The 65,751-nt window shown below is 41.6% G+C and overlaps 1 protein-coding gene across 5 annotated transcripts; it reads left to right on the forward strand.

Annotated features, from left to right (window-relative positions):
- The first annotated feature begins 27,025 nt into the window (after positions 1 to 27,025).
- Positions 27,026 to 59,045, forward strand: LOC141225924 (uncharacterized). Of its 5 annotated transcripts, none has more exons than XM_073667113.1 (4): positions 27,026 to 27,208; positions 49,891 to 50,462; positions 53,431 to 53,598; positions 57,429 to 59,045. In XM_073667113.1, the coding sequence occupies exons 2-4, from the start codon at positions 49,910 to 49,912 to the stop codon at positions 57,644 to 57,646; spliced, it is 939 nt and encodes a 312-aa protein (XP_073523214.1). In that variant the 5' UTR covers positions 27,026 to 27,208; positions 49,891 to 49,909; the 3' UTR covers positions 57,647 to 59,045. The 5 variants fall into 5 exon arrangements, with proteins under 5 accessions (XP_073523214.1, XP_073523216.1, XP_073523213.1 ...); XM_073667115.1 differs by lacking the exon at positions 27,026 to 27,208 and adding an exon at positions 27,649 to 27,799; XM_073667112.1 differs by lacking the exon at positions 27,026 to 27,208 and adding an exon at positions 27,808 to 28,056.
- Positions 59,046 to 65,751: the final 6,706 nt, after the last annotated feature.

Consider the following 65,751-nt stretch of genomic DNA (forward strand, 5'->3'; position numbering starts at 1 on the left):
CAGTGTGGTTTCGCAGTTCCACGGGTCAAATCGCTGTACTATCCAGTTTTGGGCCTTTGGTATCTAAAAAAAAAGCAGTTTGAGTGTGTCGCTCACTGTTCAGCCGCAAATATCTCTATTTAAAAAAGTGTGGTATACCCCAGTAAACAATAACTGTGGTTTTCCTCTTCCACGGTTCTAATCTACTCTTTATTACCCTTTTTCCATTGATAGTGCAAGTGTAAGCTATTTTACTTCATTTACAATGGGCAAGGCGCGTGGCAAGGGACGTGGAAGTGGACGTTCTGGTGATGGTTCGTGCAGAGGACGGGGCCATGGCCAAGGTGAAAATGTGCCACAACCAACAGCCACATCTTCTCGCTCCCACTTCTTGACCGAATTACTAGGGAAGCACAGAACAACACCAGTATTGAGAACTGATCAGTGTGAACAGGTTATTAATTGGATAGCAGACAATACTTCCAGTTACCTGGGCACCACCACCTCCGGTCTGTCTTCCACACGGTCAACTCTTAGTAGCCGTGAGTCTCGACCGCATACTCCTCCTCACCCTGATGCTCCTTCCTCCCACCATGCCGAGTGTCGTCAGACAGCAAGTGATCCCACACTTGGACACTCTGAAGAGCTGTTCACTGGTCCATTTCCATATTTGGGCCCCTCGCCTGATACGCTTGAAGTGGTGGAAGAGGAGATCCCATGTTGCGATGCCCAAATATTTGAACAGCCACGGCCACAGGAAGTCGACGTTGGCAATCTGTCACAAGAGGTGGACGATGACGAGACACAATTGCCAGGAAGTGAGGAGGAGGATCGTGGTGCGCAAGTGGAAGAGGAGGAGGTGGTGGATGATCTAGTAACTGACCCAACGTGGAAGGAGGACATGCAGCGTGAGGCCAGCAGCACACAGGGGGAGGGAGGCAGAGTACCCCAACAGGCAGAAAGAAGCAGGGTGGTGGCCGCAGACAGAAGGCAGGCAACCGTTCCCCGTAACACCAACACGAGGGACGTTGCCAGTACAAGCGGTAGGTCTTCCAGAGTCTGGAATTTTTTTAAAGACTCTGCTGATAACCCCAAAAAGGCCATATGTTCCACCTGCCATGCCAGCATCAGCAGGGGTGACAAAACTACCAGCCTGACCACCACCAGCATGATCAGACACATGGCAGCAAAGCACCCGACTTTGTGGGGCGAAACCCAGGGTCCACGACCAGTGTCAGCGGGTGTCACCACTGCTTCTTCCACTGTTGTGCGTGCAATAGAACCCCCTGTTGTGTGTGCAAGGCATTCCCCTGTCCATACTGCATGTAAAGATGCCCCTTCCTCTCAGTCTTCACTTGTTATGGCAGTTTCTCAAGAAACAGCATCAACGTCCACGTCCACGTCCCACCGCAGCGTTCAATTGTCCATATCCCAGACCTTTGAACGAAAGCGAAAATTCGCAGCTAACGCCCCACAGGCCACAGTACTAAATTCGCACATTTCATGACTGCTTGCATTGGAAATGCTGCCTTTTAGGCTGGTGGAGACGGAATCCTTCCGCAATCTTATGGCGGTGGCCGTCCCTCGGTACTCGGTCCCCAGCCGACACTATTTTGCCCGGTGTGCCATCCCCGCACTACACAAGCACGTGTCCCAAAGCATCTGCCGTGCCCTCAACAACGCAGTTACTGGGAGAGTCCACCTGACAACGGACACGTGGACAAGTGCTTGAGGCCAGGGACGGTACATCTCTCTGACGGCACACTGGGTAAACATAGTGGAAGCCGGGACCCAGTCGGACCTTGGGACGGAACACATCCTCCCCACACCGAGGATTGCGGGCCCTATGTCAGTCAGAGTTGCCCCCACAGTGTACAGCTCCTGCGCATCCTCCTCCTCCTCCTCATGTTCAGCCTCCATCTCAGATATCACCACATCAGTTACAAGCTGGAAGCATTGCAGTACTGCCTCCGCCAAGCGGCAACAGGCTGTGCTGAAACTCATAAGCTTAGGTGATAAACCTCACACTGCTTGTGAGTTGTGGACAGCTGTGAAAGAGCAGGCAGATCTGTGGCTGAGACCGCTGAACCTACATCCCGGCATGGTCGTGTGTGACAATGGCCGTAACCTGGTGGCGGCTCTGAGGCGAGGTGAGATCACACACGTACCATGCCTGGCTCATGTGCTTAACCTCGTGGTTCAGCGGTTTCTTAAATCGTACCCCGAGTTGCCAGATCTGCTCGTGAAAGTACGCCGCCTGTCAGTTCATTTTCGCAAGTCGGCTACAGCTTCCGCCGCCCTTGCTGTGTTGCAGCAGCGTTTGCAGCTTCCGGCACACCGACTGGTGTGTGATGTCCCCACACGTTGGAACTCTACCCTCCACATGTTGCAAAGGATTTGTGAGCAGAAGAGAGCAGTTGTGGAGTACCAGCTGCAACAAGGCCGTCGATATTCAGGTCAGACTCCACACATAAGACCTCAGGAGTGGACCTGGATGTCTGACATATGTACCATCCTGACAAACTTTGAGGAGGCCACCAAGATGGTGAGTGGCGATGACGCCATCATTAGTGTCAGCATCCCACTTGTCTGTCTTTTGCAACGCTCTCTGCAGAGAATTAAAGAGGAGGCATTGCAGCCAGAGTATGATGAGATGGATCAAGAAGCCGTAGCGGGTGATTACACACAACCCAGCCTCATCTCATCCCAACGTGCATTGGGGGACAATGAGGGAGAGGAGGAGGAGGAGGAGGAAGAACAGGAGCTGCTATCATGCGTTGTAGACGGTAGTACCTGTACAACTGTCATACCGTCGGTTCAGCGTGGGTGGCCTGAGGACAGGGGGGAGGAAGAAGAGGAGGAGGAGGAGGAGAGCATGGTCAGTCGTCATCTTGGTGAGGACACGGAAATCTTGCCTGTTACCAGTCTGGCACGCATGGCTGATTTTATGTTACGCTGCCTTAACCGTGACCCTCGTGTTGTCAAAATGTTGGGTGACAGTCATTACTGGTTGGTGACACTTGTAGACCCCCGCTACAAGGAGAACTTTCACTCTCTTATTCCTGAGGTGGAGAGGTCTACAAAAATGGGGCAATACCAGAAGGCCCTTGCTGCAGAACTCTTAAAAAAATTCCCATCTGAACACGCTAGCGGCAGAGGTCACAGTTCGTTGCCCAACCAAGGCGTACAGGCGAGAGAGATGCAACTCCAATCCAGCAAAGGCAGGGGAACACTGTCAACGTTCTGGGACAGTTTTCTGACACCCGCCCAGCTTACAGGCCCTGAGGCGCGGGGTACTCTCACAAGGAATGGAAAGTTTCAAAAGATGGTGAGGGAGTACCTTGCCGATCGTACCAGCGTCCTCCGTGATTCCTCTGTGCCTTTTAATTATTGGGTATCCAAGCTGGACACTTGGAATGAACTCGCTCTGTACGCCTTGGAGGTCCTGGCCTGCCCTGCCACTAGCGTGTTATCGGAGCGTGTTTTTAGTGCCGCTGGGGGAATTATAACTGATAAGCGCACTCGCCTGTCATCTGACAATGCTAACAAGCTGACCCTTATCAAAATGAACAAGGGCTGGATTGGGCCAGACTTCTCATCACCACCAAATGACAGCAGAGTAACATAAAGTCAAATCCACTGTGTTATTTCGGGAGGTGTATTCACATGCACCGCTTCACACCCACACATGGGTATACGCTTCCTCGTTTCGGCTGTTTAATCTTCTTCTCCTTATCCTCAGCCTCCACCACCACTATACCACCAGGGTGCCAGCATTGCAAGTTCCTCCGTCCTTATTTTTGGCAGCTTTTGCTTGCAAGGCATAAGCAAATACTATGGGACACCCACTCCCCAATAATGGGACTTATGTTTGTAATATGCTGTACTGCATGGCTCTTGTAAGGGGCATTGCAAGTTGTTCCATCCTAATTTTTGGCAGCTTTTGCTGGGAAAGCATAAGCGAATACTATGGGAGACCCACTCCCCAATAATGGGACTTATGTTTGTAATATGCTGTACTGCATGGCTCTTGTAAGGGGCATTGCAAGTTGCTCCGTCCTAATTTTTGGCAGCTTTTGCTGGGAAAGCATAAGCAAATACCATGGGACACCCACTCCCCAATAATGGGACTTATGTTTGTAATATGCTGTACTGCATGGCTCTTGTAAGGGGCATTGCAAGTTGCTCCGTCCTAATTTTTGGCAGCTTTTGCTGGGAAAGCATAAGCAAATACTATGGGAGACCCACTCCCCAATAATGGGACTTATGTTTGTAATATGCTGTACTGCATCTCTCTTGTAAGGGGCATTGCAAGTTGCTCCGTCCTAATTTTTGGCAGCTTTTGCTGGGAAAGCATAAGCAAATACCATGGGACACCCACTCCCCAATAATGGGACTTATGTTTGTAATATGCTGTACTGCATGGCTCTTGTAAGGGGCATTGCAAGTTGCTCCGTCCTAATTTTTGGCAGCTTTTGCTGGGAAAGCATAAGCAAATACTATGGGAGACCCACTCCCCAATAATGGGACTTATGTTTGTAATATGCTGTACTGCATGGCTCTTGTAAGGGGCATTGCAAGTTGCTCCGTCCTAATTTTTGGCAGCTTTTGCTTGCAAGGCATAAGCAAATACTATGGGACACCCACTACCCAATAATGGGACTTATGTTTGTAATATGCTGTACTGCATGTGACGCGCCCCCTGGGCCGTGTGTACACGTGTGTGGGATACCCGGTGCCGGGTCTCTGGGGTCTGTAGTCGCCGTGGCGGTGACCCGGTCCCGTGGCTCAGGCTGGTCAAACCAGTGGCAGTCTTTCTTAGGTTTTGAGGTTAATTGTCCGACTGCTCCAACCGTGGATTGCGGTCAGGGAGTACCACCGCTGCGAGGCAGACCACTGAGGCTGGTGTTGTGTGCGCAGCATAGAATGGGATAACTCCCCTCAGGAGGAGTATAGCCTCAGGGCAGTGAGTGTGGATGATGGGGGTGATGGTGCACGAGCGCAGCAGGAACGACTCAGAGTCTTTGCAGTGCAGTTCAGGGTCTTTACTGATGATTATAAGGTAGACCCTCCCGGGAGTACTGGCTAGCATAAGAGGCCTGGTCAGTCTGTGAGCAAGCAGGAGTTCCCCTGGCCAGGTGGAGTTGTAGGCCTCCCCGTCTGTCTGCACTCTTCCTGGCTACCTTGCTGTAAGCGAGTAGAAGTAGCCCACGTCCCTGAGTGTACCGTGTAGTGCTCACCCGTATGGCTGGTGACTTGGGGCCTTCTGTTAGCCTCCGCTCCACGACGGCGGTGCTGGTCCCTTGCTTGTGACTGAGCCTCCGGGCTTCTATGGCCAGAGGACCTGAAATCCCCTGCTGGCTGGTTTCTGCTGCTGGATATATAAGTCCTCACAGCTTCGGACTCCTGTGTCCGGTTCCTATTGTCTTCTGCCAGGGCGAGCTCTGCTCAGCTTCCAGCCCCTGGTCTTTAGCTCCTAGTTCCTACAGAGCTCCTTGCTGTTACTTTCCCTTGCTCTCACTCTGACTCTGACTGTTCTCTGACTCACTCAACCCCGCCCCAGATCCAGTTTATAAGGGCAGAATTCTCCCCTCCCAGGACTGGGGCAGGAGGATGTTGCATGTTTAAGGGATCCTGACCAGGAAACCTCCCACTTGCTCTCCGACGTAATATCTCTATTACTGTAGTGACCAGACCCCTGGGGTGCCACACATGGCTCTTGTAAGGGACATTGCAGTTCCCCATAATTTTTGGAAAGCCTTCCATTCACTGCTTAGGCCAACAGTGCACGGGAGACCCAGTTGCTATAAATCGAAAAAAAGGTTTAGTTAACGCCCTCTGACCTCCATGTCATTTCCAAGGGGCATTGGAGTGGCTCGAAATTTTTGGTAGGCATTGCACTCACTGTATGCCCTATAACTGTGGAGCCGAACCGCTCCTTTTGTTACAGAAACATATCCTACAAGACATATCTGGTTGACTGGCCTGATATTGATGTGAATGGTCCCTGTTACTCCTGCTCTTTCTCCTTTGCCACCACCTCATCCATCATTTATCACCTGAAGCTTTGTTTTAACGGGAGTCATAGAACTGGGATAGTAGCAGGAAACATCCAGCAATCCTCGGAGGAGGTAGGATATGCGCCAAAACGCGGACCACCTCAGGCCTAGCCGCTACTACATACATGCGCTTGCATTCCAAGAAAACAAAGCAGATGCTAACTTCTATCATCATCATCATGCTCCTCACCTAGGCACTCTCAACTCCCCTGATGGAGAAGCCAGGGCCCACCGGAGGAGTCTGGTTCTCTGGTGGGCTCGTCCAATGCTGCCCTAAAGCAGGCCAGGCTAAGAAAAGTGTGGGGGAAGGTGACAGGAGAAATCAGGGCGGCTGGGGACCGAGTATGGACACCTGGCCGCCACCTGGCGGCTGGGGACCGAGCGTGGACACCCGGCCGCCGGGCGGCTGGGGACTGAGTATGGATACCTCGCTGCCGAAGCGGCCATGAGGTAGTGGCCAGCTTCGGCCTCCTCCAAACTAAAAGGCCCCATTTCAAGTGAAAGCTAGCAGTATGGTATTGCAGCCTGCGGGTGGGTGGGTGGTTGGCTGCATATTTTTGCTTGCATTGCAAGGAATGGGGGAGGTACAATTGAACACTGCCCTGGGACAAGGACTTGCACGGGGATAGTTGCAAGTCTGCATCTTCTGATGCGGCAAGGATCACTTCTGATGGGCACACTTTTAGGCAGTGACCTGGGTGTCAGAGATGCTTCCAGGGGTCTTCCCTATGCTGTTCCCATGTCTTTTTAGCACTGTATGCATGTGTCACACAGCACATGGCCAGATAAGGTTGTAAAATGCTAAAATGACATTTCCCGGTGAATGCATTTGTCACGGTTGAAAGCAATACAAACGTGCAAAAACGCATAAAAAATGCTACTTGTGAACATAGCCCAAGGTGTGGAGGAGTATTTTTGTTTTTGGTTATTTATTTTACCTTATACACAAGTCTTTACCCTGGAAAGGATGTTCCTTAACCCCTTTCCGACCTGGTCAGTAATAGTACGCACCAGGTCGGGAAGGCCGGTTCAGCGGGGGCTCCGGCGGTGAGCCCGCACTGAAGCGAGCACATGTCAGCTGATTATTGGAATCGCAATCCACCCGCGGCTGTTAACATGTTAAATCTCTCACAGTAGCATTTAACTCGCGCTTCCGGGAGTCCTAAGCCCCGCCCATCAGTGATCCCGTCACGTGATCGCGGGTCACCAATGGGTGGGCATGACAACTCAGGGTCTGCAGCAGATGCCTGTGGTTGTCATGTCTCAATTGCTATGAGCGCCACCTAGTGGTCAGCGCTCATAGCAAGTGAGCATTTCTCCTGCATACAAGCGATCTGCTCATCGCTTGTATGCAGTAGAAGCAATCAGACAACTGCTGCTTCTAGTCTCCTCTGGAGACTATAGAAGCAAGCAGAAAGTGTAAAAAAAAAGTTTTTAAAAATATTAAAAAAATAAAAAATATATAAAAGTTTAAGTCACCCCCCCTTTCGCCCCATTCAAAATAAAATATATATATATATATATATAAAAAAAACACATACACATATTTGGTATCGCCGCGTTCAGAATCGCCCGATCTATCAATATAAAAGAAGAATTAATACAATCAGTAAACGACGTAACGAGGAAAAAATTTTAAATGCCAGAATTAAGTTTTTTTGGTCGCTACAACTTTGCAATAAAATGCAATAACGGGCGATCAAAACATCGGATCTACCCCAAAATGGTATCAATAAAAACGTCAGCCCGGCACGCAAAAAATAAGCCCTCACCTGGCCCCAGATTCCGAAAAATGGAGAAGCTAAGGGTCTCGGAAAATGGCGTCATTTTTTTTTGTTTTTTTTAGCAAGCTTTGGATTTTTTTTTCACCACTTAAATAAAAAAGAACCTATACATGTTTGGTGTCTATGAACTCGTAACGACCTGGAAAATAATGATGGCAGGTCAGTTTTAGCAATCTGTGAACGTGGTAAAAAAAGGACCCAAAAAACAACTGTGGAATTGCATTTTTTTTGCAGTTTCACTGCACTTGGAATTTTTTCCCCATTTTCCAGCACACGATATGGTAAAACCAGTGATGGTGTTTAAAAGTACAACTCGTCCCGCAAAAAATAAGCCCTCACACGGCCATATTGAACGAAAATTAAAAAAGTTCTGGCTCTGGGAAGAAGGGGAGCAAAAAAGGAAAACAAAAACAGAAAGACCCATGGTCGTTAAGGGGTTAACATGTTTCACAGGAAAGCACTTTCACTTTCGTTTTTGAACGTTTTATTGTGAGCCTGTAAAAGTGGCTTAATACCTCTGACCACGTTGTTGACAGCAGTGACCTGGGGGTCAGAAATGCTTCCTGGGGCGATCCCCATGCTGTCCCCATGTAATTTGAGCACTGTCACTATCGTTTTGGGCACTTTTTAGGCTTTCTACAGACTGCCGGGGGAGCCGCCGCAAAAATGTTCAGGTCTCCCATAGACTAACATTGGGCTCGTTGGTCGGGTCGAGCACCCGAGTATCACAGTGAGCTCGGCCCGAGCTTTGAGCACCCGAGCATTTTAGTGCTCGCTCAACACTAGTAAAAATGTTCTGCAGGTCTAAAGAAAATTACACAAGAATATGGGTGGATATGAAGAAGGAGCCGTTTTAGGGTAGTTGTGATTGGCGGGTGGGTATAGGGGTAGACGTGAGTGGGTTTTTGCCTTGTATTACAAAATTGAATACTTAACTATTCTATAGATGTACATTTATTGTATTTTAATAAAACCTCACAAGTGTCTGCATATCGTACATTTCGGCCAATGGAGGGCAGTAGATTTTATTTGACTGTGACAAATATAAAAACATGTAAAAAATAGTTATATACATACAGAAAGCAAATGCAGTGATATGATGACAGTGTGATAACTGCACATTTATTTTTTGTTTTCTTTGCATTCATAACCCATATATTTCACAGAAAGAAAGAAATTCATCATGTGCAGTATTTCTCAGTTCTGTTTTGCTGGAGGCAACTTTGCTGTTATTTACGACATATTTATATAAATCTGGCAGAGAAGTTGATAAATGTGTCCCATCTTTAGGCCCTTCCTGATAATTGATGTAAATGTATGCAGGGTCAGACTGGGGTGTCTGGGGCCCACAGGGGAATTGACCCTAGGGGCCCACCCTACAGCTATATGCAAATACCTGTAAGCAGTTATCCCTGTTATAGTGGAGCGTCGTCTGTACAACACAGGCGGCTCCTCCACATCTACTGTGCAAATACCATAACTGGGATGTACAATTATGGTAGTTTTCATTAACCCCTTAAGGACCATAGATTTTTCAGTTTCTTGCTCCCCTTCTTCCCAGAGCCTTGTTGTGACGAAGTAGAGAGAAATAGTGGATATAGAAAGCCCTGGATATACTGTAGAGGAAGGATACTGTGTGGAAAAATGTTTCATACTGTAAAGCAAACCTCCATAAGACTTTGTACCCACTATCCCCTGTATTTAACCCTTACCAAGTTACCATTCAGTAAAGAGTTTATTTTTGAATGGTGGTCTCCCTCATTGAACTGTGAAACATCTGGTCCTGTCCAGCCCACAACAGCATAAGGCCCTCACACTACAAGTCCACGCACCCAGCCGACTTTATTCTGGGTGTTTGTGTTTTTTTGTAACTTTGATTATCGGGTTAGCAATGGGGGTGTCTTATAGACGCCTCTCCATTACTAACCTGGGCTTGATGTCAGCTGGCATTATAAGCTGACATCAACCCCAACCCTATTACCGCACTGCCACCACTACAGGGCAGTGGGAAGAGCGAGGCTAAGTGCCAGAATTGGCGCATCCTATGGATGCGTCATTTCTGGGGCGGCTGATGGCTGGTGTTTCTAGCCTGGGAGGGGGCCAATATTCATGGCACCCTTCCTGGGCTATTAATATCAGCCCCCAGTTGTCTGCCTAGCCTTTGCTAGCTATTAAAATAGGGGGGACCCCACGTCATTTTTTTTGGGGTCCCCCATTTTAATGGCTAGTAAAGGCTAGGTATTCAGCTGGGGGCTGATATTAGTAGCCTGGGAAGCTCCGTGGGTATTACCCCCTTCCCAGGCTTCAAACATCTGCCCCAGCCGTCTGCTTAACCTCCGCTAGAGCCTAAAATTACGGGGAACCCCACGCCAATTTTTTTTTAAATAAATCCTTTATTTTAACACTAAATGACAAGTACAGTAATCAACACTATCACTGTACTTCTTATAAATGTGACTGCCATGTTTCTATCTATCTAATCTATGTGTGATGCTCTATTCTTTCTGTTATAAATTGTCGGGTACCGCTGCTGAATTGCCGGCCGGCTTTTTTAAAGAGACTGTGCATGAAAACACTAATATTTTTTTTAATAAATCCTTTAACACTGAATGACAAGTACAGTAACCAACACTGTCACTGTACTTATTATATATGTGACTGACATGTTTCTATCTATCTAATCTATGTGTGATGCTCTATTCCTTCTTGTCTAAATTGTCGGGTACCGGTGTTTGCCACTGCTGAATTGCCGGCCGGCTTTTTTAAAGAGAGTGGCTTCTGAGCAGTTTGTCAGCTTTTGGACACCTTTGAAGGTGTTTTCTATGTGTTTCTATGTGTTTTTGTTTGCCTGCCATTGGTTTTAACGGTGTTCGACGGTGTTCTAAGGTGTTCGACGAACAGTTCCTCGAACATCCCGGTGTTCGACGAACCGAACCCGAACACTACGGGGGTGGCTCAACACTATTCAATATGCCTCTATACGCATCCTAGACGATACATAGTAACCACTGGATCCCTGCAATGAGAATCGTGGGTCCCGATGGTTACCATGGTACCCTGAGGTCATGTGATGTGGGTACGGTGGCCTGTGATATCCAGCTATAAGCTGGGCCTCACAGGCCGAGTCAGTGAAGCACTGATACATATCCCACAGTAGGACTTAGTGAAATAAAATATGTAAAAAAGCAAAAAAAAAACACAAAAGAAGTGCACACAAATCACTAAAATCCATTTCACTACACAAAATTAAGTATTGGTATTGCCGCGTCCGGAACAACCCGCTCTATAAAACTGGCACGTTATTTATTCTGTATAGCAAATGCCGTAAAAAAAAAATTAAAAATCACCAAAAAATGTCACTTTTTCAACATACTGACTAACAAAAAAGTGAATAAAAAGGGATGAAAAAGTCATATTCAATTTTTTTTCTACAAATAAAAATGGCAAACCATCCCACAAAAACCAAGCCCTAATACGGCTCATTCGGCAAAAAAAAAAAAAAAAAAAGTTACAGTGCTCAGAATACAACAATGCAAAAACAAATTCATTTTTGTAAAATATTGTTTTAGTCTGTAAAAATAGCAAAGTATAAAAATAAATATATAAATCTGGTATTGCTGTAATCGTAACGACCAGATGGACAAATCTGTCTTATGTCACTTTTACCACACGATGAACGGAGCAAAAAATCAAAACAATAACTGAATTGCTAATTTTTGTTCATTCTGTGTCTGAAAAATCTGAATAAAAAGTGATCAAAAATTATTATGTGCCCCAATATGGTACCAAAAAATAAAAAAGTTACAGCTGTCAGAATATGGCGACTTAAGAAATACTTTTTATAAAAAAGCATTTTACAGTGTGACAGCAACAAAAACCTAAAAACAACCCATATAAATCTGATATTGCTGTAATCACACCAGCCCGAAGAATAAATCCGCCTTATCACTTATACTGCACGCTGAACCACACAAAACAACATCCTGTGCTCTCCGCTGAGCGCTTACTTTGGGGTTTCTGTAAGAAGAGAAAAAGCCACGGGTACATAGAGCCAAGCACACCCAGATATTTGTATTACAAAAATATATAATATTTTATTGAACAAACATTTGACAAAAGATCATATAGACCACACAAAAAGATATTAACAGCATTTAAAAGAGAAAAAAGCCAAGAGACATGTGAGGGAATAGTAACCCAAAACATGCACCAACAGGTATGCAATAAATATTGATATCAATGATTATTCAAGACGTATAATATACTGACCAAAAAATAGGTGATTAATAGCCCAAAATACAAATATACATGATCATAACATACAATGAAAAATAACTATAAGGTGCCATGATATATAAGGTATTAATAAAGTGCAGAATGCAACATATGGTATATATAATAATTAGTGTTGAGCCACCCCCGTAGTGTTCGGGTTCGGTTCGGTTCGTCGAACACCAGGATGTTCGAGGAACTGTTCGTCGAACTGTTCGTCGAACACCTTAGAACACCGTCGAACACCGTTAAAACCAATGGCAGGCAAACAAAAACACATAGAAACACATAGAAAACACCTGCAAAGGTGTCCAAAAGCTGACAAACTGCTCAGAAGACACTCTCTTTAAAAAAGCCGGCCGGCAAATTCAGCAGCGGCATACACCGGTACCCGACAATTTAGACAAGAAGGAATAGAGCATCACACATAGATTAGATAGATAGAAACATGTCAGTCACACATATAAGAAGCACAGTGACAGTGTTGGTTACTGCACTTGTCATTTAGTGTAAAGGATTTATTAAAAAAAATATTAGTGTTTTCATGCACCGTCTCTTTAAAAAAGCCGGCCGGCAATTCAGCATCTGTACCCGACAATTTAGAACAGAAAGAATAGAGCTTCACACATAGATTAGATAGATAGAAACATGTCAGTCACACATATAATAAGTACAGTGATAGTGTTGCTTACTGTACTTGTCATTTAGTGTAAAGGATTTATTTAAAAAAATAATAGTGTTTTCATGCACTGTCTCTTTAAAAAAGCCGGCCGGCAATTCAGCAGCGGTACCCGACAATTTAGAACAGAAAGATAGAGCATCACACATAGATTAGATAGATAGAAACATGTCAGTCACATATATATGAAGTACAGTGATAGTGTTGGTTACTGTACTTGTCATTTAGTATTAAAATAAAGGATTTATTATTAAAAAAATTGGCGTGGGGTTCCCCTTAATTTTAGGCTCTAGCGGAGGTTAAGCAGACGGCTGGGGCAGATGTTTGAAGCCTGGGAAGGGGGTAATACCCACGGAGCTTCCCAGGCTACTAATATCAGCCCCCAGCTGAATACATAGCCTTTACTAGCTATTAAAATGGGGGACCCCCCAAAAAAAATGACGTGGGTCCCCCCTAATTTAATAGCTAGCAAAGGCTAGGCAGACAACTGGGGGCTGATATTAATAGCCCAGGAAGGGAGCCATGAATATTGGCCCCCTCCCAGGCTAGAAACACCAGCCGTCAGCCGCCCCAGAAATGGCGCATTCATAGGATGCGCCAATTCTGGCACTTAGCCTCGCTCTTCCACGCTGCCCTGGTGCGGTGGCAGGGGGTAATAGGGTTGGGGTTGATGTCAGCTTATAATGCCAGCTGACATCAAGCCCAGGTTAGTAATGGACAGGCGTCTATAAGACACCCCCATTACTAACCCCATAGTCAAAGTTAAAAAAAACACAAACACCCAGAATAAAGTCCTTTAATTGAAATAAAGACACAATCCTTTATTGTTCTAAATTAAACCATACTTACCATCACGCCCATTCCAGCTGAAGCCAACGATCTCCTGCAATAAAAGAAAAATAATAAAGCAACCTCATCCTTACCTTTCCATGGTTCCCACGACAGCTTCAGCTCTGCTACATCGAGATGACAGGCTGGACCGCAGCAGAACGCTGCCATCCAGCCTGTCATCCCGCAGACACTGAGAAGCGCAGGCATGCTTGCGCTCCACAGTGTCTCTCTGTGAGGGCATCCAGATGAGCCGAGTTAATGTCCAATGAACTTGGCTCACCTCATGCACGTCACTGACAGCGTGGGAAAATTCTCCTGCACTCAGCGCTTCAGCGTGGGAGAATTCTCACACTGAAGCGCTGAGTGCAGGAGAATTCTCCCACGCTGTCAGTGACGTGCAGGAGGTGAGCTGAGTTCATTGGACATGAGCTCACCTTATGCACGTCACTGACAGCGTGGGAAAATTCTCCTGCACTCAGCGCTTCAGCGTGGGAGAATTCTCACGCTGAAGCGCTGAGTGCAGGAGAATTCTCCCACGCTGTCAGTGACGTGCAGGAGGTGAGCTGAGTTCATTGGACATGAGCTCACCTTATGCACGTCACTGACAGCGTGGGAGAATTCTCCTGCACTCACCGCTTCAGCGTGAGAATTTTCCCACGCTGTCAGTGACGTGCATGAGGAGAGCCGAGTTCATTGGACATGAACTCGGCTCATCTGGATGTCGTCACAGAGAGACGCTGAGCAGCGCAAGCAAGCCTGCGCTTCTCAGTGTCTGCGGGATGAGAGGCTGGATGGCAGCGTTCTGCTGCGGTCCAGCCTGTCATCTCGATGTAGCAGAGCTGAAGCTGTCGTGGGAACCATGGAAAGGTAAGGATGAGGTTGCTTTATTATTTTTCTTTTATTGCAGGAGATCGTTGGCTTCAGCTGGAATGGGCGTGACGGTAAGTATGGTTTAATTTAGAACAATAAAGGATTGTGTCTTTATTTCAATTAAAGGACTTTATTCTGGGTGTTTGTGTTTTTTTTAACTTTGACTATGGGGTTAGTAATGGGGGTGTCTTATAGACGCCTCTCCATTACTAACCTGGGCTTGATGTCAGCTGGCATTATAAGCTGACATCAACCCCAACCCTATTACCCCCTGCCACCGCACCAGGGCAGCGTGGAAGAGCGAGGCTAAGTGCCAGAATTGGCGCATCCTATGAATGCGCCATTTCTGGGGCGGCTGACGGCTGGTGTTTCTAGCCTGGGAGGGGGCCAATATTCATGGCTCCCTTCCTGGGCTATTAATATCAGCCCCCAGCTGTCTGCCTAGCCTTTGCTAGCTATTAAATTAGGGGGGACCCACGTCATTTTTTTTGGGGGGTCCCCCATTTTAATAGCTAGTAAAGGCTATGTATTCAGCTGGGGGCTGATATTAGTAGCCTGGGAAGCTCCGTGGGTATTACCCCCTTCCCAGGCTTCAAACATCTGCCCCAGCCGTCTGCTTAACCTCCGCTAGAGCCTAAAATTAAGGGGAACCACACGCCAATTTTTTTAATAATAAATCCTTTATTTTAATACTAAATGACAAGTACAGTAACCAACACTATCACTGTACTTCATATATATGTTACTGACATGTTTCTATCTATCTAATCTATGTGTGAAGCTCTATTCTGTCTGTTATAAATTGTCGGGTACCGCTGCTGAATTGCCGGCCGGCTTTTTTAAAGAGACGGTGCATGAAAACACTATTATTTTTTTTGATAAATCCTTTACGCTAAATGACAAGTACAGTAACCAACACTGTCACTGTACTTCGTATATATGTGGCTGACATGTTTCTATCTATCTAATCTATGTGTGAAGCTCTATTCTGTCTGTTATAAATTGTCGGGTACAGATGCTGAATTGCCGGCCAGCTTTTTTAAAGAGACGGTGCATGAAAACACTATTATTTTTTTTTATAAATCCTTTACGCTAAATGACAAGTACAGTAAGCAGCACTGTCACTGTACTTCGTATATATGTGGCTGACATGTTTCTATTTATCTAATCTATGTGTGAAGCTCTATTCTGTCTGTTATAAATTGTCGGGTACAGATGCTGAATTGCCGGCCGGCTTTTTTAAAGAGACGGTGCATGAAAACACTATTATTTTTTTTGATAAATCCTTTACGCTAAATGACAAGTACAGTAAGCAGCACTTTCACTGTACTTCGTATATATGTGGCTGACATGTTTATATCTATCTAATCTATGTGTGATTCTCTATTCTTTCGGTTCTAAATTGTCGGGTACAGGTGTATGCCGCTGCTGAATTGCCGGCTTTTCATGTTTCACTGTTGGCACTGTTCCCATCGATTTGGGCAATCACTGTAATGCCACAACCACCATGGCTGTGGCATTACAGTGAGTGGCAGACAATCCCTGCATGATTGGTGCTCTAAATAGCGCCAGACATGCAGGACACGCTTTTGGTGCACGAACAGTTATCGAACATAACCTCGAACAGCCGAATTTTTTGCAAATCGTTCGGGTTCGTCGAACAACTCGAACACCGCCCAAAACAGCTCGAATTTGAGATTGGCGAACAGTTCTAGTCGAACACCGCTCATCTCTAATAATAATATCACCAAAACATCCTGATCATGAGATTGATCATAAACACCAAATATACAGGCACCGACTGAGAGACGAGCACTTATCTCTTTACAACAAAACCAAGAGTTTTTGATAAAAGAAGCAGATAAGGGGGGCAATGTTGTCCTATGGCCTAGAACAATGTATTTAATAGAAGCCAAAATACAGTTAAGTAATACTAATTTTTATTCTAAGCTCCCCTCAGATCCTACAATAATTTTTTCTGCAAAACTTGAGCGTCTTCTTAACCGAGCTCTTGAACTTGGGATCATCAATAAACGAGAAAAGGAATTTATCTTTGTTGAGAAGCCAATTACTCCAACTTTCGACTTGTTGCCTAAAGTGCACAAGAACATTCATTCTCCTCCAGGTAGGCCAATAGTGTCGGGTATTGGCAGTATAAGTGAGAAGGCGTGTACTTATATAGATTTTTTCCTACAACCTTTAGTAATGAAGTTGCCTTCCTATCTCAGGGATTCATCACATCTGATACAGCTTTTGGACATGGTTGAGATTCCTGCCAATGCCTGGTTAATCACGGTGGACGTGGAATCTTTATATTCGAACATTAGCCACCAGGATGGGGTCGCAGCCGTTATGCACTTTTTGGACCTTGATAGTGGAGGTAATCGCCTCCATGATTCTTTTGTAACTGACCTACTGTGGTTTGTGCTCACGCCCAATTATTTTATTTTTGATTGTTCTTTTTACCGACAGGTATCTGGTACAGCGATGGGTGCACAGTGTGCGCCCTCCTTCGCTAACCTCTTCCTGGGTTGGTGGGGGGCGCACACGTGTACACATCGCCGGCCTTTCAGCGTAGTGTTTTTAAATGGCTGCGCTTTATAGATGATATCCTAATTGTATGGACAGGAACCAAACAAGAGGCTGAATCTTTTATTGAGGGACTTAATAACAATCCTCTAAATATTCATCTAACTTTTGAAATTTCATCTATTTCAGTTGACTTCCTAGATCTTAAAATTGCCATGGTTGATGGTTTCATCACTACTGAGCTGTATAGAAAGAAGACAGCAACGAATAGCCTGCTGCATTATCGGAGTTTTCATCCCAAGTCTTTGAAAAACGGAATTCCGGTTGGCCAGTTTACAAGGGCCAAGAGGAACTATTCATGTCCAGATTCTTTCAAAGTGGAGGAAAACAATTTGGTCACTCAGTTTAGACAACGTGGCTATCCTCGATCAGTAATCACTAAGGCTCGACATAAGGTTTCTATCAGGTCACGTGATTCTTTGTTAAATCCTGTTGTGCGTGACAGTTACAACCGCATAAGACTTACTACTGCTTTCAATAATTAATGGTCTCGAGTTTACCAGATGCTCCAACGACATTGGAGTATACTTACTACGGACCATTGCTTATCAAATATTATCTCTGAAAGACCACTTCTCACAGCTAAACGTGCTCCAAATTTGGCTTACAAATTGGTCAGAAGTCACTACAAACGACCAACTATTACGACTTCTTGGGGCATACGTCTCAGGGGTTCTTACCCCTGCGGCGAGTGCTCAATTTGCCCTTTCATGCAGCCTACCAAGGTGTTTATTAATCCTCTTGACCAAACTATTACACATCTTAGAAATTACATAAATTGTAAAACTCAATTTGTGATTTATGCATTAATATGTCCCTGCTCTATAGTTTATGTAGAGCAAACGAATCAGGAACTACGTAAGAGAATCCAAAAACATATTTTCAACATTAACCTAGCAGAATTTACAAAAGGGCAAAAAGATTACTACAATGGCGACACATTTTCTAAAAAATCATGGTGGCACACCCTGTGGACTACGGGTGTTTGACCTTCAAAAAATCTTGCCCAATCCACGATGCAGTGATTACTCTAATCAACTCCTTAAAATGGAGTCGAGGTGGATTTACACCTTGAACTCCGTGGCACCTAATGGCATCAATGAGGACCATTCCTTTACTGGTTTCTTAATTAAATAATTATATTGTGGCTGCTCCAGAAGGATCATCTTATACTGCTATTGTCCATTGCTCTTTTTGTCTTATGGGTCTATTCCATAATCTCCCTTTCTGATTCTGGGTCTTATTTATCATTGAGGATGATTATCCTCCCGCGTATTAGTCTTAGATTTATGGGTTATACCATGGTCTTTTGAAAATCCTATATTAATCATGTTGAAATTTTGAATCCCTCTCCCACCCCCCACCCCTTTTTTTTTTTTCTATTTTTGGGCATGCATCCCAAGATAAGTTTCTCATTTTTGTGTATGTGTTTCATTTATTTTTTCACTAGTCACTCGGTTGCTTTATCCTATCATATTATTTCATTGTTCCTTTTTCACTTTCCCTCACTGTTTTTATTCTTCCTTCCCTCTTTCTCCTTAATGCGCAGCGCATCAATATATATTTATATTTAAATAAAATGGAAGCTTGCGTTCCACATTATGGGAACCCATGTTATCCAGCCCCTATTTCACGTCACTTCAGACCGGAAGTGACGTGTCTTGCGTTCCACCGCTACATTAGGTGGAGCGCACGCCATTGGGCCGGACTGGAAGCGATGATATACGCGAGCGCTCGGCCGGAAATGACGCGTTCTGCATTCCACAAGCATTGTGGTGAGACGCACGCTATGGATAGGGACACATGTGTTTGCGCTCCACAAGTACATGGTGAAACGCACACCACAGGAATACCATGGTGGCCAATGCATACGTCCACGGGGGATTTGAATAATTACTTATGATTTAAATTGCTTCAGCTGACTTCTCCTCCTTGAGCCTCCTATATTTAGAGCAGACATTACACTATGAGACTACCCCTGACAAAGCTGTTAGTAGGCAGCGACACGCGTTGGGTGACTGCGACAGGTATACCGACTCTGACCTTTCAATAGCGCATATATTTATTATATTATATCTTGTCTATATTCTATATATTCTTGAACTCCACAGGTGCCTATATATTTGGTGTTTATGATCAATCTCATGATCAGGATGTTTTGGTGATATTATTATATATACCATATCTTGCATTCTGCACTTTATTAATACCTTATATATCATGGCACTTTATAGTTATCTTTCATTGTATCTTATGATCATGTATATTTGTATTTTGGGCTATTAATCACCTATTTTTTGGTCAGTATATTATACGTCTTGAATAACCATTGATATCAATATTTATTGCATACCTGTTGGTGCATGTTTTGGGTTACTATTCCCTCACATGTCTCTTGGCTTTTTTCTCTTTCAAATGTTTTTAATATCCTTTTGTGTGGTCTATATGATCTTTTGTCAAATGTTTGTTCAATAAAATATTATATATTTTTGTAATACAAATATCTGGGTGTGCTTGGCTCTATGTACCTGTGGCTTTTTCTCTTCTTACACCCCTCTCATATCTTGCTGTGCCTCCTATTCCTTTGTCTCATACTTTGGAGTTTCTGTGTAAATTCCCCAAAACCGCAATTCAGACAAAACCCCGAACAGAACCACTCACTTACAGGTGCTTCTCACTAAATTAAAATATCATCAAAAAGTTAATTTATTTCAGTTTTTCAATACAAAAAGTGAAACTCATATATTATATAGAGTCATTACAGAGTGATCTATTTCAAGTGTTTATTTCTGTTAATGTTGTTGATTATGGCTTACAGCCAATGAAAACACAAAAGTCATTATCTCAGTAAATTAGAATACTTTATAACAACAGCTTGAAAAAGGTTTTTAAAATCCGCAAATGTGGGCCTACTGAAATGTATGTTCAGTAAATGCAGTCAATATTTGGTCGGGGCTCCTTTTGCATCAATTACTGCATCAATGCGGCGTGGCATGGAGGCGATCAGCCTGTGGCACTGCTGAGGTGTTATGGAGGCCCAGGTGGCTTTGATAGCAGCCTTCAGCTCATCTGCATTGTTGGGTCTGGTGTCTCTCATCTTCCTCTTGACAATACCCCATAGATTCTCTATGGGGTTAAGGTCAGGCGAGTTTGCTGGCCAATCAAGCACAGTGATACTGATGTTTTTAAACCAGGTATTGGTACTTTTGGCAGTGTGGACAGGTGCCAAGTCCTGCTGGAGAATGACATTTCCTTCTCCAAAAAGCTTGTCGGCAGAGAGAAGCATGAAGCGCTCTAAAATTTCCTGGTAGACGGCTGCGCTGACTTTGGTCTTGATAAAACACAGTGGACCTACACCAGCAGATGACATGGCTCCCCAAACCATCACTGATTGTGGAAACTTCACACTAGACCTCCAGCAGCTTGGATTGTGGCCTCTCCACTCTTCCTCCCGACTCTGGGACCTTGATTTCCAAATGAAATGCAAAATTAACTTTCATCTGAAAACAACATCTTGGACCACTGAGCATCAGTCCAGGTCTTTTTCTCCTTGGCTCAGGTAAGACGCTTCTGGCATTGTCTATTGGTCATGAGTGGCTTGACACAAGGAATGGGACACTTGTAGCCCATGTTCTGGATTTGTCTGTGTGTGGTGGCTCTTGAAGCAATGACTCCAGCAGCAGTCCACTCCTTGTGAATCTCCTCCAAATTTTTGAATGGCCTTTTCTTAACAATCCTTTCAAGGCTGCAGTTATCCCGGATGCTTATGCACCCTTTTCTACCACATTTTTCCTTCCACTTAACTTTCCATTATTATGCTTGGATACAGCACTCTGTGAACAGCCAGCTTCTTTAGCAATGACCTTTTATGGCTTACCCTCCTTATGGAGTGTGTCAATGACAGCCTTCTGGACATCTGTCAAGTCAGCAGTCTTTCCCATGATTGTGGAGCCTACTGAAACAGACTAAAGGCCCTTTTAAACCCTTAGGAAGCCTTTGCAGGTGTTTTTTGTTAATTATTCTAATTTATTGAGATAATGACTTTTGTGTTTTCATTGACTGTAAGCCATAATCATCAACATTAACAGAAATAAGCACTTGAAATAGATCACTCTGTTTAGAATGATTCTATTTAATATACGAGTTTCACTTTTTGTATTGAAGAACTGAAATAAATTAACTTTTTAATGATATTCTAATTTAGTGAGAAACACTTGTATGAGGCAGATGGAGTCACTTTGAACTGGTCTCTGTTCCGGCGGTGTGCCATCATTTTGGGCATCTTTTTAGCGCACAAGTGTGGGTGACCACAGATCTATGCATGCCTAAAAAGATGGATACCACCGAAGCATACGCCAAATGGATCCCAAAGTGTCTCCATCTGCTTCATTATGGTGGGTGTTTGGGGGTTTCATCTGAATCGTATTTTTGTGGGATTTACATGGAAACATCAACGTAAGTGCTCAGCATAGAACACAAGAATATGATCCCAGCCTTATTCTGGAAGCAATCGAAAAATATTATGTACCCCAAAATGTTACCAATAAAAAACCTAATTTATCCTGCACAAAACCAGCCCGCATTCAGGTTTGTCATCGGTCACTGGAACTATAGGGGGTCCAACGTTACTGGTAGAGCAAAGACTCTGGAAAAGCAAAATGTATCTCGACCCCTCAAATAAAATCCAGTGAATTCTGCGCTCCTAAATCCAAATGCCCCCCTGCTTCTGAGCCCCACAATGCTTAAACCACAGTAAGAGGCCACATGTTTGGCATTATTGTAGTGGGGAGAGCACTTAATTTATGGGGTGCATGTCTCCAGAAGCAGAAGCTGGGCACAATTTATGGGGGTGCTTCAATATATGGGGGCACAATGTATGGGCACTAAACTGGCATATTTGAAATTCTGCAGAAAAAATCCTGGTATAGATGTCACAAAATAGTCACTGCAGCCGTAGATGAATTCATTGAGAGGTGTAATTTCTACAATAGGGTCACTTTGTGGGTTTTCTGCTGTTCTGGCACCTTTGGGACTCCGCAAATGTCACCCATAAACTATTCTACCAAAATCTGTGCTTCAAAAGCCAAATAGTGCTCCTTCCTTCTCAGCCCTGACGTGTGGACTAACATTAATTTCTGACGACATATAGGGCAGCACCGCATTCAGGAGAAATTGCACAATAAATTATGGGGTCCAGTTTCACATATTAACCCTTGTATATCTGACAAGTTTGTAGCAAATACAAACATTACACTTTTCCCACAAAAATGTCATATTTTCATGACCCTCAGTCCCTGTCACCAGAGATAACAGACCATAAGTTGCAGTAAATATCAACTCAAGTGTCAACATGCAGGGTTACACAAACAATAGTCTGTCCTTCTTGACCAACCAAAGAAATACACATAAATTCAGAAGTCAACATGAGGATAATAATGTATTTCTCCTGACCTACAGAATTTAGATGTCTAGATGATTAAGAAGAAATGCTGTGTTGACACTCCTTGTAAAAATAAAAAATTGGGGACAAAAAAGTATATTTTTGTGGGAAAAATTAATTTTTTTTTAATTTCACGGCTGTTATAAACTTCTGTGAAGCATCTGGGGCTTCAATGTGCTCACCACACATCTAGGTACATTCCTTGAGGAGTCTAGTTTCCAAAATAGGGTCACTTGTGGGGGGTTTCCACTGTTTAGGCACACCAGGAGCTGTTCAAACGCGACATGGCGTCCGCTCTCAATTCCAGCCATGTCTGCATTCAAAACGTCAAATGGTGCTTCTTCCCTTCCTAGCCCTGCCGTGTGCCCAGACAATAGTTTTACCTCACATATGGGGTATCGACATACTCAGGAGAAATTGCACAACAAATTTCAGGGTCTATTTTCTCCTGCTACCCTTGTGAAAATTAAAAATTGGGGATAAAAGTAAGTTTTTGAGGAAAAAAATTGATTTTTTTATTTTCACAGCTCTACATTATAAACTTATGTGAAGCACCTGGGGGTACAAGGTGCTCACCACACATCTAGATACATTCCTTGAAGGGTCTAGTTTCCAAAATGGGGTCACTTCTGGGGGGTTTCCACTGTTTAGGCACACCAGGGGCTTTTCAAACATGGCATCCTCTCTAGATTCCAGACATTTTTGAATTAAAAAAAGTCAAACAGTGCTCCTTCCCTTCTGAACCCCGCTGTGTTCCCAAACAGTAGTTTTACCCTACATATGGGGGATAAGCATACTCAGGAGAAATTGCACAACTAATTTTTTAGTTTATTTTCTCCTGTTACCCTTGTGAAAATAAAAAATTTGCGGCTAAAGTAAAATTTTTGTGAAAAAAAAGTAAAATGTTAATTTTGTCCTTCCACATTGCTTTAGTTCCTGTGAAGCACCTGAAGTGTTAATACACTTCTTGAATGTAGTTTTAAAGACTTTGAGGGGTGCAGTTTTTAGAATGGTATCACTTTTGGGGATTTTCTGTCATATAGGCCTCCCAAAATCACTTCAAATGTGATGTGGTCCCTAAAAAAAGTTTTTCTAAATTTTGATGGAAAAATTTGAAATTGCTGATCAACTTTTAACTCTTCTAACTTCCTAATAAAAAAAATATGTTTAAAAAATGATGCAAATGTAAAGTAGACATGTGGGAAATGTTATTTATTAACTATTTTGTGTGTTCTAACTCTCTGGTTTAAGGGCATAAGAATTAAAAGTTTGAAAATTGTGAAATTTTCACCACATTTCACCAATCACTATTATGAAGTATAATATGTCACGAAAAAATAATCTTAAAACTAGTGGGATCCGTTAAAGCGTTCCAGAGTTATTCCCATATAAAGTGACACGGGTCAAATTTCAAAAATTTGGCCTGGTCATTAAGGTCAAAATTGACACGGTCACTAAGGGGTTAAAGGCTGGAGTCTCAGGTTGCATTTCTTGTGTGTAACACATTAAGATATGTCTGCTAAGAAAATGATTCAAGTTGGGTTTTATGAAATAGCTTCTTGGCAGCCACACCACAGATGCGCTTTTCACATGACGAATGCTATGTCAGACCTTAGACTAAAGATGGGCCACCATTCCTTGGTCAATGCTTTCCGTTTACCCGCCAGGCTAAAATTTGCCAGCCAGCCCCTGAATGGCAGGACATTTTCCAGATTTTGACTTATAATTGATGGATTCTTCTCAATGAACCCCCGATTATTACCATTTATTTCTTCCTATCCCAAATTGATAGCAATAAGAGCTAGGAATCTTAAGGATTGTCTTAACACTAGCTATTTCAAAAGACCTACACAGAAATTGAATAGGGGTGTCATTGATGATGAGAAAAAAAGAAGAGATTCTAGCATCGCAAAAATTCAGAAAAGGTAGAAAATTTATTTAGATCTAAATAAAATTTCTACCTTTTATTAATTGAATTTTTGCGGTGCTGGAATTTCTTGTTTTCATTTTTGTGGTTCCACAGCTGGGTTGCTGGCCCAGCATATTCCGGTATTGATGACTACAATGGTAAGCTGATTTTTTTCTTTTACTGTCATTGATGATGGCTGTATATAGAAGTAACTGAGAGGAATGATGTACTGCAGGATAGAATTATTACGACATGAAGGAGACACAGGGATCATTATTACTATATGTGGGAGGGATAGGAGTCAGTACTACTATATGTTGGGGGCATTACTTCTTTTTGGGGGTACTTTGGGCATCATTACTTAATGGGGACACTCAGGGTTTTATACCCATCAAATAGGCACACATAGGACATTATTACTTCTGGGGGAAGGGTCTTGGGTGCACTATTATTATGTAAGGTGCACAGTGGTGGGCATTATTAATATGTGGGCCACTAAAAGGAGAACTGTTAATGCGTAACACAGCTAGTATGTCCCTCATCCTGGTATATATATATGCCCTTCATCCTGGTATTTATGTCTCTCATCCAGGTATATGCACCCCCCATAGTCCTCCATATATTATAATGCACCCCTCATACTCATCCATATTGTATAATGCGCTCCCCATATAGTATAATGCACAGCCCATAGTCATCCATATAGTGTGATGCACAGCCCTTAGACATTCATCCAGTATAATGCACAGCCTATAGTTATCCATATAGTATTATGCACAGCCCATAGTCATCCATATAGTGTAATGCATAGCCCTTAGTCATGAATATAGTATAATGCACAGCCCCTAGTCATCCATATAGTATAATACACAGCCCATAGTCATACATAAAACCTGAAGGTCTGAACTGAAACGTAAGTTGATGTGCATGCAAAATGTAAATGCATGTTCACACAAGGCCATTAAACAGAGAAACCAAGAACAAGAAAAATACCCAAATAACTGAAAGTAGATGTATAAATCGCACAGTGCAAAAATAATAACTATTATATAATATATATTATATATATATAATAAATACCCTTTATTATTTATTATTATTTTTGCACTGTGCGATTTATACATCTACTTTCAGTTATTTGGGTATTTTTCTTGTTCTTGGATTCTCTGTTTAATGGCCTTGTGTGAACATGCATTTACATTTTGCATGCACATCAACTTACGTTTCAGTTCAGACCTTCAGGTTTTTTCTTTGCAGTCAGTATGCTTTAGTGCATATAAAAGAGTGTGGCCGCCCTTTGTCTGGGCTGAGACGCTCATTTCGCCTCGGTTTATGCTTATACTAGGGATCAGTCTCTCTGCCCTTGTCCATATGTATGTCACTTGACAAATGGTAAGGTTTTTAATATTAGAGTTAGGACTGTCCCATAAGGGTTGCCGTGAAGTGGCGGAATGGCTTTCACATTATTTTGATCAAAATTATGTTAACTAAATACCCTTTATTATTTATTATTATTTTTGCACTGTGCGATTTATACATCTACTTTCAGTTATTTGGGTATTTTTCTTGTTCTTGGTTTCCATAGTCATACATGTAGTTTAATGCACAGCCCACAGTCATACATGTAATATAATGCACAGCCCATAGTCATACATTTAGTATAATGCATAGCCCATAGTCATACATGTAATATAATGCACAGCCTATAGTCATACATGTAGTATAATGCACAGTGGCGTTCATAGTCATACATGCAATACTATAGCCATGGGCACCATGTACTCACTTATTTATTTATTTTATTTTTTTTTAAGAAAAAATATTATACTTTCCTTCCCTTCATCCCCCGCCGTGTGGCGTCTTTTTTCTGAAGCCGGCAGCTGACCTCAGCATGCAAACGACGGGAGCGTATGACGTCACTGCCATGCACCCAAGTCACATGCACGCTGACGTCAGCTGCTGGACTCTGATTGGCCAGCAGAGTGAATTGCGGCGCACGGAACCTATAGCTCTGTGTGCTGCAATACACTTCAGCTGAACACGCACACCCAGCTGAAGTAGGGGCTGATGTCGGCGGGCCCCTCACCCACCAGGCCCTGCGACCACGGTTTTTATGCCCCTGGTGAGAGGTTCACCATTAGATTATCAGCAGGATAAGACATTTGTTTAGATTATGAATAGATGGGAGGTGCTGAAAATGTGAGAAGTCAAAAGTTTCATGGCTGTAATAAGTATTCATGGTTGTTTGGGTCCTATAGAATAGATGGGAAAAGTGAAATACCCTGTCAAAAAGAATTCCACTTGTGAGTTATTATATATACATGATCATATAATAACTTAGATGGTCTACTGAACAGGTATTCTCCACTAAATGGTGACTTGTATGGCAGTAATATTGGTCTTGGTCTGTGTATAGCTGTTTTTATTCAGTAAAAACATTGTCTTCTGCTGAGGTGCTCACTATACACCCTATAATTGCGGTGCACCACTGTAGTTTTAAACATGGCTATCTTGGTTAGGGGCCCACTCAGATGTGTTTTGTGGCCATGGGCTGAACCCCTAGCTACACCTCTGACACATAGATAAATATGATGATCTAACGTAATCATTAAATGCAGTCACAAGGCGAGTCACACAGAAGGAAGTGGATGCGGATGGCTGCAGCTCATCAGATAACAAGGAACTTTCCATGCTGTTCTAATATGCACAAACATAAAGCTACAAATGATCGGCCAATTTGATTAGGAGGGAATATATCAGGCTGAGAACACGGAGCTCTGCAGGACCAACCAGAAGGTAATAATTACTGGTCACCTGTGTGATGGGGATTGAACAATAAATGACTGAACAAAGAGTATAACCTTCTAGCTTTCTTTTGGGAATTAAAAGAGTCACTGCTGGCAGGGTAGGTGACTTTCCACATTGAAATACAACATAACATGTACACGCTGCTTGTTTTACTGGAATTTGTGTATGACATCATGGGTGTCGTTAAATGGCTTGCAGGGGAAGCAGTTACACCAGAGCTCTGTAGCCCAGAGAAGACGGAAAAGTCTCTACCCTAAAGAAGTACTTTGATCCTGCTTTTTTATATACACAGTAACCTTTAACAAAAGCTGAATTTCCCTCGAGCACATGTAACTCGCACCCTACCTTTATATTATTGTCATGAGAAAAGCATTTTCTTTATCGGGCCGGGTCACTTTGTCAGACAGGTGCGTCCAAGGCCTATTGTAAATGCACCCTCTGTAATCTTGGAACACTGGTTAAACTTTCAGTGGTTTCCATAGAGATATTACCACAGCTCATTCAGCCCCTCCAGGGAGATTATTACAAAGGCTTTCGACAAACACAAAACCTGTTATGACCCAGAACAGCTGCCTCCAGGTATAATATGTCATCGGCTTTCTTTACTAGTCGTCTTCAAACTTTTAAACTGAAAGACACACAGTAGGGAAGACAGCTTTAAACTTCAAGTCCACGGACAAAGACGAGCCTTAATGTGTCCGTGTATCACACCCGGAAGTGAGAAGTATTTTTACTGCGTTACAAAGTAAGTATCGGCCTTGTCTCACCTCCAGACTGCGCTCCTGCTTACAGGAGAATACATGTTACTGTGAACCTGGAGTAACAAGATCCCCCAGGTAAGGGAAGTCTAACCCACCTATCCAGTGCACGCCAGTGTATTTAACCCTTCTTTCCTCTATTTTCATAAAGTTCGTTCACCGAGCAATTGTACGACTGTCGATTTATATATATACTGACTCTTAAAAAGTCCTATCTGTACTTTGTTTTCATCCCGAAATACAAACTGTATGTAAGATATAACTATATATGATCTCACCTGAGGCCGTTTGCCATTTCTAGCTATATTTTAGCACATGGCGTACAGCTACGTAACACAAGGTGCCATGCTATATAGGTCCTTACACGCTCGCTCTTTTTGGTTGAATTAATATTCGCTAGTAACTAAACATTAGATTATAATATTCACATTCGGAGTGCTTTAAAGTCCTGCCTTCCATTTCACAGATTTCAGTGCGTGTGATACACCCAGCCCATGTCTGACTGATAATGTGTGATAATTATATGGCTGTAAACATTGAGAATTACTAGTCATACTTTATCTTTAGTATTTCTAACCCTGTCAAACCTATGTTATATAATCCATAAAATCTCAAGTTATTTAATTATTGACTGTACATTCTTTGGGTTTCATATAGAAAAATAAAAAATTGCTGTAAAATATCCTAGACCATTTTGTACAATATGTGGTTAATGTATACATCAAATAGACAAAATTATTGGAACACTCCCAGATTATCATTACACCTAAAGGAGCTTTTATGGCATTCCATTCTAATTCCTAATATGGAGTTAAACCCCACTTTGTAGCTAAAGCTTGCACTCTTCTTGGCAGACTTTCTACAAGATTTTGGAATGTGCCTGTGGGAATTTTCACTCATTCGTTCAAAAAAGTATTTGTGAGGTCAGACGCTGATGTTGGACGAGAAAATCTGTCATGCAGTTTCCATTCTAGTTAATTCCAAGGGCATTCACTGGGATTATGGATTCTGTATGCACCAGTCAAGTTTTGCTATACCAAACTCATCAAACATGAATTTATGCACCCTGCTCTGTACACTGTACCAGGAAAGGCCTAACTATTCCCACGTTAGAAGCATACAATTGTCAAAAATCTATTAATAAGTTGAAGCACTAAGATTACCTTTCAACGGAACTAAGCCAGACCCTGAACAACAACCCAACAATGTCCATCCTCCAGCAAACTTTACAATTGTCACAATGCACCCAGGCAAGTAATGCTCTCTTGGCATTCGCCAAACCCAGACTCGTCCATCAGACTCCACCAAACACATTTCCAGTGCTCCAGAGTTCAGTGCTGGCATGTTTTAAACCACTTCATCCAACACTTGTAATTGTGCTTTGTTATGTAAGGCTTGCATGGAGCAGCTCAGCCATGGAAACAAAGGCCATATAGCTCCTGGCATGCAGTTTTTGGGCTGGTGTTAATGGCATAGGTGGTAACTCAGCAGAACATTGCCTACTTTTATACATTATGTTCTTCAGCACTCAACAACCCTACTCTGTAATGTTGAAGTGGTCGGCCACTTCGTGGCTGAGTTGCTGTGGTTCCTAAATGTTTCCACTTTTCAATTATACCACTCATATCTGATCATGGAATATGTAGTGGGGGAAGAAGTTTCATGAACTGACTTATTGCAATGGTGGCATTTTATTGTAGTGCCATGTTCGAATTCATTGAGAATTTTAGAACAATCCATTTTTTCACAAATGTCTATAACAGGAGATTGCATGACTAGGGGCTGGATTTTATGCACTTGTGGTAATGAGACTGAATTAAAAACCTGAATTCAATGATTAACCTTTTTACGACCTTGGATGTTTAGGTACGTCCAAGGTCGTCTCCCTCCCTTCGATGCGGGCTCCGGCGTTGAGCCCGCATATTTCTGGGCACATGACAGCTGATTTGATCAGATGTCATGTGCCCCCTAACAGCCGCGAATGGAATCGCGATCCACCCGTTGCTGTTAACATGTTAAATGTTGCTGTCAAACTCTGACAGCGGCATTTAACATGGCCGCTCCAGAAGCGCGTCACAAGACCCGCACATCGGTGCACCCGACACATGATCACGGGCCGCCGATGGGCTGGCATGACATTGTCATTGCTGGGAGATTATGAGCGCCACCCAGCGGTCGGTGCTTATAGCAGATGAGCACCTTTGTTACACATAGCAAGGATGAAGCCCTGCTATGTGTAACACAGGCGATCAGATGATCCCCATTAGAGACTATTGAAGCAAGTGAAAAGTAAAAAGTTCAAATCACCACCCTTTTGCCCCATTCAAAATAAAACAATTAAAAAAAAAAAAAAAATACACATATTTGGTATCACCGTGTTCAGAATCACCCGATCTATTGGTATAAAAAAATGAATTCGATCAATAAACAGCTAAACGACAAAAAAATGAAAAGGCCAGAATTACGGTGGCCGCAACATTGCAATAAAATGCAACAATAGGCGATCAAAATGGTCTACTCCAAAATGGCATCAATAAAAACGTCAGCTCAGAGCTCAACAAATAAGCCCTCACCCAGCCCCGAATCCCGAAAAATGGAGACACTACGGGTGTCTTGGAAAATGGCGACTTTTTTTTTTTTTTTTTTTTACAAACTTTGGATTTTTTTTACCACTTAAATAAAAAAGAACCTATACATGTTTTGTAGCTCCGAACTCGTAATGGCCTGGAGAATTATAATGGAAGGTCAGTTTTAGTATTTAGTGAACATGGTAAAATGAAAAATTGTGGAATTGCACTTTTTTGCAATTTCACTGCACTTGGAATTTTTTTCCCATTTTCAAGTACACAATATTGTAAAACCAATGGTGTTGATCAAAAGTACAACTCGTCCTGCTAAAAAAAAGCCCTCACATGGCAGTATTGATGGAAAAAAACGAAAAAACGAAAACTGAAAAACCCAAGGTGATGAAGGGGTTAATAGATGTGTCCCAATACACTTGTCCATATGATGTGTGCAACTATATATTTAAGTAGCATAAATTACTTTCACAGCCACCTCCTTTTTTTGGACCAAAGTCAGGAGCCCACAGTATGGGCACATTATGGCATCTATAATTTCTCAACCGCGGCCAATTCTACTGAACTGATTTAATCAATCATAGAATTCTATCATGGTCTAAATCTGGTTTAGTAACAGCAAGGGGATCCAAGTAAGAAATGGACAGGCCGTGAGAATATTGCTTTACTTTAATGTGCTAGAGCTTATTTTTCTGACTTCATCTCATCCTTTTATCACAGGTTTAAGTTAGGTGTGCACCTCTGACAGAAGGCTGTGATGCATGACACTGTAGAAGCAAACAGTGGCATACGTCACTGATTGACTCCTCTTTAGAGATTTAAAGATTCAAAGGACCCTGGTACAGTGGCTACATTGGTCGTCTGTGGCCACCAGAGCACTGCATTACCGCCCGCTACCTGCAGCGTCCCCAGCACTTCTTCTGACTGGAAAAGGTCCGAAATGTCATGCGTATGTTGCGCTGCAAAGTAATGATGTATTGGGGCCTATTAATGAGAAGAGGCACAGGGGACGCCACAGTTTAGCAGGAGGTTTGCAACACTTTGGTTCAGTGACCACTGAATACTGAAAATTTGGGGGTGTCTTGGTTTTTAGACCTCTTCCAAGGTTATTTGGGGATCTGATTCAGAAAATTATTTGGAAGAACCTCAAAGCCCTATTTTCTTAGATATGATTGAATTTATAAAAAAAAATTGTGCTCTTTAAAAGATCTCAACTGCAAAATTGGAATGTCATAACAAGCTTTCTTATTTGAATGGGAAATTTATGTCTCTAAATGACCCATCTTTTGTTGTACAATGACCTTTGTTTCACAACTATTTGTCTACTTCTTTTCCTGTAGTTCATACTGGGATAAAAATAAACACTACATTAAAATATCCTGATTTTTTTTATGGGCGAGCAGAGTGAAGAGTCATAGTTGTATATGCAATATTGTCATGCTTCTGGATTCAGACCCTTGATTCTGTGTTCTGTGGTTGGCATCTCTTTCCGCTAAGGACATTCAGGGTAAGCCACCATCGAGTGGGGGCGCCATTGCGTTATTTTAGGGTGCCAGCCTCCGTGGTCAGGCAGGGACGGACCAGGGTCAAAGAAGGTCTTTTCCTAATCTGAACAGGGACCAGTCAGATTCAGATTTGTTTGTTACCCGTACAAACCTGGTTCGTCTCCCTGGTTTGTTCATTACCTGTGTGAACGTGCTTTGGCACTCATAACACATATGTTCTGTATCTCAAAAATTGGTGCCATTTTTGGAACCAGCATGTCAAATATATTCAGAAACAGGTCTTACATTTGAGGCATAGTATTTAATAATAATGTGATGGAAATCATTGAGTTGAGTGAGAATGAGATTTACTGAAACAAAAGGCGAAAACTAAAAGGGAAACCCTAGTTTCACATATGAATGCTCTTCAGAACACAATAATATATAATAATAATAATATATAATATCATAATAAGTGATAACTGATTGGTGTAAATTGTATATGTGTATTTATCCTTCTTAAATAATATTTTTGAGTGTTTAAAAGGAAATTAAGTTCTTAATATCATCTAAGAAGGTTACAGTACTTGGGACAATCTTAGCTTGCTATTATGCTGATGTTGGTGGGTAGATATTTTTCTGGCATAGATAACAAAAAGAAGAAAATTTGACATAGTTTTACTGACATTATGGCTGAAACTGGCATAGAGAACTATAGCTGTGTGTATAAGCTTTGTGTAAACAGTATTTTTATGAATATGATGACTATAAGAAGAATAGGAAAGTTATTTCTCTGAGTAAAGAGGTATTTCATCATATAAAGTTATGCTATATCATTAGGATGTGATTAGAAACACAGCCCAAACATCAAGATTACGGTGTAGGTGGGGAGACACGCTTCCCCCAAACACCCTTCTATACCGACTCACTGGAAATAATTTTTTATAAAGAGAAAAATAGAGTCATCACGGCTAGAAAATAATACATATTTTATTAGAGATAAATTCATTTAAAAAGAAGAACCCAATACATCAAGATAAAGTGCAAGGTGAACAATGATGAGGATGACCAAACCAACCACAGCCCACCGTATAAGGTGCTACATACTCATTAAGATTACGCAAAGTTGCAGAAAGGTGGCACCTACAAAAAACATAAAGATAGGATGATACATTCAAAACCCCAGTCACTAGATATAGAGTAATCAGTTACTTGCTGTTGAAGCCAAAATCACAGAAAAATATAATACACCTGTGACTCCAAAAATTTGTTAGGGGTAATAGTCGTACCAAGGTTGGCAGGCTGATGGCAGGCTGGCCAGGCAAAAAAATCACAGTGGCGTGCCCAATAGCACAGTGACAAGACGGACCAGACCCACAATGTAAAGTGCTACGTGCTTTAATTAAGTTGTGCAAAATTGCAATGAATAGTAGTACTTAGAAAACCTTTCTTATGGTAAGGCAATACCCTCATACCCATGGTCACTAGGTGGCAAATAGTCAAATAGTTACTGCTGAAATCAACATATCAAAGAAGATACACCTGTGACTCTCAAGGCTTTTTTTTTTGGGGTGGTATTCTTACCAGTGTTTATAAGCAGGGAGCAGGCTGGTCAGGCAGAGGTCACAGTGACATTCCCCGACGCGCGTTTCACGGCGTCTAAGGCTGCTTTCTCAAGGCAGACCTTTGAGAAAGCGGCCTTAGACGCCGCGAAACGCGCATCGGGGAATGTCACTGTGATATTCAGCAGTTGATTTCAGGACTAACTATTTGACTATTTGCCACCTAGTGACCATGGGTATGAGGGTATTGCCTTACCATAAGAAAGGTTTTCTAAGTGCTACTGACTCACCCCCTGGGCCGTGGGGTACCCGGAATCGGGCTTCAGTGTGATGATGGGGGTAGTAGTGGCAACCCGATCCCATGGCTCAGGGTGGTCAGCCCAAATGCTGTGGCAGTCTATTTTTAGAGTTATGGATCACCGACTACGCCACCCGTGGATTGCGGTCAGAGATAACCGCTGCTGCAGGGCAGACCGCTGAGGCTGGTGTTGGTGTGCAGCACTGGGATGTGATAACTCCCCACGGGAAGAGTGTAGCCTCAGGGCAGTGTAATAGGATACTGGGTGTGATGGTGCAGACGCAGCAGAAATCACAGAGTCCAATAATGCAGTCCAGGGTCTTTTACTGCAGATGTTATTACTGACCCAACAGGAGTATCGGGTAGGAATGGACCTGGGTATCTAAGAGCATTCGGGCGAGCCCCACTGGTCAGGGTGAGTGTGAAGGCCTACCGTTCTCTCTCTGCCCTTGCTGACTATCCCCCTTATCGTGGTGTGATAGCCCACGTCCCTGAGCTGGCCGTGTACTTCGCCTGTATGGCTTGCGACTCGGGCCTTGGGTACCTTAGCTACTCCGTGCTGTACTGGTTCCTCTGTGTGGCGGAGCCTCCAGGCTTCTTAGGCCAAGGGACCTAAAATCCCTCGCTGGTTGGTTCTCTACTGCTGGGCGTGCAACCCTGACAGCCTCGGACCCCAATGTCCGGTGGTGACTCTCTCAGCCAGGACCGGCTCTCGTCGCCTCTGTCCCTGGCTTGCAGATCCTCCTCTGCCTCACAGACTCCTCAGCTGCAGCTGAACTGTCCCTGCTTCTCTGGGACTAGTCTCAGTCCTGAGCTAGGTCGTCCAGTTCTCTCTAACCCTGCCCCCAGTTCCAGCTTTTATAGGGGCAGCCTGCTCCCCCTACTGGCCTGGGACAGGAGGTGCTGTATGCTAATTGTCTCTGACCAGGGAACCTTCTTCCTGCTCTCAGACACAGCCTTGGATATTTGTGCCATCCAGGCCTGGGGTGACACACTACTATTCATAGCAATTTTGCACAACTTAATTAAAGCACGTAGCACTTTACATTGTGGGTCTGGTCCGTCTTGTCACTGTGCTATTGGGCACGCCACTGTGATTTTTTTGCCTGGCCAGCCTGCCATCAGCCTGCCAACCTTGGTACGACTATTACCCCTAACAAATTTTTGGAGTCACAGGTGTATTATATTTTTCTGTGATTTTGGCTTCAACAGCAAGTAACTGATTACTCTATATCTAGTGACTGGGGTTTTGAATGTATCATCCTATCTTTATGTTTTTTGTAGGTGCCACCTTTCTGCAACTTTGCGTAATCTTAATGAGTATGTAGCACCTTATACTGTGGGCTGTGGTTGGTTTGGTCATCCTCATCATTGTTCATCTTGCACTTTATCTTGATGTATTGGGTTCTTCTTTTTATATTGATTTATCTCTAATAAAATATGTATTATTTTCTAGCCGTGATGACTCTATTTTTCTCTTTATAAAAAATCATTAGGATGTGGCAGAACATTTGACTGATATTTTGTCTTAAAGGGTGGAATGAAACTAACAGGAATTCAATCCTAAATATCTATTTAATGTAATATTCTAAGTGCTTTTCTTACTACTACAGCCTCTGTCGCCACCAACCCTGATGTATGCTCAATAGGATCTTGGCACTGGGGATTCTCAAACGAAATGTTATCAAATATGAAGTTGGTAGAGAATTTTTAATTAAAGTATATTAGAAAAGCAATTAGATTATTACATAAAGTAGATAGACATTTAGGTTTAAATCAGTATTAGTTTCGGACCATCCCATTAAACTAATATTTGATTTTCAGAAACAGCGTTACAGTCACTAGTTTTGACCTATGGTGGAATATAGTAGAAAGACAAAAGCAAGTAGTCAGCTAACCCTCGTAGCAGATCCGCGCTCTGAACCAGCAGTGCAGCAGGGGTCCAATATAGGGAAAAAGTATGTTCCAGCGTCAGGATAAGGATAAAACTTGAAAAATGTATTATAAACAAATAAATAAAAACCTCACCCTAGGTCACAGCCAGCCAAAATGGGCTTATTAGTAATAACCACATTTTGGCTGGTGGTGACCTAGGGTGATGTTCTTGTTTATTTGTTTATAATTAATTTTTCATGGTGGAATATAAACCATTATAGTGTCTAGTGTTGCTATTTAGGTTGATCACTGCCACTAAGTATGGTATGGTATGCAACTGGTTACAAAACAAAGAGAAGTAAATATGTTACTTAAGAGTCAGATAAGGAGTAATAAAATGCAGGTTGTATACAAGGCGAAGGTCAGGACAATGGTAAAAATGCCAGAATCAGTAATGGTTACATAGCAAAGCTCACTGTACAAAATAAGGGACTTATGAATTAAAGATTCTACTATAGACTTTGTTGATTGAATCGGCTTAAAAGTTCTACATATTTTCCAAAGTTGTTAGGTTCAGTTATGAAATGAGCCATTTCTTAATGATTTTGGCCTCCTGATCCAAGTCTGACAATGAAAACTTTTAGTTCTCTTTTTTCTATGATATCAAAGAGTTTTCCCATTTACTGCTACATTTATGACTTGTGCTGTAATTGAACAACACACGTCATAACCCCCTGTTTGGTGCGTGCTCCGGCGCTGAGCCCGCACCTTTCCAGGCACATGTCAGCTGATCTATACAGCCATACCTCCCAACTTTGGAAGAAGAGAAAGAGAGACACATCATGCGGCACGCTACATGCGCTGCGGCAAATTTTGGCCATGCCCCTGGCCACACCCATTTACCATTTCTTTCTCCCAGGGCCAGCTCCAGGTTTTCACGGGCCCTGGGCGAAAGAGTTTCAGTGGGCCCCTTTAACACATACCACAATTCATGATGCACAGATACGGCAGAGAAATATATATATAGTACAATGCCAAAGATTTCAGCTACTTCTTAAATTACATGAGTGATATATATATGGTAATTTCTACAATAGCTCAGAAACCGGCAAATCCTCACAATGCAAACCGGACAGTATAGTCCTCCATACAGTATTATGGGCACCACATAGACTACATGGGTCCCATATATAGCTGCATACAGAATGGGCCCCATATATAGCCCCATACAGTATGGGCCCCATATTTAGCCACATACAGTATGGGCCCGATATATATATGTAAAAAAAAATCAGATGCTCACCTCTCCTTGCTGGCGGCAAGTCAGGACTCCTCAGTGTCTTCCCACACTCTCCACTGTCAGAGCAGTGAGCGCAGTGTAGTGACGTCAGCGCTCCCTCTGCTCTGATGCATCAGAGTCAGGAGATGCGGGGAGAGGTAAGTTACTATGGTTGCGTCTAGATCAGAGCTGATTTTTTGTGGTCCTCATTTTAGCTACTCCACTCTAGACGGTTCACTGCAGAGCTGTCTAGATCGGAGTTGATCTTGAAAACCCCGCAACAAGCAACATGCCCTCCTTCTCTTTGAAAGCCCCCAAACATGCCCCCCTTCACTGTGAAAGCCCCCAAACATGCCCCTCTTCCCTGTGCAAGCCACAACAAGCAGCCCCATGCATGCAGCTTCAGAACAACATGCAACCCCAAGTAGTCACATTATGCACTTTTTATGCCCCCAAAATACAATCTTAGACACTTACACTTAGTTCTATATGTAAAAAAATAAAAACCATGATTTCCCTCTGCACACAGTATGTCGCACCTGGCTCAGCCCACTCAGGGTGGTGTGTAAGCCTCATCACCGGCACCGCAGCACAACACTGCGCTCTGGCATCAGATCTGACCTTGGCTGAGGAGGCCCCGCCCCTTCTGGTGACGTCATTCCCTCAAAAAATCAACTCCGATCTAGGCGCTACCAAAGGGGCAGATGTAAGATACTATGCGCCGCGGCACTGAGGAAACGGGGGGGAGGGTCCAACGGCGAACCTTTTCTGGATCTTTAAAATTAGAGCCAATCAGCAAATTTAGGCATCATATTTGTTTTCAGCCCAACAAAATTAGGTAAAGGGGTTTTCCCACGAACAAAGTTAATTTTAATAATAATAATTTCCACCACTGGATGTGTTTAAACAAAATGTTCCTGTGCTGAGATAATCTTATAAATGTGCCCCTGCTGTGTACTGTGTAATGGCTGTGTCTGACGTGCAGGAATATTACAGCACTGGATTGCAAATAATTATTTATTTGAGGTAAAACATTTTTAAAAACAGATAAGGAAATGCTTTACCTTACCAAAAGAATCATCTGTGATCCCCTGCTGTAATGTCTGTATACTCTCTTGCTTCCTCCCCTGCCCAGGAGATGTGGTATGATCAGACCTTGTTCCTGCACAGTCAGACACAGCTATTACACAGTACACAGCAGGGGCACATTTATAGGATTATCTCAGCACAGGAACATTTTTCAAACATTCAATTGTGGGAATTATTATTATTCTAAGATCTACCGATTAAAATCAACTTTAAAATTAACTTTGTTCATGGGAAAACCCCTTTCTTTAAGTTCAACTGTTATCGTCTCTGAACCAATTTGGCTGTAGAATAGTGATTGCTAATGGCTAACATTTTTATGGGGAGTTTTCTGATAATAACTGACAAGTGAATCCATTAGTAGATTACACAATGTTATAATGTCCTCTTCTCTACAGACAGGGCGGTCTTTTTCTCAGAATCAGTTGCTCAATATTTTCCTGTTTCCTCTTAAGAACGTTGCTTGGTTAGTACATCTGTGGGTCCTGCCTCTGATGCAATAGTGTTGGCTGCTGGTTGTTAGATTGTCATAATGTGGGAGGGATATGTTCAAAGGCTAAAATAGCTCTCTAGGTTACACGTTTTACGTAGGCCTTGCCCTATAGTAACATGTTTATAGTCACAATATGAGAGTTATAAATCCAGAATATTACATTAATAATACAGACATGTTTCATACCATGAAGTTTGCTGTTTATTTGGTGAATTGTCCATTGTAGATTCTTCCATGTTTATATGTTGCTTTCAAATACAACCCCATTATTTCTTTAACCTCTTCCCGACATGCGCTGCATTCCCACAAAGAGCAGTATATATACGGCGCAGTAATCATGCAACCTCACACTGAGCTCCACCGCGATCACATGCGGGTGTCAGCTTTATGTGAGAGCTGACACCCCGCAGCACCCCCCACGATCGGTGCTTGCACTGATCGTGGGCATTTAACCCCTCTGATGCTGCTGTCAATAGTAACAGCTACATCATGGGGCATCACAGAGGGAGTGAGCTGCCTCTATGCGTCCATCAGCACAAGGCAATGCGATCGCGTTTTGCTGCTGGTTTCCATGGTGACCCCGGGTCCCAAGATGGTGGCGGGGTCCTTCAGTTGGCTCTGTCAGCGCCTGCTCAGAGCAGGAGCTTGACAAGCCTCCTGCCTGTCTGTCAGATGCTGAAAAAAAAGTTCATAAAAATAGAAAGAAAAAAATCACAAAATAAAGAATAAAAAAAGAAAAAATATTAATCCAATAAATAAATTTATCTGTGGAAAAAAAAAAAAAAGTACATATATTCGATATCGCCACGTCCGTAACGACCCAACCTATAAAACTGTCCCACTAGTTAACCCCTTCAGTGAACACTGTAAAAAAATAAATGAAAAACAAGGCAAAAAATGTTTATAATCATACCGCTGAACAAAAAGTGCAATAAAACGCGATCAAAAAGACAAAAAATGGTACCGCTGAAAACGTCATCTTGTCTTGCAAAAAACAAGCTGCTGTACAGCTCCATCAGTGAAAAAATATAAAAAAATTATAGCTCTCAGAATAAAGCGATGCAAAAATAATTCTTTTTTCTATAATAGTTTTTAGTTTTTAAAAGCGCCCAAACATAAAAACTATATAAATGTGGTATCGCTGTAATCGTACTGACCCAAAGAATAAAGCTGCCTTATCAATTTTACCACACGCAGAATGACATAAAAAAATCCCTAAAAAACAGTAGCTGTATTGCTGGTTTTTGTTCATTCTGCCTAACAAAAATCGGAATAGAAAGCGATCAAAAGATGTCATGTGCCTGAAAATTGTACCAATGATAATGTCAACTCGTCCCACAAAAAACAAGCTGTCACATGACTCTGTCAGCCGAAATATGGAAAAATTATAGCTATCAAAATGTGGGGAAGCAAAAACTAGTTTTTACAATAAAAAGCATCTTTTAGTGTGTGACAGTAGCCAAAAATAAAAACTCGATATAAATCTGGTATCACTGTAATTGCACAGACCCGAAGAATAAAGTCACCTAATTACTTATACCGCAGGAGGAAAGGCGTAAAAAATAAATAAAACCAATTCTTCACCTACTGTTGATTTGTTCATTCTGCCTCCCAAAGATCGCAGTAAGGCTCAGCTCACATTTATCCTGCGCTCTACGCTGAGTGCTTGCACCAGGGTTTCCATGTAAATCTCTGAAATACGTGATTCAGACGGAACCCCCGGCGGAAGATTCCCTATAATGAGGCAGATGGAAGCACTGTGGACGCCGTCTGCCCTGTGATACAGCGGTGTCCGTCTTTTTAGGCATGCATAAAAGTGCGGTTGGCCACAGTTTTGTGCACTTCTGAAAAGAAGGACAACACTGAACAGAGGCCAGACGGAGTCCAGAGTAACTCTGCTGCCTCATTATAGTGAATGGATCCCTCGGGGGTTTCATCGGCATCACGTCACTTGGAGATTTGGATGGAAACCCCGATATAAGTGCTCAGAGTAGAGCCAGGATAAATGTGATCCTAAATGTTATGTAAAATGTTCCAAACAAAATCTTCAAATCAATCCACAAAAAAGCAAGTCCCCACTCAGGTCCGTCATCTGTTAATGGAAATATAGAGGCTTCCACATTACTGGTAGCTCAAAGGCTCTGGAAAAGCGAAATGGCTCCTCGCCCTACAATTCGCCCAGCGAATTCTGCGCTCCAAAATCCAAATGCACCCTTCCCTTCTGAGCCCCAGTGTGCCTAAACCGCAGTTAGTGCCAATATGTTTGGCATTTCTGTAGCGATGAGAGCCCACCTAATTTACAGGTATGTCTCTCCAGAAGCAAAAGCTAGGCATAATGTACTGGTCAATATCACATACTGGTCACTACAATGTACTGGTTACTACAACGGGAGTTTGCAATTTTCATTCAGCAACATCCACTGCTGCTTGTTTCTGGAAAACATTGAGTCATAATCATCACTACACCAGTAGATAAATTCACATAGGGGTATAATTTCCAAAATGGGGTCACTTGATGAGGTATTCTGCTCTTATAGCATGTAGGGGCTCTGTATATGGAGTTCGCAAACTATTCTAGGAAAATCTGCTCTCCAGGAGGAAAAAAAGTGCTCCGTCCCTCTTGAGTCTCGCCGTATGGCTATGCAGTACATTCAGAAGAAATTTTGGGACAATTTTTGGTGCCAATTTTACCCATTTCCTAGTGTGAAAATGTAAAATCTGGGGCTAACACAAAATTTTGGTGGTAAAATTTAAATTATTTTTTTCTTCTTTTTTTCATTTTTTCTTCACTGCCCAATGGTATAAAATGCTGTGACTTACCTGTGGTGTCACTATGATCACTGTATCCCTAGATGAATTCATTGAGAGATGTAGTTTGTAAAATGGGGTCACTTATGAGGGGTTTGGCTGGTCTGGCACCTCATGGGCTCTACCTATGTGACATGGCACCCTCAAACCAGTCCAGCAAAATCTGAACTCCAATATGGCGCTTCCTCCCTTCTGAGCTTTGCACTATGCCTCAAAAGTATTTTTCGACCACATATGGGGTATCTGCGTACACAGGAGAAATTGCACAACAAATTTTGGGGTCCATTTTCTCCTGCTATCCTTGTGAAAATGAAAAAAAAATGGGGCTAAAACAACATTTTTCTGGAAAAAATGTTTTTTTTTCATTTCCACAGATCAACGTTGTAAAATTCTGTGAAGCACCTGTGGGTTCAAGGTGCTCACCACGTGCAATCCATACCAGGGATATCCTATCTAAAAAATGGCAGGTCATTTTCAGAGCTCTCCTGAAAAAAAGTGAGAATGACAGCAGAACGCAATGGAGTCCGGATAGAGCGACCCGCATCTATCACACATTATTGCGAGATGGTAATAAATATTTAATTTCTGCTGTTATCTATACTATATTAGTATATTTTTGCTAACAGCAATATCAATTGATTTCATAAATATGTATTTTTTAGCTTTCCAATTGGTGTTTTCTGGTTCTTGAGGAATGGAGTTGCAAAACTTTACTGAATTGGTGTTTTGTGACTCTTTGAGGACCTCAAGTGCTGAAATTTGGTGCTACATTCAAGTCATATATTACGAGTTTATGTGCTAGATTCATCATAGCCTTTAAGCTAGAATTCTCAGTGTTGCGGCTAAATTTGGCGACTTTTGGTGTTTTCATGCCAGTTTCTCCTAGCTTTGCCAAACTGTGAAGGAGCTGGAGCAGGACTGGACACCACAGCTTGTCTAATTCATTCAGTACTCTAGAAACCTCACTCCAGTCCATGGGTATTTATAGAAATCGCACTGACCTGCGGTGCGTGTTTGAAATCCACAACATATTAATTTCTCTAGTACGTACGCTGAGTTTTACATAAGGATTTTTCTCATAGAATTACATTACATGAGAAAAATCCTAAGATAAAAACGCATATGCGTTCTTAGTGCATTTCCATTGACTAAAAACACATTTACCATTGTTTACACATTTACCATTGTTTAAATTCACATTTAGGCGGGAATGATAGATTTAAAAAAAAAAGTTTTTAACATATAAAGGTATCTAATATTAAAATATAATTAACATATGTAACATGATGAAATACTTAGTAAAAATAGAGAATTATGTCTTTTCAAAAAGGAAAATTAGAAAAATTAAAAATTAAAAATCTTGAAAATGAATAGTATTGGTATTTAAGGTATAAATGTAAAAAAAAAGTACATATCATAAAAGGTTCATTTTTAATATTAGTAATAGTCTTTTTCTGAAGCATATATAGTTGAGTTGCAGTTCTCTGTTCAGCCAGTAGATGTCCTCGCAGTACACTGTTGTAAGGGATAAAGAAGAAACAAATGTAGCAGATGTATCCATCCTGGGAAGCCTTTTGAAGTCCATTGCTGTTGAACTTCTATCAACACAGGATTGCTTCTGTCATTTCATTCAAGCCCAGAGGACAGAACCGTTTGTTACAACAGTTTTATTGAGTATTGCGAGAACATCTACTGGCTGAACAGTGAACTGCAACATAACTATATGTTAAATATTAAAATGTAATATGATAAAAATGAACCTTTTAGAATATGTAATTTTTTTAATACCTATACCTTAAATACTAATACGATTTATATTTCAGGATTTAAAATTTTAAATCTTTATTTTTAATTTTTATTATTTTCATTTTTTGAAAATACATAATGTTCTATTTTTATTAAGTACTTCATCATTATACAACACTAGAAATGATCCAAGTCACCAAAGAATAAATCAATAAATATGGGTGTTATGCTCAACAACAATGAATAACAACAAAACATAGCAGTAACACCCAAATGATTAATAAAAAATATATTTTATTGCATCAAAGATATAAAATGGCTACTAAGCTGAATAGTAAAATTGCATATAAAACAGGGGAAAACAGACAGCAAAAAATCATATGGAAACGTATCCAAAAGTGGGTATCTTTTCTTGGTATAGATTATACAATAATATAGCAGCAAAGTGGATCAACAATAGAATGGGTATAAAAACAAATAAAACATATAATACCAAATCTATCTGCCCCAATGCTCCAACGTACATTTCGCCAGGTGGCTTTCTCAAGGAGACTCCTTGAGAAAGCCACCTGGCAAAACGAACATTGGAGCATTGGGGCAGAGAGATTTGGTATTATATTTCCTTCTATTATATATTTTATGCATTGTGGTATACCCTCTAGTATGTTTTGATATATAAGTACCATGTGTCAGTTTATTGGTCTAGTATTTATTACAAGAGCCCATAGATACTGATTAGTAGATTTCTTAACGACACTATATTATTTATGAACAACCTTACTTACATGTTTTTATACCCATTCTATTGTTGATCCACTTTGCTGCTATATTATTGTATAATCTATACCAAGAAAAGATACCCACTTTTGGATATGTTTCCCTCTGATATTTTCCTGTCTGTTTTCCCGTTTTATATGCAATTTTACCATTCAGCTTAGGAGCTGTTTTATATCTTTGATGCAATAAAATATATTTTTTATTAATCATTTGGGTGTTTCTGCTATGTTTTGTTATTATTAAGTACTTCATCATGTTACATATGTTAATTATATTTTAGTATTAGATACCATTATATGTTATTTTTTTTTTAAAACTGTCAATCCCGCCTAAATGTGTATTTAAACAGTGTCTTTGCACACTAACCAAATATACCCTGATGAAGGCTCCGCTCCGGAGCTGAAAACCGGTTTGTGATTTTTGATCCTAAATAAAGGTATTTATTGTAATTACTGCATCCTCACTAACGTCATTGTCAGCGCACCAGCATAACCTTTATATATGAAGCATGATAGGTCATATTGCAACACTGCATTTATTGACTGCCAATGGTGTCACTTGTGACCTAAGCAATATCAATATGACAAACAAATAAAAATAGCAAAAAATCCAAGGCTGTAATTTTTTTGGTCACAAGTTCCAGAAAACTTTGCCTTATTGGAATTCAATGTACAGTAAGTCATATGTGTATCTGCAACTTGTATGCAACAAGGCTGTAATTTGGCTGTTTTTACGGCCAAAATTGCAAATCTAAAATAGTCTCACAGCAGTAAGTTGCAAATGAGTCACATATGTTTTTGGACTCACAAAAAAATCACATATATGTCGCATGCCACAAAACTGCGTAGCTTAATAGTTGTTTTGCACTTATGAAATTGAAAAGGCTAAGTAATGAGAATTGCTCTATTTGTTTTAAATGTGACTTCTTCTAAGTCAGAGATGTCAAAATCAAATACAACTCGAATACACAAAGGGCCAAAATTAAAAGCTTGGACAATGTCGTGGGCCAGCCTTGATATTTATAAAAAAAAATATGTACAATTAAGGAAGTTTTTCCTTGTCATCAAATATAACGATGATCCTTTTCATATGGAAACAAAGGGGTTGTCCCACAAATAAAAAACATTTTAATTAATAAATAGATTTTAGAATAAAATAAAATATTGTAATAATAGAACGTTATGTAAGAGCAGTGAAAAGAATATGGCCCAATGTAACATACCTGGCGGCGTCTTTGCATAGTGGTCCATCTCCCACTGTGCAAGAGCGCGCACTTGATCTCCAATCCAGAATGTCTCTCTGGCTTCCCTCCATGCTGTCTGTTTGTGTCTGTTTCTGCTGCTTAAGGGCGGCGCCCGATCACTTCCTGCTTTTTGTACCTGCTGCAGGCACACCCCTTGTGCGTCCTCAGCCTATTGCTGTCTGTCACCTGGTATTTAACCCAGCTGGTCCAATTAACCCATGCCTGAGCATTGTGTTTCATTCAGTGTGGTCTTTCACTCTGAATGTGCCAGGTCCCCTTCTGTGTTCTCTTGTCTGCCTATCCTGGAGGCTGTATTTCCAGGCCTGTCTGAACACGCTCCTTGCCTGTTCCTCCCGCCTTCTAGGGGCTGCATACCTAGACCTGCTCCTGTATCTTGCTGCTGTGTCTGTTCTTGTCTGTATACTCTTCTAGCCTGTTTTCTGTGTTTCTCTATGTCCCTACCTTTCCTTTTTCTGCAGAGTCTGAACTCGTACCTAACTCCTGCTCGTTGTCACTGTACTCCCGTTTGTGAGTTTGTGGTCCACTCGCTACTTCACAGCAAGTACCCTGTGGGTATCTGGTTCTGCCTTTCCCTTCCTGTCTGTTCCGTGTGAACAGAGCCCTGTCCCCCCTGCTCTGCCTTTGCTCACCGCTCCGGCGGTTCTAGCCTGCTCTGCCTTTGCTCACCGCTCCGGCGGTTCTAGCCTGCTCTGCCTTTGCTCACCGCTCTGGCGGTTCTAGCCTGCTCTGCCTTTGCTCACCGCTCTGGCGGTTCTAGCCTGCTCTGCCTTTGCTCACCGCTCCGGCGGTTCTAGCTTGCTCTGCCTTTGCTCACCGCTCCGGCGGTTCTAGCCTGCTCTGCCTTTGCTCACCGCTCCGGCGGTTCTAGCCTGCTCTGCCTTTGCTCACCGCTCTGGCGGTTCTAGCCTGCTCTGCCTTTGCTCACCGCTCTGGCGGTTCTAGCCTGCTCTGCCTTTGCTCACCGCTCCGGCGGTTCTAGCTTGCTCTGCCTTTGCTCACCGCTCCGGCGGTTCTAGCCTGCTCTGCCTTTGCTCACCGCTCCGGCGGTTCTAGCCTGCTCTGCCTTTGCTCACCGCTCCGGCGGTTCTAGCCTGCTCTGCCTTTGCTCACCGCTCCAGGCGGCCTTGTCCTACTCTACTCTTGCTCACCACTCCAGGCGGCCTCGTCCTGCTCTACTCTCACTCACCGCTCTAGGCGGTCTCGTCCTGCCCTGCTCTCGCTCACCTCTCTGGGCGGCCTCACTCTGCTGTGTTTGTCCGCCACATCTGTGGTTCTGTTCCTGAGTCCCAGTGTGTACTGGGTCCTATCCCGCCTGTGTTCCTACCTGCTAGTACCTCCCTGTCTGCACTCTAGCCGTGCTTGCCTGTACCCCCCTGCCTGCATACCCGCCTGCCTGCATACCAGTCGTGCCTGCCTATACCCACCAGTCTGTGTGCCAGCCTAACCAGTCTGTTCCTGTATTCCCCTGTGTGGGTCAACAGCCATGTCCGGGGTCTGTCCTGGAGTAGCACCTGGTCCCTCTGCTCGGTTCCTCCTTGGTACACTGGCGTCGTATGCCGTCGTGCAACCCTGGTCGGATCGGGTGAATACCTAGTTACGCCCCTCCAGGCATTCACTCTCCGGCACGGTCCAGTGGAATCACACGCACACGCCGCTCAGCCCGGGCGTGTGCATTACACCCAATAGTCTAATTTAAATATGTAATATTAAGGATAAAAAACTTTGAATAATACAGATAAAGTATGATGTCAACAAAAGTGTCCCCAAACACAGTATGATGCCCCCACAGTGATTTCTTCCACAATACCCTCCACAAATTGCTGATAAGCTTTTATCCCTTTTAACTTCCTAACAAAAAATATGTTTAAAAAATAATGCTTATTTAAGTAGACATGTGATAAATGTTATATATTAGCTATGTGTGATATAACTATCTGATTTAAGGGCATAAAAGTTAAAAGTTGGAAAATTGCAACATTTTTAAATTCTTTGCCAAATTTCCAATTATTACCCCATAAAGTGACCCCCGGTCAGAATTGGAAAATGTGGTCTGTTCAGGAAGGTGAAAACATTAAAACACTAGAAAACACAATTTGTTTATTAACCAAATATTTTAAAAATACCTAAACAGAAGGCGTAGTGTGAGTAGTTTCGATTGAATTAGCACTAAAATGCATATTATATTGTATAGATCCCCATAGATTAGAAAAGTAGATTCAACTGAAATAAACTAAAACCCATTCTTTAGCATGTCAATAAAGCCAAAATTATCTATTTGAAGAAACTAAAATGTATTAATAAATCTAGAAAACTATAATGTAGAAATATAATGTACTAATAAATCTAGGAAACTATAATGTTTGAAAAAGAGAAAGAATTAATATAAAATACAGCAAAAAAAATGACAATTCTGTTCATATTTTCTTCAATTGTGGCTGTGTAGAGAAAAAAGAGGAAAGGGCCTAGAACCGAATCTTAACGCAAATCTAATACAAAGCAAAGAGAAGTAGTAAAGGCAGTAAATAGTACAGTGAATGAGATAAATGTGCGCATCTGCGGCCTGACTGATGATGGTATGATTTTCTACATAACGAATGTAATGTACATTGTTTTAAAAACTTGAGTTCCCAGTAGGGAGAGTAATTGGAATAATGATTACATTGGGGGTAAATTTTGTAGCAGTCTTTGACAAAGCTTTAGAATAATGCTGTAGGTTTATACATATTAAAATGGATAACTCAGTTTATGATGACTTGTGGCAAACCAAGCTCTGCTGTATGAAGCAGGGCCGCACGCCGCACACCAGGGCCGGCGTCAGCACCCGGCGCATCCGGGCAAATGCCGGGGCCCTGAGCAGGGGGGGCCCTCACCGTTGGGCACCCCGAGCGCTATGTGACCCGTGAGCGGAGAGCGGTGTCAGCACCGTCTCCCCCCCGCTTGCTCAGGGCCCCAGCACAATATTTACCCCTCCCCGTGCCTCCGCAGCAGCTCCTGCTTCCTCCGCGGCTGCTGAACTGTGACATCTCAGGTCAGAGGGTGCGGTGACGTCTTTACACCGCGCTCTCTCCTGAGCAGTCAGAGAGCAGAGCGGGATGAGGCCGGCGATGCTGGAGTCTGGAGCAGCGGCAGCAAGTGAGACGTGAGGTGAGTATTTGATTTTTTTTTTTATTGTATGGAGGCCTGTGGCAGTATAAGGGAGGGGGTGAGGTGGGGGTGTGTGACATCCTGCATGGGGCATTATAAGGGGTGTGTGTGACATCCTGCATGGGGCATTATATGGGGGGAGAGGTGACATCTTGCATGGGGCATTATAAGAGAGGGGGGTGTGACATCCTGCATGGAGCATTATAAGAGAGGGGTGTGTGACATCCTGCATGGGGCATTATAAGGGGGGGTGACATCCTGCATGGGGCATTATAAGGGAGGGGGGTGTGTGACATCCTGCATGGGGCATTATAAGAGAGGGGGGTGTGACATCCTGCATGGGGCATTATAAGGGAGGGGGAGTGTGTGACATACTGCATGGGGCATTATAAGGGAGGGGGAGTGTGTGACAGTCTGCAAGAGGCATTATAAGGGAGGGGGTGTGTGTGACATCCTGCATGGGGCAAAGTAAGGAAGGGGGGGTGTCATCCTGCATGGGGCATTATAAGGGGGGTGACATCCTACATAGGGCATTATATGGGGGGGAACAGCCTGCATGGGGCATTATGTGGGGGGAACAGCCTGGTGGGGCATTATGTGGGGGGAACAGCCTGCGTGGGGCATTATGTGGGGGGGACAGCCTGCATGAGGCATTATGTGTGGGGAACAGCCTGCATGGAGTGTTATATGGGGCCAGTATCCTGCATGGAGCGTTATATGGGGGCCAGTATCCTGCATGGAGCGTTATATGGGGGCCAGTATTCTGTATGGAGCGTTATATGGGGGCCAGTATTCTGTATGGAGCATTTTATGGGGGCCAGTATTCTGTATGGAGCATTATATGGGGGCCAGTATCCTGTATGGATCGTTATATGGGGGCCAGTATCCTGTATGGAGCGTTATAAGGGGGCCAGTATTCTGTATGGAGCATTATATGGGGGCCAGTATCCTGTATAGAGCGTTATATGGGAGCCAGTATTCTGTAGGGAGCATTATATGGGGGCCAGTATTCTGCATGGAGCGTTATATGGGGGCCAGTATTCTGTATGGAGTGTTATATGCGGACCAGTATCCTGTATGGAGCATTTTATGGGGGCCAGTATAAGGTGTGGAGTGATTCGCTGGTTTCTGAGCTATTGTGGAATTTACAATAGATATCACTCATGTAATGTAAGAAGTGAAATCTTTGCATTGTACTATATATATATTTCTCTTTGGTATCTGTGACCATGGCTTGCCCCCCCTAGTTTTGATCCTGGGTACGCCCATGTATGAATATATAATGTATAAAAAGTAATGGATACAGAATTTAAATATACTAGCTAAGTTGTAGATATTCTTACAGTTGAGATTTGTAAGATCGTTATTATCAGATAGATGTCAATTAACAATGTTTGGTCTTTCAGCTTTTAGATTATGTAAATACTTTTATGCCCCAAAATGACAAAACTGGTTTTAGATTATAAAAATACATGCACAAAATAGGTACTAATTCATATCTTTGTATTTCTTTCTAGCCTTTAAGAGACCAGACAAATGGTGGTTACAATGTATTCAAGAACATCTGCACTTTTTCTCCTTCTTTGCACTTCTGCATCTTGGAATGTAAAAGCCACAACTGAAGTAACTCCAACCGAGGGCCATTCGCATGCTGCGACTTCAATAAGCTCAGACATTGTGCCTCCTCACACACCAGCTTTTACATTAGGAGAAGCTACAGTTTATCCTCTCTTGAACTCAAGTTCTAATTCAATATTTAATGACAGCACAACAACTGAGCACTCAACTAAGCTGTCACTTTTAACTACGCCTGCACCTGTGAAGAACAGTCCTGAGACTGAATCTACTACTGATTCCACAACTTTACATTTATCGGGTGCTGTACCAGAGACTGGAAACATGAGCAGCACAGTCAATGCTTCGACAACTTTGCATTCATCTGTTGCTACATCAAAGACAGGACAAGTGAGCAGCACAGTTGACACTAACAGCAATAACACAAAAAGTGTTCTTCCAACCCAAAAATCATCAACTCCTCAGCTCAATGCAACAACACTACCAGCGGAGACAAACACAACTTTAGTGTCAGGTAGGCTGGCAAAACTTTTCATATTGGTCTCTGTAAAATGGAAGCTAAAATAATTACCCATTATTAGATATGATCAGATCGATCAACCTCGATTCTTATTTTATAAAAATCTCAGGTCAACAGGAATTCAAACAATTTGTGATCCGATTCGCAAGGAAAAAAAAGCAGACACAACTGTGCGGGCTTCCCTTTAATGCCTAGCAGTGATTATGTCAGATGGTCTAGAACAGCCAATTGGAGGGGACTATCACAGGGATTATAATAAATGCGGACTGGTCAAGTAGAGGTCATTTTAAGATTTTACAGCCTATTGACAGGAGATCAGAGCACATAGCTGATAACAAATAATGATAGAAAATGGTTTAAAAAAATCTGATAGTGGTGTACTACTGCTTCTCTGAAGCACATTAAAAATGGGAGTAGTTGTCTCAGGCTGTGAATAATAATACAAAGATTCAGATGGTATAGGGAGGTACTGTACCTTCAGAGCCAGTGTGTCTGGGAATTGATTGAGCTGTGATATCTCAACCCCAGCATTTAATTGTATTCTTCAGTCTGCAAACAAGTGATTGTGTTTATTTATTTTTCATTTTTTATGTTAAAGACAAATAAAAATCTCCACATTCCAGAAATGTAAACACCACTGTCTACCTAACACAGTGTCCGGGTTATATAAATAAATAATTTTTTGCACACTTATTTGTTGTAATAGTTCAATATTAGACCTGTGCATGTCTCCTGAATACAGCGGCCTGTTGCAGGTGCTAGCTGTTGGGACATTACCTGTTGTCTTTTCTGATCCCATCTTTTTTGTGAAAGGCTCTGGGATGGTGTTGTTTTTTTTAAACTCTTTTAAGGACACATTTTATTTTTTGAATCAGTGTTTTAATAGTTCAATTTTGCAACTGTACACCGGTCAACCATACTGCAAGGTGTGGCTGCATGTTACTTCCTGGGTGTGAACCTACGTGTAGCTACATAGCAACAAAGCATTTTAGACTTACTTTGCGTTTTTTGTCAAGGAGGATATGATTTAAACAAAAATATAAAAAATAAAAAACCTACCAAAGAAGGTTACGTTTTTACATAACTGTTGTGCTAGTCTAATTTAACAAGCATACACGCCACAATACTGCTGACTTTTAATGCACCTCCTTTCTATGCGTTTACCTACATAGCAACATAATTTTTTAACTTAAGAAAACCAACAGCTCACCACACCTGTAATGGGTTCATCCAGGGTGCTCAGCAGCTTAGGCAACGGTTGTCAATATATTCCAGTAAGAGAAAAGCCAGCAATCCATCCTTCTAAAGAAAACTTTGTGTTTATTGTATCTTTAGTCCATAAGTGCTAAAACCACTGAACACAGGTCATCAAACACTGACGCATTTCTGAAGTAAACTTCCTTTTTAGTGATGAGCGAATGTGCTCAGATAAGGGGTTAACCGAGCATGCTTGGGTGCTTACCGAGTATCTTTGGCGTGCTCGTATATTATGTTCGAGCTCTGCATGATTTGCGGCTGTTAGACAGCTTCAACATATGCAGGGATTGCCTGCTTGTTAGGGAATCCTCATGTGTTGAGGCTGTCTAACAGCCACAAATCATGCAGACTCAGGGACTCGAACATAATATAACAGCACGCCGAAGATACTCGGTTATCCGAGCACGTTCACTCATCACTATTCCTTATCCATAGCCAAGTTTACTTCCAAAATATGTCAGATGTGCTTTCCTCGTACTGGAACATACTTTTTTAGGGTTAAGGAACTTTTGTTACTGGGGTGGGGAATTTGAACAAAAAAATCTATAATAAAAATAATTTGAAAAAAGATTACATTTTTGCATAACTGTTTTACTAGTCCAATTTAACAGACATATGTACAACAATTTTGTTGTTTGTTGACGCAAGTTCTTTACCATGAAAGTTACATGTAACTACCAAGTACCAACCAACGTAGCATTCTTTGTTACGTTTTTTTGCCGAGAGGTTGTGTGGAGGGAGAGGTGAATAAAAGTGTTTTAACAAAAATGAAGTACGAAAACATTATGCACACACGATTTACTTTTTTTTTATACCATACCTATTGTATAATTCCAATTTGGCAACTGAACACCCAACAACTATACTGTAGGATTTTGCTGCATTGTGATGCCATGTCCCTACCTCCCGGCATTTGCAGTTATGTGGTCCTTTTTATGCAGCATGAATTATTCTCCTTTAAACTAATATCTGAAAATAAATTATTACACTGAATCTAGGAGAAATATATCTTTGTACCGTGTTAGGCCCTTTTCGCACGTCCGCATAGAACCTGTATCGGAAAAAAACAATACCGATGTCCAGTGTTTTGGACCAGTGTGTCATCAGTGTGCCATCAGTGTGCATCTTATATTGGCCCTTCTCATCCGTGCTGCAGGTACAAAACGGACATGTCTCCGTGTGGTTTACATGGACACATGGTTCGTGTAAAAACACAGACATGTGCAAAGCAGCATAGGTTATATTGGGTACCTGTGGCATCCATTAAAAAAATTAATAAGGTTTGATATAAATGTGGAAAATATATACAATGTTTTGAGTAGTCAGGGTACAGCTTGTATAACAGTGTAAATTTGATATGCCCTCTACCTCTTGAAGCTCATCAAGAGAATACCAAGAGTGTGCAAAGCAGTCATCAAAGCAAAAGGTGGCTACTTTGAAGAACCTAGAATATAAGACATATTTTCAGTTGTTTCACACTTTTTTGTTAACTATATAATTCCACATGTGGTAATTCATAGTTTTGATGCCTTCAGTGTGAATGTACAATTTTCATAGCCATGAAAATACATAAAAATCTTTAAATGAGAAGGTGTGTCCAAACTTTTGGTCTGTACTGTACATATATCTCTATATATAGATATATATATAATTTAGCTCCAGCAGCAATAGATAAGTGTATTTCCAACCTTTTTTTTTGTTTTAGTTAAAAAAGGGAAAGGAATGAATTACTCTGAGACCGTTTTGACATCCATCTTTAGCACTATCTTAGCTGTGGTACTGTTGACCATCCTCGCCTTCTCTTTCAACAAATTTAGAAAACGAAGGTCTCAGTACTCTCACCAACCTCTCCATGAAAATATATATGAATCAGGTAAGACTTGAAATAGTATAGAATTAGTCAAATACCTGAAATTATTACGAAGAACCACCAGGAAATATCATGCTACAAATTAAAATCATTGAATTAGCTTCTTTTGATGTAGAAGTGAATCTGTATTTCTTATCTTATATGTTGGCTTATTTCTTTAAAGTAATTAATATAAATGTAACAAAATGTTTTAAAAAACAATTCAGTTAAGCCACTTGGTGTTCAAAGTGTATAGGAATGTGCATGTCCAACTACTGAGCTGAGTACATCACACGGACAGTTCTCTCCATAGTAATCTGATGTTCAATGTAGAGAATATGACCTGGGAGCTATTTCTAATAATTGCTCTGCAGCGAACATACACTAACTATAAAGACAACTAATCGTAGGGAGACTGACTGAACCCACATGACTGTAAGCACTGAGCTCAATAGGTGGACATATAATTATAAACCAGGTGGCACCATATTATGTATGTTAATACCATAATTCCTGAGTGGATTGTTTTATAACAGCATATAAATTGCAACTAATATTCATTTTTTTATAATCTATACTCCTCAATATTGAAATTGCAACACGAAGAAGAAAAGGTTGTAGAATTATGAATCACAGGATTGAAGAACATTTTAATGAGAGGCAAATGATGAAAACACAAAACATTTCAATTTATTCAGTATAAAGTATGAGCGCCATGCACAGAAATACATGCGATTACATACCTTGTAATGCTATCAATGTCGTTATTAATGGATGTCTGAGCAATGTTCTGCCACACCACTGAATGCACTTGGGCACACAAAACATCAAGGTCTGCTGCTGGCAGCTCTCTTTGCAATTGCAGATCAATGACGTCCCAGATGTGCTTGATGAGAGACAAGTATGGAAATGCTACAGGCCATGGTAGCATGTTTAAGCCACAAAGATTACTCACAGTAGCACCAGCAACATGAGGCATGGTGTTGTCATGTTAAAAAATGGCCTAGGTACACTTCGGAAAAGTTGCACCGATAAATCAATGTAGCATTAAGCTGTTCATGTACCTGGATTTTAGACTAGAGGGGTCTGACTACCATACATTATTCCTCCTCATTCCATAATCCCAGGAGTAGGACTGGTGTGACATTCCCTCGTGATGGCCTCTTCATGGCATTGCCCAAGTGTTCTTATCAGATTCCAAGAATAGCGCATACAGTTCCATTCTGTTCTGCTCGCAAAATTAGACATCATAAACCACTGCTCTCAAAGGCTATAATTGTGAAGAGCATGATGGCAATGGAGGCTGGAATGGAAATCTATCTTCAGCAAGAAGTCCCACTTTTGACTTTAACTCAGTGATAGCTGCTGATTGGCTTGGAGACCATGTGGACAACACCATGAAGATGCCTTCATGATAGAACATAAAAGCCTCCTAGGAATTGTTTTTGAACACTACAATGAATGCTGCTTGTGGTACTATCAGCAGCCTGTGTGACCTAAATGTGCTAATATAGCCTGCAGAATCTCCAGACTTGTCTTCCATTGATAATATCTGAACCATTATTGGTCTTCAATTGCAAAGTGAGCTGTCCACAGTGAACCTTGGTCATTTGAGTGCAAAGTGCATTGAGCATGGCAGGACATTTCTCAGGCAACCATTATTAATCTAATATGAATATTTCTGCACGTTGTGCTCATACTTGATATTGAATAAATTAATATGTTTTGAAAATGTTGTTTCCATTTTTTTATCATTTGCAGATCACTAACATGTCTATTGATCTTGTAAATTTGATAATTCCACGAGTTTTCCTTCGGTGTTGCAATTTCAGTCTTGTGGAGTATAAAGTGGATGTGATATGTAATGGAAGGACAACCCATTTAAAGTTCTACTTTTTTTTTTTAAATAATATCACTTGTTTATAAAGATAAAAATACAAACTTAGAAAAGATATGTGCTATCAGGTAATACAGTATGCTTGCACAGATTCAAACACAACCTGTTTGAAGACCTGCTTGATGTTCTGAAGTAAAAGTGATATTGGGAGTAATAAAGTTACATTTTATTGTTATTTTTATCCATAAAATGTTTTTACTTTAGAATTAATAAAAAACAGGAAAATTAATTAAACAATAGGAGTGTGTTCACGCATTCAGGATTTCATGAGGATGTAGTTGCAAATTCTAAATGGGTTGTACTAGTAACTGACCCTTCTCAATGAAGATAGTCATGTCACTGATACATCGTAACTACACTGTGTGCAGAATTATTAGGCAAGTTGTATTTTAGAGGATTATTTTTATTATTGATCAACAACTATGTTCTTAATCAACCCAAAAGACTCATAAATATCCAAGCTTAATATTTTTGGAAGTTGGAGTGTTTTTTTTTAGATATGGCTATCTTAGGAGGATATCTGTTTGTGCAGGTAACTATTACTGTGCAGAATTATTAGGCAACTTAATAAAAACCAAATATAATCCCATCTCACTTGTTTATTTTCACCAGGTAAACCAATATCAGTGTACAAAATTTAGAAATAAACATTTCTGACATGCAAAAACAAAAAAAATTAGTGATCAATATAGCCACCTTTCTTTATGATGACACTCAACAGCCTTCCATCCATAGATTCTGTCAGTTGCTTGATCTGTTTTTGATCAACATTGCGTGCAGCAGTCACCAGAGCCTCCCAGACACTGTTCCGAGAGGTGTACTGTTTTCCCTCCCTGTAGATCTCACACTTTTTGATGGATCACAGGTTCTCTATAAGGTTCAGATCAGGTGAACAAGCGGGCCATGTCATTATTTTTTCTTCTTTTAGACCTTTACTAACCAGCCACGCTGTGGATTAGTTGGATGCATGTGATGGAGCATTGTCCTGCATGAAAATCATGTTTTTCTTGAACAATACCGACTTCTTCCTGTACCACTGCTTGAAGAAGTTGTCTTCCAGAAACTGGCAGTAGGTCTGGGAGTTGAGCTTCACTCCATCCTCAACCCGAAAAGGTCCCACAAGTTCATCTTTGATGATACCAGCCCATACCAGTACCCCACCTCCACCTTGCTGGCGTCTGAGTCAGAGTGGAGCAGTCTGCCCTTTACTGATCCAGCCTCTGGCCCATCCATCTGGCCCTTTGAAAAATCAGTCTTAAGATATTTCTTAACCCATTCTTCACGTTTTATTTTATCTTTCTTGTTCAAAGGTGGTCGTTTTTCAGCCTTCCTTACCTTGGCCATGTCCCTGAGTATCGCACACCTTGTGCTTTTGATACTCCAGTAATGTTGCAGCTCTGAAATATGGCAAAACTGGTGGCGAATGGCATCTTGGCAGCTTCATGCTTGATTTTCCTCAATTCATGGGCAGTTTTTTGCTCCTTTTTTGGCCAACACGCTTCTTGCGACCCTGTTGGCTATTTGCCATGAAACGCTTAATTGTTCGGTGATCACGCTTCAAAAGTTTGTAAATTTCAAGACTGTTATATCCCTCTGCAAGACATCTCACAATTTTGGACTTTTCAGAGCCCGTCAAATCTCTCTTCTGACCCATTTTGCCAAAGGAAAGGAAGTTGCCTAATAATTAAGCACACCTTATATAGGGTGTTGATGTCATTAGTCAACACCCCTCCTCATTACAGAGATGCACATGACCAGATTTACTTAATTGGTAGTTGGCTCTCAAGACTATGCAGCTTGGAGTAGGACAACATGTATAAAAAGTATCATGTGATCAAAATACGCATTTACCTAATAATTCTGCACGCGGTGTAGTTACAAATGCATAAAAATAGTGATAGTGTTCCTTTTAATTGAGCCTGTAATGATTTACTTACCTTTCCATCTGTTTCTTTAGAGGGATATACTCCACCTGAAGATACCCTGGTGATTTCTGGAGGACTATATGATGCACCCAGGATTTATAATCCCAATATGACAGTTTTAGAAGAAGATGACTCTCAGCCTGACTATATTTCATTTAGCAACAGAACAGGCCAATTTAGGCTTGAGTTCTTACCTGGTGATAAGGACATGGACCCAGGATACAATGGTTCCTTAAGAAGAAATGTTTGATTTGAGATTTTTTATGATTGATGGAACGTTACTATTCTTTAGGTAGTATGAATTGCCTTGAGTAGATGTTTGTTTTCTAAACACCCGTTTTATAAATCTATGCTACAAGTTATTCTGTTCATGCTTAGAGTCTCTACCCTAAGGCTATGTGCCCACGATGCAGAAATGCTCCGGATTTTTTCCTGAGCGCTTCTGCATCTCCCTGGCAGAAAAAACGCATGTGGATTGTACATGCGTTTTTCCTGCCAGGGACATGCAGAAGTGAAGCGTTCTTCACATGCATTTCTGCATGCTGGTTGACAAGCTCTTTCCAAGCGATTTTAGCATCTCTTGGAAAGTGCTTGTCAACTTGGTCACACTATATAAATCCATGCAAACGGCATGGATTTATATACTGTGACCTTAAAGAATGTTTAAAAATAAAAAAATAAATCTATACTTACCTTCTGATGGCCCCCGGAGTCTTGCTTCGCTCCGTCCTGGCGTGCGGGCAGCTCGCGGTACACTACATTGAAGGACCTGCCGTCATATGACTATGACGTCAGCGCAGGTCCTTCAGTCCACCACGATCTGCTGGCAAGGGAGGACAAGCGGAGGCCATCAGAAGGTAAATATAATATTTATTTTTTATTTAATTCTTTTTTTTACAGGTTTTATGGTACCCGGGTCCGGAGGAGAGTCTCCTGTCCTCCAGACCCGGGTACCATCCGCACATTGAAACGCTTGGATTCCACATCTACAGATGCAGTGATGCGGAATCCAAGCGATTCAATGCAAGTCAATGGCGGTGAAAACGCAGCGCTTAAGCAAATTTATTGGTAGTGCTGCGTTTTTTTACGCAATGATAACCCGCAGCGGAAATTTCCGCAGCATGTGCACAGCACATGCAGATTATCATTGGGGAACATGGCAGGCCTTCTACCATGAGTTTTTTAAAGCGTTTCTGCAGCTTTTTTGCCACTGCGGAAACGTTTAAAAATCGCATCGTCGGCACACAGCCTAACGATATATTATTTGAGTGTAATGTTTGGGCAGTGGTGCTGTCTAGTCTTGCCACATCTCATGTCAAAGTGCCTTATATGTCACTACTATGTTTTCTCTTGTTCTCAAAACATTACATTAAGTTTTTTAATTGCCAACTCAAAATGGTGTACACTTTTAAACTTTGCATTAATATTCTGAAGTGCCTAATTAGTATAAGAACTCAGTAATACCGTTTATTATCAAATAATGCTTTTAAGCTGCCTTTAAAAAAAAATTCTGCCATCATTGTTTAATGTATAAACCTTTAGGCATTATAAGTGATGAAACAATACAGAATAATATAACATAATGAGCATTTTGCCAAATGTTGAAAAATTGCTAAGCCTCTGCTCTCATAAACTATTTATTCAGTGTCTGTATTGGATTCTTATTCTTTATTTGCATACTGGTAGTGAGTCATACCACTGCCATGTATGAAGGCTTAAACAAAATAGCAAGTTAATGAGTTTTTCTCATCTTATTGAATTGGTAAAATCCCAAAGTGCTTGTAAAAAACAAGAAATTTACTTCAATATTAAATTATTTTCCTTTATCAAGAACAGAGGGATTTATAATTCTACAGTTCACTGCTCATTGCCTAAATTACTGGCCACCATTGAAGTGTCTCAGGTAACCAGTTTCCTAGACGTCCTTGCAAACTTTTGTTCTAGAGCTTGTAAATGCAGCTGTGAAGCTGGCTGGATCTGGCCAGCTTCAGTGCTTCCATGCTAAAAAGGAAAAGCTAACAATGCCACCAGTCCGAAATATCTATCTTTAGGATCACACTGCCCCCTGTCCAGTAGGAAGCTGGGTGGCAGCAGATCAGTGCAATTCTAAAGAAAGGAGATGAGAAAACTCTTTTAAGATGTGAGTTTAAGGTTTCCTGCCATTGGCATCACTGTTTTTATTCTCTGGAATTATTTAATTGAAATTTGTCACTGAATTCATGTCGCTCAAACCACGTGAGGCATGAATCACAGCATCGCTGCACCCTTGCAGCCAGGCATATTTTTCTCTGAAATGCTCTATGATCTCAGAGAAAACATAGTTTGAAGAGAAAGTTATAAATTTGAGGCTGGATTTCCGGCCGCGCACATGACATGAAAGGGACGTCTTAAGAGAAGGGGAGGAGAAAACCTGTATAATGAAGACCAGAGGCAGTCTTATCTTCCTGGAAGAGTGAAGTAATAAAAGATGATTTATCTTAACAAGACATCCAGGAGGCAAACAGCTATGACTAATTACATCTGTATACAACCTGTATGCCCATATTAACTCCAAGATTTCAAAAGGGTGACAGATTCCCTTTAAGACAGTAGGTTTGGTTAATAGTCAGTATGGTGGTATCACTACTGCATATGTTGGTAATATGTGGTTAAGGTCTGGCAGTATTATTTGTATCCATTGCAGTATTGATGGTAATATTGATATTGCTACAGTTGTTTTTAGTAATGATCAGTATCTGGCATTCAATCACTGTATGGTGGAATTATTTGTGCATAGAGTGGCAATATAATTTCACCATATAAATAGCACCATAAATGGTACCACTGGTCTTGCAGTAAATTTTAATTCTCTCCAACATCAGGCAGGATCATATTTATAAAAGGGACCCTGATATTGGGAAGTGAGGGTGCATTGGGTGGGACTTTACGGGTTAGTGTGCATTCAAATGCCATTGCTGAATTGCATTCCCAGTCTGGCCCTACCCCCGAGGATGATCCTCTAGACTTAATTTAACTTTCAGCTGAGGTTGGACCAGTCCTCTAGTAGCTCTAAATAATAGACGGTGATGTGTAGTGCAGTCCCTCTCAGGTTTCATCCAGTTAACCTGGCTGTGCTCTAGTACATGTCTACAACAGAGCTTCTACTGTGAGGGTTGATGTCACAGAAATGGGCTGGAGCCTCCTTCATTATAGTGCAGAGCTCATACTAGGAAGCATCAGTGAGGGAGTGTGCTGGTAACTAAGAATATCAATGCACTAAAAGACGAAGTTGCATATTGATGAAAGAGATATCATTCAGAATAGGGCTCTATATTAAGGATCTGAGAGGAGGAGGTTGAAAGGAGTAATGTACTGCAGGATAAGGCTCTGTATTGAGGAATTGAAAGGATATATTGCATGATGGGGCTGTATACAAAGTAGATATGTACTGCAGAATGAGGTTCTGTATAAAGGGGCTAAAGGAAAGATATAATGCAGGATGGAGCTGTATATAGGGTCTGAGAATAAAGATGTACAGAAGGATGGGCTGTGTACAGAGGGATGAAAGGAAAGACATATTGCAGGATGGAGTGTGTACAGGAAGCTGAGAGAGAGCTATACTGCAGGAGGGGGCTCTGTATAAGTGGGCCGAGAAGAGGAGGGGGCTGTATGTATAGGGGCTGATAGTAGTTGAGTTGTGCTTGTTACCTGCTGAGTGACCAGTGATATGAAACTGCAAATGCCAGTCAACCTCTTGCTATATGCATCAATAAAGCAGTATTTGCAGTTTCACAAAACCGATCTGTCAGCAGCACGCAACAAACACATCTTTGTGCTGCCACTGCTACAACAAGCTAAGGATGTAAAATCACACAACCAGCAATACTGATGTAGATAGCGGAAGATACAATCAGTCAGGCAGGATACTGTACATGAGCAGAGAGTACAGAGAAGCAATAACAGGAATTTGGAATTTTACACTTAGATTAGCTTGATGATAACTTAGGGAGTTGGGAATAGTCAGGACTCCGTTTACTGGAGAGATGGAATGGTTCTGCGGCACAGAGAAGCAAGTGCTGAAGGGAAATGTAGTTTTAGCAGATAAGAAAATAACTACCTATTCAGCTATGTAAAGCAGGTGCTCCGAGGGGCAGATAGATATTAAAAAAACACAAAATGTACAAGAAAGAAACATTACGTTGTGTTTAGTCTGTTTATTTATGATAAGTCTGCATTTACTGTGCTGTGTGAAAAATAATGTGATTTTGGGAATAACCCTTTAGGATGACTGCTACAAAAATGGCTTAAAAACAACACACTTATATCTAGAGTGGAGTCCATACATCACACATTTTTTTCTATATTCCAGAAACTACTCATCAACATTAAAATTGCAACACCAAGTTGAAAAAGTTGTGGAATTATGAAAGTCACATGATTGATAGACTTGTCAACGTTATGTAAACTATGAAAAAAATGTTAACAAAATTTTCAAAATATCTCAATTTATTCAGTATTGGTTATGGCCTACGCTTAAAAATACACGCACTTACACACCTTGGCTGCTATTAATGAAGAAATTATTGGTTGTCTGAGGAATGTTCTGCCATACTTAATGCACTGGAATACGCAATCAAGATCTGCTGGCAGCTACTGTAATAACTGCCGACCAATGACGTCCCAGATGTGTGCGATGGAAGACAAGTCTACCATAAATTATACTTCACCTCATCATAATTTCGGGAGTAAGAATGGTGTGATGTTCCCTTGTGAAGTCCTCTTCAAGGTGTTGCCCAAGTGGTCTCCAGACATGTATTTCTGATTATGACGCTCATAACGGCTACTGAATAAATTAAGATGTTTTGGAAATTTTGTTTTCGTTTTCCATCATTTGCATATAATTAACATGTCCATCGATCCTATGGTTTTCAAAATTCCACGTCTTTTCCTTTCAATTTCACTTTAGGCTGCAGCTTCAACCTGGACTAGGCCTAAGACATCTATGCGCCTCGTGCAGTTACTCGGCCAAAGAACAGCATGACGGACGCACAATGATGTCCAAGGTCAAGTCCAGACCGAGCAGTGAGGTTAGTATTTTGTTTTACAGTTCACCTGGCCCTCTGCGATTTAGCAAAATGGTGGCCGCTACTGCTGGCCACTTATAGTAACTACATTTCTAGCAACAAAGATGGAATCTGGCGGTATGTCCAATTTTCATACAGTAGGCTGTGCTGCCAAACTCAAGATGGCTGCTCTCATGAACTGTATTCAGAATGGATTTACTTACTCCCTATTTATTATGTTGAAGAATGACAGGTCCTCTTTAAGCCGTCTAAAAAAATGATCGTTCTCACCATTACATCATCCCATGTAAATAGACATGAACTGCCAAAAAAAATGTTATTCTATGCCCACTGAACGATTTGTATTAATAGTGCAGTTGTCTAAACAGACTGTTAACCCCTTCACCCCAAAGCCAGTTTTCACCTTCCTGACCAGGCCAATTTTTTGAATTCTGACCACTGTCACTTTATGAGGTAAAAACTCTGGAACGCTTTAACGGATCCCACTGACTCTTAGAATGCTTTTTGTGACATACTGTACTTCATGATAGTGGTAAAATTTCTCTGATATGACTTGTGTTTATTTGTGAAAAAGTCAGAAATTTGGTGAAAATTTAGCAATTTTCAAACTTTTCATTTTTATGCCCTTAAATCAGTTATGTCACACAAAATAGTTAATAAATAACATTTCCCACATGTCTACTTTACATCAGCACAATTTTTGAAACATCATTTTTTTTGTTAGGAAGTTCGAAGGGTTAAAAGTTGACCAGTGATTTCTTATTTTAACAACAAAATTTACAAAATAATTTTTTTAGGGGGCAAATCATGTTTGAAGTGACTGAGGGGTCTATATGACAGAAAATATCCAAAAGTGACACCACTCTAAAAATTGCACCCTTCAAGGTGCTCAAACATTGGAGAAGTTTATTAACCCTTCAGGTGTTACACAAGGAATTAATGGAATGTGGAAGGAAAAAATGAACATTGAACTTTGTTTCACAAAAATTTTACTTTAGACCCAATTTTTTTATTTTCAAGGGTAACAGGAGAAAATAGACTTCAAAATTTGTTGTTAAATTTCTCCTAAGTACGCAGATACCCCATATGTAGAGGAAAACTACTGTTTGAGTGCGTGGCAGGGCTCGGAAGGGAAGGAGCGCCATTTGACTTTGAATGCAAAATTTGCTGGAATCTTTAACGGATGCCATGCTGCGTTTGGGGAGCCCCTGATGTGCCAAAACAGTGGAAACTCCCCACAAGTGACCCCATTTTGGAAACTAGACCCCTCAAGGAACTTATCTAGATGTGTGGTGAGCATTATGTACCTCCAGGTGCTTCACAAAAGTTTATAACATTGAGACGTGAAAATAAAAAAATCACTTTTTCCACAAAAATGTTCTTTTAGCCCCAATTTTTTTTATTGTCACAAGGGTAGCAGGAGAAGATGCACTGTACAATTTTTTGTTCAATTTCTTCTGAGTACGCCAATACCCAATATGTGGAGGAAAACTACTGTTTGGGCACACGGCATGGCTTAGTAAGGAAGGAGTGACATTTTGGAAAACAGATTTTGATGGAATGGTCTGCGGGTGTCAGGTCGCAATTGGAGAGCCAATGATGTGCCAAAACAGTGGAAACCCCCACAAGTGACCCTATTTTGAAAGTAGACCCCTCAAGGAATTTATCTAGACATGTGGTGAGCAACTTGAACCACAGGTGCTTCACTGAATTTTATCTGAGTTGATCTGTGTAAATTAAATAAAATTATTTTTCCAACAAAAATGTTTTAGCCCCAATTTTTTTTATTTTCACAAGGATAGCAGGAGAAAATGAACCCAATATTAGTCGAGCAATTTTTCCTGAGTACACCAATACCCCATATGTGGTTGAAAACTACTTTTGAGGTACAGTGCAAAGCTCAGAAGGGAAGAAGCGCCATATTGGTGTTCAGATTTTGCTGGACTGGTTTGAGAGTGCCATGTCACATTGGCAGTGCCCCTCAGGTGCCGGAACAGCAGAATCCCCCATAAGTGACACCATTTTACAAACTACACCTCTCAATGAATTCATCTAGGGGTGCAGTGGTCTTATTGACACCACAGGTCTGTCACAGAATTTTATACCATTGGGCAGTGAAGAAAAAATAATTACATTTTTACCACTAAAATTTTGTTTTAGCCCCATATTTTAAATTTTCATAGGGGAACATGGGTTAAAATGGCACCAAAATTTGTTCCACAATTTCTGCTGAATGTAAAAATACCCCATATGTGGCTGCACAGTACTGCTTAGCCACACGGCTCAGGAGGGATGGAGAGCTATTTGCTTCCTGGAGCGCAGATTTTCCTAGAATGTTTTGCAGATTCTATATACAGAGCCCCAAGGGCTAGAAGATTTCCCCCTCAGTTTACCCCATTTCGGAAATTATACCCCTTTGGGAATTTATCTATAGGTGTTTTTGACTCTAGGGGTGCTTTACAGAAACAAGCAGTAGTGGATGTTGCCGAGTGAAAATTGCAAACTGCCATTGTAGTGCCCGGTAAGTCGCAGCCACCAGTACGTTCTAGTGCATAGTAAGTTGTAGTGCCCAGCTCGTGCTTCTGGAGACATGCACCTGTAAATTAGGTGGGCTATCATCACTACAGAAATGCCAAACATGTGGACGCTAAATGTGGTTTACGCACACTATGGGGCTCAGAATTGAGAGGACATTTGGATTTGGGATTGCAGAATTTTCTGAATTTCTTTTGAAGGGCGAAGAGCCATAGCGCTTTTGGGTGGAGACTTTTTTGTGGATTGAGCTGAAGCTTTTATTAGGAACATTTTACATAATTTTTGGGATCACATTTATCCAGCGCTCTATGCTGAGCACTTACATAGGGTGGTAAAATTGATAAGGCAGATATATTCTTCAGGTCAGTAGGATTACAGCAATACCACATTCATATAGTTTTTAATGTCTTGGCGCTTTGACACAAAAACAATTTTATAGAAAAAATAATTAATTTTCCATCGCTTTATTCTGACAGTTATAACTTTTTTATTTTTACGCTAACGGAGATGTTTGGTGGCTTGGTTTTCTCAGGACAAGATGACATTTCCAGTGATACAATTTTATTTACGATCGTATTTTTGATCGCGTTTTATTCCACTTTTTGTTCGGCGGTAAGATGATAAAGCATGGTGTTTTGCGTTTTTTTTTCATGGTGTTCAATGAAGGGGTTAACTAGTGAGGTCAGGTCTTTCTGGACGTGGTGATACCAAATATGTGTACTTTTTTTTTTTTTTAACACAAATAAATGTATTTATT

Source organism: Phyllobates terribilis, unplaced genomic scaffold (assembly GCF_046119375.1).
Source record: "Phyllobates terribilis strain yellow unplaced genomic scaffold, ASM4611937v1 Scaffold_2__4_contigs__length_985480577, whole genome shotgun sequence".
Classification (NCBI taxonomy): Eukaryota; Metazoa; Chordata; class Amphibia; order Anura; family Dendrobatidae; genus Phyllobates; species Phyllobates terribilis.

What these genes read in the sequence shown, in the direction of transcription:
- LOC141225924 (XM_073667113.1), top strand. Translation starts at nt 49,910, where the DNA reads ATGGTGGTTACAATGTATTCAAGAACATCTGCACTTTTTCTCCTTCTT. An exon ending in AAACACAACTTTAGTGTCAG is followed by an intron (nt 50,463 to 53,430) that starts GTAGGCTGGCAA and finishes TTTTTGTTTTAG; the next exon opens with TTAAAAAAGGGAAAGGAATG. An exon ending in TGAAAATATATATGAATCAG is followed by an intron (nt 53,599 to 57,428) that starts GTAAGACTTGAA and finishes CTGTTTCTTTAG; the next exon opens with AGGGATATACTCCACCTGAA.